Source organism: Phaseolus vulgaris, chromosome 11 (genome assembly GCF_000499845.2).
Source record: "Phaseolus vulgaris cultivar G19833 chromosome 11, P. vulgaris v2.0, whole genome shotgun sequence".
NCBI lineage: Eukaryota > Viridiplantae > Streptophyta > Magnoliopsida > Fabales > Fabaceae > Phaseolus > Phaseolus vulgaris.
Window position 1 is genome coordinate 46,538,444 of NC_023749.2, and position 72,089 is coordinate 46,610,532.

At 31.6% G+C, this 72,089-nt stretch overlaps 3 protein-coding genes and 2 pseudogenes across 3 annotated transcripts; 3 read left to right on the forward strand and 2 right to left on the reverse strand.

Moving 5' to 3' along the window:
- Positions 1-7,937: 7,937 nt before the first annotated feature.
- LOC137825734 (histone H4) lies at positions 7,938-8,654 on the reverse strand. Its single transcript, XM_068631492.1, has one exon. It carries the CDS (start codon positions 8,518-8,520, stop codon positions 8,209-8,211), a length of 312 nt encoding a protein of 103 aa, XP_068487593.1. The 5' UTR covers positions 8,521-8,654; the 3' UTR covers positions 7,938-8,208.
- Positions 8,655-22,770: 14,116 nt separating this feature from the next.
- On the reverse strand, positions 22,771-24,963 carry LOC137808931 (uncharacterized; annotated as a pseudogene).
- Positions 24,964-41,614: 16,651 nt separating this feature from the next.
- On the forward strand, positions 41,615-43,096 carry LOC137808947 (uncharacterized). The gene is made up of 3 exons (XM_068610122.1): positions 41,615-41,678; positions 41,786-41,928; positions 42,440-43,096. The coding sequence occupies exons 1-3, from the start codon at positions 41,615-41,617 to the stop codon at positions 43,094-43,096; spliced, it is 864 nt and encodes a 287-aa protein (XP_068466223.1).
- Positions 43,097-47,997: 4,901 nt separating this feature from the next.
- On the forward strand, positions 47,998-49,499 carry LOC137808963 (ankyrin repeat-containing protein BDA1-like). Its single transcript, XM_068610123.1, is given in 6 exon segments — positions 47,998-48,062; positions 48,064-48,203; positions 48,206-48,375; positions 48,433-48,564; positions 48,945-49,007; positions 49,413-49,499. Coding segments are annotated over 6 exon segments (657 nt in total).
- Positions 49,500-54,397: 4,898 nt separating this feature from the next.
- LOC137808979 (ankyrin repeat-containing protein BDA1-like) lies at positions 54,398-55,870 on the forward strand (annotated as a pseudogene).
- Positions 55,871-72,089: the final 16,219 nt, after the last annotated feature.

Below are 72,089 nucleotides of genomic sequence, written 5' to 3' on the forward strand. Positions count from 1 at the left end.
TAGTTGCGATGGTATTGGCAGTGTTTACCTATGTTGGCATTGGGAGGAGTTTGTGACTGTTTCAGTGCTGGGATCAACTCAGTCTGCAGTGCTTCATCCAAAACTTTACCCCTTGGTACGACCAACGAAGTATAACATTGGAAGCGGAGACCCTTATTGGGACGATATCGGTCCCGGTCGGCTGGTACTATGGGAGGCGAATCCCCTTATTTTGTTTGTGTTCTCGACATGCGTTTTTCGATGATAGTCGACATGTTCCTCGATTTGCATGAATTTTGTCGCTCTTGTTCTCAATTCGTCCATACTGTATGGTGGCCGCTTGATAAGGCTTTCTGTGAACCTTCCGGGTAGCATGGCCGAAACCAAGTGATGCATAGCTATATCTGGATTCAGATTGCGTATGCCCATACAAACTTTGCTAAACCTGTCCATGAAAGCTCTTAAGGATTCTCCTCTTTTTTGTTTGACGTTAAGAAGGGACATGGAGGACGTCCGATGAGGTCTACTTGTGGCATATTGCGTAGTAAACTTTAACTCCAAAGCATCAAAGCTGGCAATGGAATTAGGGGGAACCATCATAGAGGTTCATGGTTGGACCTCTCCATTGGTTAGGGAGAGGTGTGGCTATGATATCATCCGTAAACGGATGGCCCCTTCGATTTGCTACTCTGTTTGGGATTACCTGCCTCACACTTTGGTGGGTTTGTTGGACGAGTGACGTGTGATGTACTGTTTGGGCCACTGTTTGGGCTATTGCTCTTGTCCCAGATTGGTGTGGTGGTGGAGTAGGTGCACGTGAATGTCCCTCACGCTCAGACTGTTCGAGCCTTTCCATTAATCTTTTGTTTTGCTCTTTTAACTGAGCCATTTCCTCCACATGTCGCTGGCATTCTTCTTCCTGTCTTTTCTTTCCTCTTCCTGACGTAACTGGTCAGTGACTCCCTTATGAAACAACTCCTGCATCTGGGCTTGGAGAGCTTGGAGCATCATCCTATGTTCTTCTGCTGCATTGTCATTGTTGGTGTTGTTTGCTGTTGAAGTCATCTTCACTTGTTGGAATCCTTAGGTCTGGAATAGTGATTACTCGGCCCCACGGTGGGTGCCAATTGTACCTGTATGGATGTCAGGGGCTGAGCAATATTGATCCACGTCGATACACAATGGTTGTCGTGTCCTTAGCTGTCCTATTCTTCAAGTCTCTCTTCCTCTTCGCGTGCTTCGGCCGGTTGGCGGGGGTACCTGCGATTGCACTCTGACGCTCAAGTCAGCGATGGTGCTCAATGAGAATTCTCTGATCTTATGAAAACGTACCTTTTCCCCCTTTCAGAAGTTCCTTTAGTAGGTTGACTTGGGCCTTGGCCATCTGGCCAAGCAACTGATGGCTAGAGACATGCTTAGTGGTCTCTGGGTTGTGCCTGGTGGTTTCCTGAAATCAAGGGAGTGTTCTAGAAAATGTGTTTGACTTATTTAACGGAAGTTATAACTGTTTGTTACACGTGTAATCACGCTCTTTATTTAATTAAGTTATTTAATGTGCACCCTTTGGTCGTCCGGTTTGGGACTATCACCTTCAAAGAATACAGATAGCAGTAGGCAAACCAAATCAATGGCGTTAACAATACACCACCCACTATCCCACTTGGCGTCACAATACAGATTGCCACTGTTGAAACCAAAAGAGAAAGTGAATTCATAATGGATAAGGTCATGAAATCACCTTCAGACATGACACAAGTTCCAGCATTCCTTGAGTACCAGCAGAAGTTCTAGAACTGATGCTAACATTACTGATATTATCCTCTAAATTAGCCTGATAAACTCCACCTGGGGGCTTAGTGCTGATTGATAGGTAGCAGTGGCAATGAGAGCAGCAACTATAAGAAAGTCTGGCGTTGGTCTTCTGTTATATCTCTTCTGATACGAATTACAAATATCATTATTTCTCTGCAACTGTCATATTCAACTTTTGTTTTTCCGCAATGGTTGGAGAATCAGTAACTGATGAACCATGTTTTGCACCAGCCCTCACTAACACGTTCTTTATCTCTGCACTACCTGCTATGTCTAGTGCTGTTGACTTTTCCAAATTCTTGGCCTTCAAATCAAACAATTAAGAAAAATATTGTTGAAGAATCTTCTATCACAGTTCTTATAATGTTATCATGTTTAAGAACTAGTCACTCTGGGGCACTGAATTATGATGAAAAATTAATATAATGTGTGACACTCATTTTAAGATCGTAGTGACTAATTATGATAATTGAAAGTAGATAAAATTCTGAAACTTAATGTTGCATGATAAGAGGATTTTTGAGAATATATAGATATTTTTGAGTCAAATTTGTGAGACATTAATTTGTCACTTATTTATTTTTTTTAGTTAAATTCTTAATCGGATTGATAATTTTTCAGTTTAAATAAAATATAAAGAAATTGTACCTGGATTGGCAACTTGACAACTATAATATATTTTATTTAAATTGAAGTTGTCAATTTTGTTAACAACTTCGGTTGATTTTGTTTTAAAATAAAAAATATTTTTAAAATAAAAATATATATAATAATAATTTAGAAATTGTTTAAAATTATATGAATTGAATAAAAATGTTGTCAAAATTTGTATTTTATAGATAAATAATATTAAAAAAATTAAAACTAAATATTTGTTTTTCACATAAAACAAATTTATCTTAAATCAAGTTGGATTACAAATAGGTTGTGCAATAATATAAAATATTTAGTATTTTTAAATATTGTTAAAATTAAAAATATTTTGTTGTTTTAAAAAAAATAAAATTATGTTCGTGAAGTAACTTTATAGTTGATTCAATTATAAATAAAAGGGTAGTGTTTAAACAATTTTTATAAAATGATAAATAAGTACAATTTCTACATTATTAGAAAATAAAAATGTAGGAAAAGGTATCATCTATGAGAAGTTGTGCCACATGGTGCTCTTCTTCGTTGTCTTCGTGGTCGTTCTTGTGATTGTTGTTCAGATGTAACAGTAGGAGGGTCGGAGGTGGAATGTCATTGTCAGTGTCTTCGACTTCATTGTCCTCACTCTGATTTCCGGATTGTTAGTCAATAATATTGTATGAGTGGCATTAGGTTGTAAGCAAATTGGGGGGGTCATGGTAGAGGTTGCAAAGTGATACAACCCAACTCGACAAGCAGATGACCAAGGACACAATAAATACATCACAACTAAGTCAATCATCTCAACATACATGACCAGACCCCACCAGGCCTCATAAAAGCCTCAACAGAAGAAGAACCAAACATTTATCAGTTGTTCTTCCTTCTAGTCTTTTCATAAGACAAGTTTATGTAAAATAAATTGGTCTCACTTTATAGGTGTCAAATAGAAGAATAAACTAGATTATGGTGTACTTAGTATAATATTGGTCTTGTGCCAAACCCACCAAAAAAACCTAGCTTCTAGATACCATTTCCAAAACTTCCCCCTTAACCTAGTTCCTAGAAGATGTAGGCTAGCTTGGGAGGCACTCCACTTTGACCTACCTTCTAGAAGGTTTCTCACAAATGACACCCATATCCCTCTATCTTGTTCTCCAAGACACTCTCTCCTATAAATAGAGTGTCTTGCCTCATGTATTTCACATTGAATTGGGAATAGAAAAGAAACTCTGTCAGAGTGTTTAGTGAGTTGGTCTCCTATTATCTTTGGGTCTTATCTTGAGTGCACAACACCTCAAGTGGCAGCTCTTCACCAGTCATCTTGGAGCCTCCTTCCCCTCCAAGTGGTGTGACCACACTCTCACCATCCATAAGCTTTCTCTTATCTCTTCATCTTTTTCTTTTCTTCACTATGTGCCATTTCCCTTCCTTTTTTTGATCATGTGTTCTTCTTTTCCCTTTTTTGGTTCCTATATTGTTGGTATTTCCATTTATGCTCTTTAATTTTCGCACCTCATCATCATCATCACCTTATATTGTTTTTTTCTCTTTGCCCTCTAAAAGTGAACCTTCACACTTACTTAACCACTTGGTTAAGTTCGTGTACAGTTGAAATCTTCATTGGGTTTCTCACCATAATCTGCTTAAAACAAAAACTCATAAACAAAGTGCCACCATAAATTGTGCAATCCTAAAATCAACTCACATCACAAAGGGATTTGATAGACCAACAAAAAAAATTGTTGAGATGGAAATGTTAAGTAGTTGAAAGGTGGTTGATGGAATGATGATTGGAATGACATGTGAGGTTGATCCCTATATTTGAACAAATGATTTGAGTGAACAACTGGTGGACGAAAAGATTGTTGTTGAAACGATTCAACTTGAGAAGAAGACTCGACATGATGTTGATAGTGAGGTTGTGTAGTCTCATGTGGCATATCATACTATTTTGAAAATGTGTTAATTTTAGATGAGTTAATGAAGAACAATAAATGATTTTGTAATTGAACTTACATCTTTATTCGATGGTGACTGTATAGGCGAGATGCAGCAGATAGTATGGTCGATGTACCATTGCATGTATGATGACTTGTTATGCAACTGGCCATTTTCGTTAAATTGATTTCCCTGAATTATACGATTATGACAGTCATTCCACATAGCTATCTATGTGGCATGATATTGTGGCCAGTATCAATCAGTTCGTCCTCTCATATCCTCTCTGTGAAGTTGATCAAGGTTCAATGGGTCACTTGGAATACTCTATCGAAATCCAACCATTGCAAAACATATGAGAGGAACTACCACCCATGTAATTGGGGAAACCTCAATAGTGATCAAGCACCTAACATAATCCAGTTGATATGAATTCCAAAGAAACTGTAAATAAATGTTTGAAACATCAAAAATATAAAATTTTCAGTTAAAATGGTATGTTAATTTATATATTATTTACAATCTCTCTTGCTTTAATGCCATCAAGCATTGCCCGTATTTGGGGAACAATGGTTCCTCCTATGTGTGTCCTATGCATCCTACAAGTCCACCTAATGTAAACAAAGGAATATAAGGAAATTTACAACTAAGATAGTAACTTAGTTGAACTTTGTTTTCTTGTCTCGAAAATTAATACAAAAATAACATACCTTTTCCCGAGTAGAAAACCAACGCCTTGTTCAAATTCTTCATCAATCAATGGTTGAAGTTGTGGAGAAATGTATGTTCAGAATTCCCATGCCCAACACTATAAAAGTAGCATGCAACCTCCAATATTATCCTGATTAAAGTCTATTTTTTGATCAAGCGCATGGTACAAAGAAGCTAATACAGTTGACCCCCAACTATAAATCTTAACATTATTCAAGTCAGCCAACAATAATAGGTACATTAAATGTACCTTACTACCTAAAGAATCAGACATCAATAGACTTTCAATAAGTGTTAATATGTGAGTCGAGTATGTTGAGTAATAACATCGTCGGTTGCATGATGTGGCAGTTCTTAAAAAGTGTTGTTAAGCTAAAACAAATTAATTTCATTTCCTTTCATTGTTGTAGCGGATGGTATAAATCTGAGCAATTGCTCACACAAAGATACTAAATCACCACTAGTAATCCCAGTGACAGTCTCTCCATGGATAAGTAGACCCAATACCAATTTCACATCTTCCAATGTAATAGTTGTTTCACCGAGAGGAAAATGAAAGGTGTGAGTCTTTGTTCTCCACCTTTCCACTAATCTTGTAAGTACTAGATGGTTGAAGTCAATGTTCTTAAATTTTAACAGATGTGCAAAACCAGAATGATCAATTAAGTGTTTGACTATCTGGTCAAGTATGTCCTCATGCTTTAGTACCCAGATTGCATGTCTTCTGGGTCTCACTAGTTTTTCATTACCTTTCAATAGATCTTTAGTAACATGTTTTTCTTGAAGCCACAATAGGAACTTACTCGCGGAAGGCGATGAGATGCCATGAAATTCTAATAAGATGAATCCTGAAAATTATAATCAAAATATTAACCAAAATATTCACATATAATAATATAATATGTAAATATTCATAAGAAAAAAAATATTTATGTTATATAATATAAAAATATTTATATATAATATAGTATAAAAATATTCATAAATAATAATATAATATACAAATATTCATTTATAATATAATGTAAAAATACTGGTAAGACAAAAAAAATATTAATATATAATAATATAAGACTAAAAGAATTTATATATAATATCGTAGCAAAATATTTATAAGACTAAAAAAATATTCATAAGACTAAAAAAATATTCATAAGATCTTAAAAGAATATTCGTATATAATATAATATAAATAATCATAAGTAATAATATAATATAAATATTCATAAATAATAATATAATATAAAAATAGTCATATATAATATAATATAAAAATAATGGTAAGACTGAATAAAAACATTAATATCTAATAATATAATATAAAAATATTCATATATAATATCATATCAAAATATTCATAAGACTAAAAATATATAATAAAAATATATTCATAAGTTCTTAAAAAAAATATTTATATATAACATAATATAAAATTAAATGGCATATATCATATCAAATATGTAAAGAGAGAAATGACCTTTGAAGGTAAATTGGCACATCTAAAAATTTCAAAAATTTTGGCACAGTTAAAAAAAACATTTTAATGTGGTTCAATGTGAGGGGAGTATGGGTCTATTTAAATACTAATTGTGAATGTTAAAGTTGTCACCTCCACTCACACTAATAAATATTAAGTTTAAATTTAAACTTAGTGTAAATGAGAATCTCGAAGCATCCTTATTCAATTGTTGTACTTATATAATCAAAATAAAAATTGATTGGTGGTGTGATTGTAGTCACTTCCAAACTCTTCAACTTTCCTGTGATTGTTAGTCATTTGTTCTTTTTGTCATCTACAAATAAAGACATTCATTGATCTAATTTACAGTCTCCACAAGATTAAAAATACAAATTAAAATACTCATTTCTATAATTTTTTCTGCAATTGTCTATTTGTGTAATTTTCAAGATGGATTACACCATTTTAGCCAATTTTTCCTTAATCTATGGTATCTTATATTTTTCTAAGTGCCAGCATTTAGGTTGTTGTTGATCAAGTCTACAAGTAACTTCAACACCGCGATAACAATAGGAAAATCAAAAAGTTGATAGTATAAGAGGAAGTTTACCAATTTATTTATTTAGTTTAGTAAGAAAAATCTTGTGAACTTCAAGTTAGCAGCATAAATTTTCTCAAACACATGTTAAATTGCAATCATACATAGTTATCATAATGTTAAGTATTTGACTTAGTTTCAGGTACAAACTTTTATGATTTAAAATCAAATACTTCACTCCACTTTACGTGATAGTTATGTAAAAAGAGGGCTTTTTACATTTTAGTAGTATGAGTTTTGACTTTGAACATTGCTTTCATTTTAGAAATTTTTTTATCATATGATTGTACTTGCAATGGCTATATCATGAGAATATCATTTTCAATTCAATGTTTCTCACAAGGGATTGAATTTGATTCATACACGTTATAACTCTTTTATTCCTTTGGTCAATAATTATTAATTAAATAGCATGTATTCCAATTATTATTTTTTTATCATTGTCCAATAATATGGGATAGATGTTCGCACATCATTTAATTAGATTTATCTGTTTAAATGGCATGTAAGCTCTATGAATTTATTAGCAATTTTTTCTTTATTCAAATGTTATCTCTCTGTTATAGACCTTCTATCCCTCGTTCCATATTGGTTCAACTGTTTGTTTTATAAATATACCTATATTTTAAGTAATTCCTTGTATTTAATTTTTTCAAAAAGTAATTTTGAATGATAAAATAGGATACTAGATACAAAACTTCGAAAACCTAAAAGGAAAGTGAAAAGAAACTTGTATATATAGCTCAATCTACTAAACTAAATTTAAATTCTTTTAAATCAACTAATTTAAAATTTATTAAAAACTTTTAGTTAATATTTCAAAACAAAATAGGTCAGCATTTTAATATTCTTATTACATATACCATCGTAATATAAACTAGATAAACTGAACTACACATAAAATGAACTACACAAAACAGTTAAAAAAAAAGGTAAACCCCACAAAGAATTACTACATTTCACTCAATTGATGTTCTTAATTTTTTTCATTCTACAGAACCCAGTAACTTTTTTTGTTACGGAGCGTAACAAGGATTCGAAAAAAACAAGTATTTGTGATGTGACAACAGAATTCAAAAGTTCAACCTCCAAAACCATAGAGAGTTCTTCCCTGCCTCTTCAGCGCATACACAACGTCCATGGCCGTAACCGTCTTCCTCCTGGCGTGCTCGGTGTAGGTCACAGCGTCGCGAATCACATTCTCCAAGAATATCTTCAGCACTCCCCTCGTCTCCTCGTAGATCAATCCACTGATCCTCTTCACACCACCTCTTCTCGCCAATCGCCGAATTGCCGGTTTCGTTATGCCCTGAATGTTGTCGCGAAGCACTTTCCTGTGCCTCTTCGCACCTCCCTTGCCCAATCCCTTTCCTCCCTTCCCACGACCAGACATTTTCTCAACACCTTTCCGCGCAAAATCGATCCAATCTCGGGATTTAGGGATTTCTTCTAGTTTGAATTGGAAGAAGGAGACTCCAGAGAAAGATTTCGATCGGATTCGAGGATTTAGAGTTTTGGATTCGAATGATTTTCGAGGGGGAGATATAGGTATGTATTTATTGAAGGCGCTTCCGAGTTTTGAGTTTTGGTCTCCGTCGTTGGATGAAGAATTGATCAACGGTTCATCTTCGCGATCCGTGGTTTGGAAATTGGACAATTATGAAACGTTGATAGATAGGTTTCAACGGTCAGATTTTGTTTTGAAGCATATGTGCGGATTGGACTTTCTTTATGCTTTGTTTGGATGAGAGGTTGTGGAGAGAAGAAAGTTGAGGGTGTGGGAGAGTGGAAGTGTGAAGAAAGTTGAGGGTGTTTGGATTGGGAGATGTTAGAGTGGATGTGTGAATAAAGTTTATTGGAGGGCGTGAATGATATGATAGTTTGAAGAGTATTTTAATATATTTTGAATAGTATAAATTGTAAGATTACAAATTTACTCTTATATATAAATAAATGGGAAAATGAAATATTAATTAATTTAAAGGACATTTAAGTTAATTAAAATAATTAATATTATATTATTTAATTTCTATTACATTATATTATATATAATAATAAAGTATACTTTTGTCCATGTGTAAAAAAATAAAAAAATGATTATTAATTTTGTACATAATTTTGATAATTAAAATAATTGTATGTTTCAATTATAAATTAAAAAATAATTTAAAATTAAAATAAATTAAAAAATAGAATATAGAAATGAAATATGATTTCTTATTTTTAATTTTATTAATTGAAAAAATTGTATTAGTTAAATTTTTGTTTGTAGGTAATTTTAATATTATTAATAATTATTTAATAAATATTATGTTATATATATAAAAAAACAAAACATATTCACACCTATATTTCAATTCATATGACACAACAAATATTTAAAACATTACAATTTTTTACATAACAATACAAAAATAAATAATCAACTTAAGACAATAATTAATTTAGTATCATAACTATTTTATTTTTCCTAAACATTCTCATTTAAAATTACAAACTAATTAACATCAATAACTACTTTACAATAATTCAAAAAAATAAAATTCCAAAAACAATAAACATCCAACACAATTTAAAAAAAATCACACATATCTCAAGAAAGCATAACAAAATCACAACAGAAATCAACTCTCAACAATATCAAACTGTGCTTGAAAAAATGTATTAAAAAATTAAAACAAAAAACACAAAATGAAAAATCTAATAAAAACATGAACATAACTGATTATGAGGTCCGTTTAAAACAACACATAATCGATTACCCACACATTTAAGATGCATAATCGATTATGGCCACAGTTCAAAAAGCAACATAATCGATTATCCAAAGTTTTAACATGCATAATCGATTATGCCTGCAGTTTAAAAATCAATATAATCGATTATGTTGTAGGATAATCGATTATGAACTATTTTAAATAGCATAATCGATTATGTGCATTGTTATTTTTCACCCATAATCGATTATGATTGGAACGAAATGAATTGGAACCCTTACCTCAGCTCACAGATGAACAATGAAACTCAGTGAACCACCTCTGTGCTTACTCACGACCCTTTACAAGCCCCTATTTCAGCGCAATGCAAAGTATGAAAGGAGAGTTTGATTTCTTTGAAGTGCTTAGTTCAATTGGCATAATTATGTTATATAACATGAGGCACCCTACCCACCCTACCCACCTCACCCACTCAACTTGGAACATTCATTACGAATTCAAAAATTGGTCAATGAGATTCCCTAAACCTGAAGTCAAGAATCTCATGCTTGCTGGTGCCATTTTTGTCGCAGTGCAATGGTTCAACTTTAATCAATGGGTAGCCACAGTGCTTCAGAGTGAAAAAGTAATGGGTAGTATTGTAATTGACACCGTCCTACGTGGCTTTCTACGTTACTTTCTCTCCTTTCTATTCAATGCATGAAGGAACCCAAAAACCTACAACTTTCTCTTCACCCGTACCCTCGTTCTCTTGCGCCCATTAAAGCAAACGGGGGTGGCACACTCCCATCCGTCTTCGCTACAGTGCCACCCCCCAATCCAAACACTACCTTAGTTTCTCTCCACAATAGGTCGACTTTTTTGAAACATTTCTTTAAGGCTTTTTTTGGATTATAGGGTATGGGTAGTGGAAAGTTGAGGGTGTGGGGGAGTGGAAGTGTGAAGAAAGTTGAGGTTGTTTGGATTGGGGTATGTTAGAATGGATATGTGAGGAAAGTTTATTGAAATATGTGAGTGATGTGATGATTGTAAGGATATTTTGAATTATTTTAAATTGTGTAAATTGTAAGATTACAAATTTACCCTTATGTAAATTAATGTATTTAGTTAATTTTAATATTATTTATGATTTTTTAAATTATATATATTTACAAATTTACTCTTATCTTTAAAATATTTAAATAATAAAATATGAAATATTTTGTAAAATTTAATTTAACTAAATTTTTATACTATTTTTATTAATATATATAGGCATTTTTATTTTATTAGAAATATATTTAATATTTTTATTTTTATTATAAATGATTAATTTTTTTGGGTGTGTACAGTTTATTTGAAATAAAATTAAAATAACTGAAATGAATTTAATTAATATTATTATCATTATTTTAAAATTTTATTTTAAATATTATTGTTATTTTAATATTTATATTATTAATATAGTTAATTTTTTTATTAATATATAAACTTTTTTACAATTTTAGTTATTTTTTATGATTTATTATATGTGCATGAGATAGTTAAAAAAATAAATACAAAATTAGATTTGATTAATTCATAACAGATTTTATAAAACTGTGGGGCACATGCGTAATTGCAGACATCTTAGGTGGCTTTCTCTCTTCTCTCACTTATTTCTATGCACTTGAGAGAAGAAGTTTGAACCCTCCATCCACCCACTCCTTCGCTCTCTCATGCTCCTTCATTCCCAGATCCAAACAGGGGGTGTACCTTCATTTTCGTCCGCAAGAACAGTGCACCCCTCATCCAAACAGCCCCTAAAGGCTTTGTTTGGATTGAGGAGGGGTGAGAGAGGATTTGTAAGGATGATTTATTGTAAGTTTACAAATTTATCCTTGTTATTAAAAAATATTTGAATAATGAATTATGATTTTCTTTAGGTTTAAATTAATTAAATGTTTTTAATATATAATATTCATAATTATTTATATTTTTTAGTAAAAAATTAAAAAATATAATAGAAAATAGTTGAGGGTGTGAGAGAATGAGAGTGTGAGAAGAAAGTGTGAAAAAAGTGAGTGCGTTTGGATTAGGGTATGTTAGAGTGGATGTGTGAAAAACGTTTATTGAGATAAGTGAGTGATGTGATGATTGTAAGAGTATTTTAAATTATTTTGAACAGTGTAAATTGTAAGATTACAAATTTACCCTTATATAAAAAAAGAATAAATAATTATTAATTTTGTGCATATTTTAATTAATTAAAATAATTTAAAGTTTTATTTATAAATAAAAGAAAAAAATATAAAATTCAAAGAAATAATTAAATATAATTTTAAATGTAAGTATAATTTTAATATTTTTCACTTTATTAATTTAAATTAATTTTGTTACTTAAGTTAATTTATTTAGAAAATTTTAATATTATTTATGATTCTTTAAATTATGTTATGGTATATATATAATATACTTATATACACAAAATTATTATTAATAATAATTTTCATTATTAATATTATTGTATGAAAGGTACTATGGTCTTTTCATCTCATTCCACTCTCCTTTCTTTTCAATTATGAGAAAATCCTAAGCATGTGTTTGGATCAAGGGGTGGCACTATAGCGCAGACGGATTTAAGAGTGTCACCCCCGTTTGGTTCCGTGAGAGAGTGAAGGTTAGGGTGAGATTGAGTGGAAACATGGGTGATTTTCGGATGCTCCCAAATATGAAGAGAAAGGAGAGTGGCTAGAAAGGAAAGTCACGTAAGATTAATGAAATACTATTGTGCCTTTACTTTTTTCACCTTCCATAGTGTAAACTGCCATTACCATCGCGCCCCATGCTTCTTCTTCTTCCTATGCGGCTTCTCTTCTCAGTGTCTCTTCTCTTGCACTGTGCTTCCAATTTAGGTTTTCATATTAACTTGGGCTTCATTTTTTTCACTATGGGTTTCAACTTTTCAAAAAAAATTACATTACTTTGTTTCTTCCTGTACCCTTTATATTCTTATATCATCCTTATAATTTAAAAATTAATAAATTTTATATATTTTGACAACTATGTTTTAAATATCCATTTACTTTTTAAAATATATTAATTTTGTTAATAATAATAATGAAAATTATTATTAATAATAATGAAAATTATTATTAATAATAATTTAATAATGAAAATTATTATTAATAATAATTTTGTATATATATAACATAATATATAAATAATATTAAAATTATCTAAATAAATTAACTTAAATAAAAAAATTAATTTAAATTAATAAAATAGAAAATGATAAAATTATACTTATATTTAAAATTATATTTAATTATTTCTTTGAATTTTATATTTTTTTATTTTATTTATAAATAAAACTTTAAATTATTTTAATTAACTAAAATATGCACAAAATTAATAATTATTTATTCTTATTTTATATACAAGAAACATAAATAATATTAAAATTATATAAATAAATTAACTTAATTAAAAAAATTAATTTAAATTAATAAAATGGAAAATAATAAAAATATATTTAAATATACAAAATTATTTATTAATTTCTTTGAATTTTAAATTATTTTTTTATTTATTTATAATTAAAACTTGAATTTTTTTTAATTAAATATAATGTGTAAAAAATTAATTATCATTTATTTCTTCTTTTTTTATTATAGAAGGGTAAATTTGTAATCTTACAATTTACACAATTAAAAATAATTCTAAATATCCTTACAACTATCACATCACTCACATATTTCAGTAAACTTTCCTCACACATCCCCTCTAACATACCTCAATCCAAACACCCTTAACTTTCTTCTCAAATCTTCACACTTCCACTCCCCCACACCCTCAACTTTCCACTCCCCCACACCCTCTAATCCAAACAAAGCATAAATATCCTCAACTTTACACTCACTCTCACCCTCAACCTTCCCCTCTCATAGAAGCAAACAAGGGTGACATCCATTTACCTCCACCTTCAACCTCCATCTCCCCCAAAAGCAAACATACCCTAATGTTGTGTTTGTATCAGCATATGGAAGGGTGGGAGAGCGAAGAAATGCGAAATCTTCCGTGTTTGGATCAACAGCTGAAAGGAGATGGGAGAGCAAGGAAGTGCCAAATAGGGAGCTGAATGTTTCTTCTCAGAGTTGTTGCGGAGAAATGAGAAGGGGGAAGAAAGAAAGTCATACAAAATATGTAAATGACTATAAACCCTTAATTTTATTCACAACATTTACTATATGAATTATTCACATTCCAAATTTATATTTTTTTAAAACTATATTACACATATAATAAAACATAAAAAATTATAATTAAATTATAAAAAATTAATTATAATAATAAAATGTATATTAATATTGATAATATGAATATTTAAATATTAAAATAACAATAATATTTAGAATTAACTTATAAAATAATAATATTAATTAAAACAAAATTGAAATAATAATAATAAATATATTAAATAAATTAATAATAATTAAATCATTTTTTTATCATATGAAACTTGTATTTTTTTCTTTTCTAAAAATAATTATTCAAAGAGAATAATATATAAAATTTTAATTAAATCAAATTTACATAAAAATATTTTTAAAGATAAGGATAAATTTGTAAATTTTTATAATTTATATCTTTAAAAATAATTCAAAATACTTTAACAACCATCACATCACTCACAAACTTTAATAAACTTTCCTCTCACATCTACTTTAATAATTATTATTTTAATTTTATATTCTTTTATTTATATTTAAAATTTTACATTATTTTAATTAACTAAAATGTACACAAAATTATTTTTTTTATATACAAGGGTAAATTTGTAATCTTACAATTTATACTATTCAAAATATATTAAAATACTCTCACAACTATCACATCATTCACGTTTTTCAATAAACTTTCTTCACACATCAACTCTAACATCTCCCAATGCAAACAACCTCAACTTTCTTCACACTTCCACTTCCCCCACACCCTCAACTTTCCACTCCCCCTCACCCTCTAATCCAAACAAACCCTAAGGGTGTGTTTGGATTAGAGGGTGTGGGGGAGTGGAAAGTTGAGGGTGAGTGAGAGTGGAAGTGTGAAGAAAGTTGAGGTTGTTTGGATTGGGGTATGTTAGAGTGGATGTGTGAGGAAAATTTATTGAAAATTGTGAGTGATGTGATAGTTGTAAGAATATTATAAATTATTTTGAATAGTAAAGTTTGTGAGATTACAATTTTACCCTTGTATATAAAAAAAGAATAAATAATGATTAATCCTATTTCATATTTTAGTTAATTATAATTTAAAATTAAAGTATAATTATATTGTTTAACATTTTATTAATTAAGAATTATTTTTTATTTAAGTTAATTTATTTACATAATTTTAATATTATAAATGATTTTATAAATAATGTTATGTTATATATATATATGCAAATATATATAAAATTAATTTTAATAATAATTTTCATTATTATGAATAGCAAAATGAATATATTTTAAAAATAAAATAGAAATTTAGAATATAACATGAATATTAAGTAGGTGTCAAAATATATAATATAAAGTCATTACATGAAGAACATAATAATGTTAATTAGAAAAAGAAAAGACATTCCCAGTAATAACATTTGAATCCTTCTTGTGGAGACCTTCAAACGGTTTTCTAGAAGACATATCTTATTCCGTTGTATGATAATAATTTCATCTTTTTCATCGACAACGTTTTCAATGCACCATTTGAAAAAATTACAGCCTAGAACCATGCCACTTCTAATGTGTTTTGAAGAAAACAATAAAATTGAACAATGAATAAGTTTAAAATAACATTCTTAAGTTTATTTGAAACCTAATTGAATAAATTTTACCTTGTAGTTGGGACAACCCCAAAAAATTTTTCCAGCATTTTTTTGTGCTGTCGCTATTCTCAAAACAGCAAATTGTTCACAATCACAAATAGGATCAATGAAGGCACTTGTGCTCCCAGTAGCATGGGTAAAAGTACCACGTTTTTGCACACTACAACCAGTACAACTAGATGATGACGTGTTGTGATACGCAGACATTGATGACACTTAACCAATGTTGTCGAAGTAATAAGATGGTAAAAAAGTTGCATTAAAAACAATATGATTATGTAAATGAGTAGCATGAAAAGTAGCATAAAACCTGCATCACTAAGATAGTATTTTCCTACAAAGATTGTGGAAAGTTGGGTTAGTATATACTACTACAACCTTTTAATTCTTCTGCACACCCAATCCCCTATAACTAACCTTTTGGAATAACAAAAGGAACGCCTTGTCCCAAAGCATCTTTCAATATCCTTGAATCGGAGGCAGTTCCTTCCCAATCGGCTAACACATATGTGAACTTCATGTCAAAGTCATAGGCTGCAAATATGTTTTGGGTTGACCAATCTTTTCTCCCTCGGATCAGCACGTGCAACCTTAGCACGTACATGACTCCCATCTATGACCCCTAAACAATCCTAATGTAAACAAAAATTCATAACTTTAATTAAACACAAACTAAAGAAGACATTACACATAATTTCAAGTAATGTTATTATCAACAAACCATAATGTAGGGGAAAAATCGACTGTTGTTAAGGATGTGTGGTTCTACAACCGTTCCATTTGGTTGAATTAAGAATTCCCCCTCCAACCTTAAAATTGCACTCAAAACATTATGAAAGTGACGGGAAACTGTTTCTCCAGACCGATGGAAAAAGAATGACACACTTCGATTCTTCACATTATGCCCAATAATGTGCAGAAATTTCGCTACTTGTTCTTCCACGGTTGATCGATATGCATCTTTAACAAGTCCAGTTCCCCGTATTCGTTCACATAATTTAATGAAAGCTTCCGGTCCCATGCGAATAATGTGACGAGATTGTTCAGTGTGAACCAAGTACTCCATCAATTCTTCTCTGCGACGCTCTTTTGTGGTTGAGACTCACTGATACAGTTGCTTGTAGTAGACACCGTGCGTAACAATTTCAATCCAAAAGCAATCATACAAAGAATCATGACTGATGCACCTTCATTATTTTTTTTATTTGTTCTTCGATTTGTGAAATTAAATTCATGTTCGCCGCAACAAGATCGTCATAAATTGCAACTGTTTCCTCAAAGTGTACCATTTCTGCCTCGTCACAATTTCTTTCTGAATTCATACCGAATGCGGTTACCGTATCGGTGTAAAAGTACACCAATAAAATTACCATAAAACGTACTTTTAATTAATTTTAATAAAAAAATTCATAAAAAGTACTATATCATTCAATAACATAATTTAATCAAACAACAAATAAATATAAACAAACCAAATAATTTATGTACAATCTCAAAAAATATTAACTAAACATCAACCAATTTTAATTGTATTCTATAAAAATATTATTTACAAATAAAATATTATTTCTTATAAACAATTTAATTTTGAAACACTAATAACTATCTAAAATTATTATTAAAAATTCATATTTCTGATGTAAAGTTTTTCTGACTTTTTAAAGTACTATAACATTTTTTTATAACATTTAATTTTAACACCAATAATTAATGTGAAATACAAATTAAAAAAAATTAAGTCAAAATCATATTTCTACTCAAAACTTTGCCTGCTTTTTTAATTACTACAACATTTTTATAATGTTTTTAATTATAACTTTAATAAATTATGTTAAATCTACAAAAATGAAAACCCTATAAAATATTTTTAAAATTTTGAATTCCATTCTGTCTAAATTAAATTTTGTAAATCTTTTTTATAAACAATTCATTTTTAAATAAATAATTACTTTGTACATTTATTATTAAAATATCAATTAAAAATACAACTTCTAAGCAAGAACAACACAATAGGATGACTGATAGGATGAAGAACACCAGTGCTTGAAAACCACATAAAACAAAATAAGAAACACAGAATTTCAAAAAGTTTAGAACATAATCGATTATCCCTTCAGTTATATACATAGGATAATCGATTATCCATGGATAATCGATTAAGTTAGTAGGCAAAAATCAAGCATAATCGATTATGGCAATAAATAATCGATTATGACCCTTTTTCCACACTTCAGATAATCGATTATGGCTTGAAATTTTGACAGATAATCGATTACTAACTTTGCTTAATCGATTATCTTCACCATAATCGATTATCTGACCAGTTCTAATTCAGCCATAATCGATTATGCACCATTTGAAGACACGCTCTCACCTCAGACGAACCCACAGATGAACCCAGATGAATCACAGAGATGAACCCAGGACGTGAGATGAACAAGCTATACGTAACTCAACCCCTAACACAAACTATGATGGCTTACGAATCTCTCCAACCACACTACACTACACTCTCTGATGGCTCGCTTTCTTTGCTTTTCTGTGAATGGAGGAACCACCTTCATGCTTCGTGTGTATATAGCCAGCTTCATTCCACACCCACCTACCTCACCCACTGCATTCACTCACCTTTCACAGTTTCACACATTGTCAAATGATTCCTGAGCCAAGTCAGGAATCTCATGGTTTCATGTGGCATGCATGCAGGGCCACTGTTCTTCTTGATTCCAACACAAAAGCAAGGGCAACATTGTAAGTTCGTGGGGATGACTTGGCACTCCCACTCTACAGTGCAACTTTCTCTTCATCTCTGAGGAGAAGCAGAATTCACTCAACTTTCACTTTCCTTCCACCCTCACCCACCACAATGCATGGATCCAAACGGGGTGGTGTTGTGACTTCCGTCGTCGACAACAGTACCACCCCTGGATCCAAACCGGGCCTAAGGGTGTGTTTGGATTAGAGGGTGAGGGGGAGTGGAAAGTTGAGGGTGAGTGGGAATGGAAGTGTGAAGAAAGTTGAGATTGTTTGGATTGGGGTATGTTAGAGTGGATGTGTGAGGAAAGTTTATTGAAAATTGTGAGTGATGTTATAGTTGTAAGAATATTATAAATTATTTTGAATAGTAAAGTTTGTGAGATTACAATTTTACCCTTGTATGTAAAAAAAGAATAAATAATGATTAATCCTATTTCATATTTTAGTTAATTATAATTTAAAATTAAATTATAATTATATTATTTAACATTTTATTAATTAAGAATTATTTTTTATTTAAGTTAATTTATTTACATAATTTTAATATTATAAATGATTTTATAAATTATGTTATGTTATATATATACAAATATATATAAAATTAATTTTAATAATAATTTTCATTATTATGAATAGCAAAATGAATATATTTTAAAAAGAAAATAAAAAATTAGAATATAACATGAATATTAAGTAGGTGTCAAAATATATAATATAAAGTCATTACATGAAGAACATAATAATGTTAATTAGAAAAAAAAAAGACATTCCCAGTAATAACATTTGAATCCTTTTTGTGGAGACCTTCAAACGGTTTTCAAGAAGACATATCTTATTCTGTTGTATGATAATAATTTCATCTTTTTCATCGGCAACGTCTTCAATGCACCATTTGAAAAAATTACAGCCTAGAACTATGCCACTTCTAATCTGTTTTGAAGAAAACAATAAAATTGAACAATGAATAAGTTTAAAATAACATTCTTAAGTTTGTTTGAAACCTAATTGAATAAATTTTACCTTGTAGTTGGGATAACCCCAAAATTTTTTTCCAGCATTTTTTTGTGTTGTCGCTATTCTCAAAACAGCAAATTGTCCACAATCACAAATAGGAGCAACGAAGGCACTTGTGCTCCCAATAGCATGGGTAAAAGTATGACGTTTTTGCACACTACAACCAGTACAACTAGATGACGACGTGTTGTGATACGCAGACATTGAATGACACTTAACCAATGTTGTCGAAGTAATAAGATGGTAAAAAAGTTGCATTTAAAACAATATGATTATGTAAATAAGTAGCATGTAAAGTAGCATAAAACCTTAAGAATAACAATAACAATAACAATGTCAACGTCAAAAATAACAATAACAATTCATTAATGTTCAACATGAAAATTAGAAATAAAAATAACAATGACAATAACATAATGATAACACATTCAATGACCTTGATGACGTCGAATGTCACTCAGAGTATCCTCAATTTTGTTCATCCTTTGATCAACCCTGTCAATTCGAGTATTCATGTTTTGTATGCCAGACAAAATTTGAGTTAACAATTCCCTTTGAGTGGGGTTTGCCTCCTCAGGTTGACCACCTTCAACACCTTGTGCTGGCAATTCATCCTCTTCATCATCTTCTTCGTGTGCATGGTGAGGTTTACCAAGTTGCCATATGCCATTGACCTGGAATATATTTAATTTTGTCATACTTTTTTTGCCAAAGTAATGATTCCAGCCTAACATTATTGTTTGTTCATTCGACAAGTCGAAGCCATACACCTGTAAGATCCTCGTTATCAAATTTGCATATGGGAGAGGCATCTTGTTATCCCGACATTTGATGATGTGTTGCATGATGTGATGAGGCCAATTAATGCGTACATTATTCTTGATTAACCACAACATGAAAATATCTTCATTCAGTAGTTGTGCATAGTTGCTTCCTCGAGGGCACAAGATATGCACCCTTGTGTAATGCAACAGTCGGTCATTCATTTTCAGACTACTGACATTTTTTAGATTTTCACCTTCAACATCTTCATGAATCATGGACGATAATGCTAAAGCTCGATCAAAATTCAGTTCCTCAGGGATCGTCCCAGGGGTTAACTTAAGACCGTCATACTGTAGATGAGCAATGGTCATCCAATCTATTTCTTTAATGTGTATCATTTTTCCGCAAATCTCAATGGCAAGGTGACCAACAAGTGTGAATTTTGCATTTGTATAAAATACTCTTACCAAATCCTCATAATACGGAAGATTAATTCCAAGGAAAGGTTGTAAACCTTGCCAATTCAGAAGATTTTGGAATTCAAATCCTGGACCAGCAAAAAATGGAGTATGCATCACTTTTGGTGGTAATACTGCTCTTGCATGAAAGTTCTTTTCAAAAACCACCATTTGACGCCTGGTACTGAAGTATCTTGAATAATCAAGAACTTCTGGAATCCTCGTTGCTGGAGGAGGAACGTCAACATCTTTTGCTGGAGATTTACCCTTACGGGTTCTGTTACGTTTGTGGGATGATGATTCTATAATGCAATTACTACAATAAATAACTAAACAAAAGTTAACATAATATCAGAAGTTAACATAATATCATAAAGCAATAGTGCAAGTTTAGAAAGCAAAATATTACATTGCTAATGAAAGTAAGAAGTTCACAAAGCAAAATATTACATGTCCAATAACTAACAAAGACAGTCAAATATTACATGTCCAATAACTAAAAAAGACAGTCAAATATTACATGTCCAGTTACTAACAAAGATAGTCGAATATTACATTAATAATAATTAAAGGTAACCCCCACGCAGAGATATGAAATCAATGCCTAGTCATAAATCCAAACAATTTTGTCACTCGACGCTCATATGGCATCCCAAATAATTGCTTAACTCTTCCGGGATGGTCACATAAAAACTCATAGCATTGATCCATGAGTTGTTCATCTTGAATGTTTAGCTCCACGAGCATTGCCCAAATATTAGACTCTGAGTACTTGTATGAGGCATGGCGTCGATGGTGGTGTACATGCTCAGCATATAGGTCGTTTCTTCGTCTAATTTCGGCAGCTATATCTTGAGCTGTCGTTGCCTGTGCACGAGCAATATTCACCAACTGAGAGGCATTTTCATTTCCATCCTTCATTGATGACACGCATTGTTGAAGATTAGTATTCAACATTGCAAATTGTTCATCAATGTCGTCCATAGTGGGGCCTTTTCTCTTTGATCCTCGGGATGAGGATGTGCCCGCAGAGCCAGCAGATGGCATAGAAGGAGTGTTTGATGATGTGTCTGAAGGAGTGTCACTAGATTGGAATTGAGGAGCAGGTGATCGTGTGATGGAGATCAAGCTCAAGTGGAAATAGAAGCCGAAGATCAAGGACAAAAGGAGGTAGAGGCCGAAGTTGAAGAAGCTCAAGGAGACACTACCTTACCTCAAAGGCTTACAAGGAGCAAGTTTAAGGAATTAGGAAGTAGTGGTAGATTGTTTTCTCTTTTTATAGTGTCTCTTGTATAAAAAGTAGAATGTTTAAATACATAGTCTTTAGGAAGGTGCTTAGAGGGAAACATTAGACACCTCTTTTGTAAAAGCATCTTTAGGCTTTAGCTTAGAAAATTCTAGAAGCTTAGACATTAGCTTAGGAGGGGCGGTAGCTTAGGAGACTCTTGAGTAGCTTAGGATGCAAGCTTTGTAAGCTAATGACCGACCCTTGCTCCTATAAAATGAGGGCTTGGGTCCTTCATAATTCAGAATTTGATATTTGAAGTAACAAAACTCTCCCAAATTGGTGATAGAGTGTAGTGAGAACTTGTCTTCTCCTCTCCCTTGTCTCATCTTGAGTGCCTTGGTTCTCTCAAGTGGCGGCATTGCACACTTATCTTGGAGCATTCACACTTCAAGTGGCGTGTTCATCAACCAAGTTCTTCAACCACATAAGTCTTCTCTCTTCTTCATCTTTTTCTTCCATTTCCGTGATCATATGAACTCATAAACATGTCTTAGGTTCTGTTCTTGCAATTCTATTCGGTGCCTTGCCTTTATTTCACATTTTGTTCGGTTCATCTTCTTCCTTGCTGAGTTTAAACGGTTCACCTTCATTCTAGCTTGATTTGTTCGGTTCATTTCACTTTTAAGGCTTTTTAATCGGTTCATTTGAACTCTTGCATCTTTTAATCGGTTCAATTGGCAAGAAATGGAACTTCCATGTGAGCTTTGGTGTTTGGCGCAAGTTTTAGTGAGTTCTTGAAACATAGAACATTGATCCATTTCTATAAAAGTGCCTATTCAATCTCCAACTCAAGTTGATTCCATAAAATGTCAAAGAATCATCTATATCTTGCTATTGGAATCATATCATCGTGGGACGTAGTCATCTGCCTCCTCAAAGTTTGGTTGTTCGGGATATAATCCATATTATTCTCCCCAAGGTTGACACTGAAATTGGTCATGTCAGGAGGTGAATTGATGTCACGGGCTGTCCTGACCCGACTTCCCGTGGCTCTATCATTGGACCACAACTCCTCCATGAGGTCATAATGGCGAATGGGATTGAAACGCCATTTTGCTGCAGTACATTTCACATATTAGTATATGATGCAAAATGTGAAGTTAAATGTAATTGTTACGTAAAAAAGTACTTATCATTGTACCTTAATCAGCTCACTCCAAACTTCGTCCTCGGCTTCAAAAAGTTTGGTGGTTTGGTTCCATGCGAAACCACTCAATCCACCAAACAAATCATGGATTTCCCTTCACCTGTCCTTCAGGCTTTTCTGCCGGTTCTTCACATTATTTTTCTTAAGACCCGATAAACCAGCCTCATTTAAAGCCATAACTATGTTAGTGTATCCTTGAGTGGTCCAGCTACCATCAATTCTACACCCTTTTCGTATCTCGTCAATCATTGCATTGAGCAAAATTAGGTCCATCTCCGTTGTCCATTTGGTGAACTCTCGATAAGAACCTGGTGAATTTGAAGCCACATTTTTTCTGCGATCCATCTAATTAACTTAAATAAAGTTAGGATGACAAACATTGAAAAATGGTAGAAAATATATTATTTCATGAAATTAATTGTTTACATAATCTTGCCACATTTCGTTTGCTATAGCGTCCCTAATATCACACCCTATCCTGTAATCATGTTCACGAGCATGGGTGGTGCTTGGTTGGATATCTTGTTCTAACAATTCATTATCTACTTCTTCAAGCAGAGACTCATCATTGTCGATCCCGCGTAGAAAGTTATGCAGAATACAACAAGCTAAAACAATTTTTGTCATACTATCCACATCATAATGTGGCTCAGTCCCACTGGCTATAATTGGAAAACGTTTTTTAAGCACCCCAAAGGTTCTCTCAATTACGTTCCTAAGTGATGAATGTCGATGCTTAAACAACTCTTTTGCATTTTGTGGCCCTCTTAGCGAATATTCTTTCAAATGGTATCTCACCCCGCGATAAGGTGTTATTATATTTCGTTTTAACATAAAATCTGCATCACCAAGATAGTATTTTTCTACAAAGATTGTGGAAAGCTAGGTTAGTATATACTACTACAACCTTTTAATTCTTCTACACACCCAATCCCCTATAACTAACCTTCTGGAATAACCAAAGGATCGCCTCGTACCAAAGCATCTTTCAATATCCTTGAATCGGAGGCAGTTCCTTCCCAACCGGCTAAGACATATGTGAACTTCATGTCAAAGTCACAGGCTGCAAATATGTTTTGGGTTGGCCAATCTTTTCTCCCTCGAAAACGAGGCGCATCAGCACGTGCAACCTTAGCACGTACATGACTCCCATCTATGACCCCTAAACAATCCTAATGTAAACAAAAATTCATAACTTTAATTAAACACAAACTAAAGAAGACATTACACATAATTTCAAGTAATGTTATTATCAATAAACCTTAAAGTAGGGGAAAAATCGACTGTTGTCAAGGATGTGTGGTTCTACAACCGTTCCATTTGGTTGAATTAAGAATTCCCCCTCCAACCTTAAAATTGCACTCAAAACATTATGAAAGTGACGGGAAACTGTTTCTCCAGACCGATGGAAAAAGAATGACACACTTCGATTCTTCACATTATGCCCAATAATGTGCAGAAATTTCGCTACTTGTTCTTCCACGGTTGATCGATATGCATCTTTAACAAGTCCAATTCCCCATATTCATTCACATAATTTAATGAAAGCTTCCGGTCCCATGCGAATAATGTGACGAGATTGTTCAGTGTGAACCAAGTACTCCATCAATTCTTCTCTGCGACGCTCTTTTGTGGTTGAGACTCACTGATACAGTTGCTTGTAGTAGACACCGTGCGTAACAATTTCAATCCAAAAGCAATCATACAAAGAATCATGACTGATGCACCTTCATTATTTTTTTTTATTTGTTCTTCGATTTGTGAAATTAAATTCATGTTTGCCGCAACAAGATCGTCATAAATTACAACTGTTTCCTCAAAGTGTACCATCTCTGCCTCGTCATAATTTCTTTCCAAATTCATACCGAATGCGGTTACCGTATCGGTGTAAAAGTACACCAATACAGTTATCCTAAAACGTACTTTTAATTAATTTTAATAAAAAAATTCATAAAAAGTACTATATCATTCAATAACATAATTTAATCAAACAACAAATAAATATAAACAAACCAAATAATTTATGTACAATCTCAAAAAATATTAACTAAACATTAACAAATTTTATTTGTATTTTGTAAAAATATTATTTACAAATAAAATATTATTTCTTATAAACAATTTAATTTTTAAACACTAATAACTATCTAAAATTATTATTACAAATTCATATTTCTTATGTAAACTTTTTCTGACTTTTTAAATTACTATAACAATTTTTTATAACATTTAATTCTAACACCAATAATTAATGTGAAATACAAATTAAAAAAAATAAGTCAAAATCATATTTCTACTCAAAACTTTGACTGTTTCTTTAATTACTACAACATTTTTATAATGTTTTTAATTATAACATTAATAAATTATGTTAAATCTACAAAAATAAAACCCTATAAAAATATTTTTAAAATTTTGAATTCCATTCTGTCTAAATTAAATTTTGTAAATATTTTTTTATAAACAATTCATTTTTAAATAAATAATTAATTTTTACATTTATTATTAAAATATCAATTAAAAATACCACTTCTAAAATATCAATTACTTTTAAAAAACCTACAAATTACAAATTTCTATTTCCAATTGTAAAAATATTCATTTTAAAAACATTAATTTTTTTCTTATAAACAATTAAATCTTATAACAAAAATAACTAAAACATTTTTTTTAATATTTTTAATGATAACATTAATAATTTTTGTCAAATCATTTAAAATAAATAAATCTATTCTCTTATAAACAATATTTAACTAAACTTTTTCAGTTTTCTTTAATCACAACAACATTTTTTTATTTGATTTAATTATAACATTAATAATTTATGTTTACTATAATAAAAAACCTAAACTTTACAAATTTTTGTTTCCATTCGGTAAAACATTCATTTCATACAAATAAATATTTTTTTAAAATCTTATAAAAATTATAACTATCTACAAAAATTAAAACAATAAATCAAATAAAGGAATTAATTTACTAACTCCTTAACATAATTAACTAAACTAAAGTCTAAACAAATTATATTACAACCAACATTAATTTACTAACTCCTTAACATAATTAACTAAACTAAATTCTAAACAAATTATATTACAAAACCATAATCATCCAAACGTAAATATAAAACAGAAATAAAAAAAAAACTTTACATAAAAAATTTAAAAACCTGAAGATAAGCAAGAACAACACAATAAGATGACTGATAGGATGAAGAACACACCACCACGAGTGCCTGAAAACCACATAAAACAAAATAAGAAACACAAAATTTCAAAAAGTTTAGAACATAATCGATTATCCCTTCAGTTATATACATAGGATAATCGATTATCCATGGATAATCGATTATGTTAGTAGGCAAAAATCAAGCATAATCGATTATGACAATAAATAATCGATTATGACCCTTTTTCCACACTTCAGATAATCGATTATGGGTTGAAATTTTTACAGATAATCGATTACTAACTTTGCTTAATCGATTATCTTCACCATAATCAATTATGTGACCAGCTCTAATTCAGCCATAATCGATTATGCACCATTCAAAGACATGGTCTCACCTCAGAAGAACCCACAAATGAACCCAGATGAACCACAGAGATGAACCTAGGACGTGAGATGAACAAGCTATACATAACTCAAGCCCCTACTACAAACTATGATGGCTTACGAATCTCTCCAACCACACTACACTACACTCTCTAATGGCTCGCTTTCTTTGCTTTTCTGTGAATGGAGGAACCACCTTCATGCTTCGTGTTATATAGCCAGCTTCATTCCACACCCACCTACCTCACCCACTGCAATCACTCACCTTTCACAGTTTCACACACGGTCAAACGATTCCTGAGCCAAGTCAGGAATCTGAAGCTTTCATGTGGCATGCATGCAGGGGCACTGTTCAATACAAAAGCAAGGGCACCAAAGTAACTTACTATGAATGATGTGGCACTCCCTCTCTTCAGCTAAACTTTCTCTTCATCTTTGGAGAGAACCCAAATTCACTCCCATTTCTCTTTCCTTCCATCCTCACCCGCAACAATTCATGGATCCAAATGGGGTGGTGTTGTGACTTCCGTCGTCGCCAACAGGACCACCCCTGGAAGCAAACAACCCCTAAGGCTTTTTGTTTGAGTGGATTTGAGGGAGTGAATTTAAGATGATTGGAAGGAAAAGTGTGAAGAAAGTTGGGATATTTGGATTAAGGTAAATAAAGTAGAAAGTGTGAAGAAAGTTTATAAAAATTTGTGAATGATGTGATGAGTGTGATTGAAATTATATTTTTTTTAATTGATAAAAATATAAGTTTACAAAATTACCCTTCTATTTAAAAATTGTTAAAAAAATAATTTGATTGATTTATTATTTATTATTATTATTATTTGCAATTATAATTTTATAATAATAATTATAATTAATAATTATTATATATTTGTCTAACATAAATTTATTTAAAATTTAATATTTAAAATTTTATTTTATCATATTATATTACATTTTTTATTATACTATATTATATTTAATTATGTAATTTTATTTTAAATAAAATTAGTAATAATTTGAGTTTAAAATAAAAAAGATAAAAAATTAAACTACAAATAATTAATTATATAAATATATAAATTTACAACTTTCTTCTTAAATCCCTTCTCAGAAGCAAGAAAGTCTGAATGTTAAAATGCTTCTCGTTTTATGTGTTTTTTATTTTTTTTATTCTCTTGATTTTCACATTTTCTTTGTATACACTAAATCTTTGCATACAATAAATGAATGGAATAGGATAATAAATTGCCTTATTTTTTAAGCAATATAAAATTCATGAAGTAGAAGAACTCAGTACAAATTGTGTTTGTTACTATAAGAAATTCGTAAAATTAATAGGCAAACGTTAAAGAAAATAAAAACAAAAGTTTCTATTGAAAATATATTTGGTATTCTTATGCATGTCTTGTCCTAAAAAGAGTATGACTTCTGTTGTTTATTTATTTTCTATTTTTTTGGAAATTTTCTCCTTTTATTGAAAATAAGAAATTATGTAGAAAATAAGTTTTTATTATCCCTATAGAGTTTTATTATCTTGTCCAGGTTTTCAAAATATATTTTCAGATTGTTTTATGTAAGGTTGTAGAGCACAGAGAAGTATTTTGTGTAAATCTTTTTACATCATAATACATAATATTTTTCTAATATAATTTTTTTTTTATATCTTTATCTGCAGTTTCAACTGTCCCATTCATCTTCCGACGATAAGCAAGAGAATTATGATGTTGAATTTTAAAGACACCAAACAATTCTTTCATTATTCCAATTAGTGACATTATTTATGCTAATCTTGTCGATAACTTGTAATTATAAATTAACACTTTTTTATGATTTTTTTTAATAAATTTCATGTTAGGCAACATATGTCATTACATGAAAAAAAACATGATATTAAAAAAAACATGAGAGATTAGATCAAATCTATGTGAAAAAAAATAAAAAAGAAATAAACTCTCTCAATAGTAGCCTAAGAAACTACATTGAGAGTTTAAACCAAAAAAATGAAAATAAATAAATAAAGATAAAAAGACCAACAAAAGAACATTCTCTAATGTGTAGCTCCCAAAGACAATAAAGAGGAAGTATTAAATCTCAAAAATCCAACCAGACGGACCATAATTTGTGTTCAACAACACTAATAAAATCTTATGATATTGTTGCACATTACTATCATTATTTTTTCTTGAGTTGATCTATTTTGAAGGTCATCTTATTGTTTTTACTCTAGTTTTAGGAAGACGTCTCGATTTCTTGGAGGTTTGAACTAATTCATCGTCTTCCCTTAATGGTTTCTCTTTTTCCATCTTTTGAGCCTCTTATTCATCACTTGAAAGAGATTCAAAATAATTTTGCAAGAATAAATCTTGAAAAACAAATTTAGAAATAACTCATCTAACAACAACTAATTTAGGACTTGTTGCATTAGTTGCACATTTGAGATGAATTGATCCTTCTAAAAGACTATAATTTTGAAGAGGCAAAGAGTTGTTGTTTTTTTTTTGTAGTAAATCATCTTATTCATGGACATCTTCCAAAGAGGGCATATCAGTAAAAATATCATCCTGATATGTTGAACCAACCTCTATATCTTCAGCCGATTTCTTAAAATTTTGACCAATAAGATATCCACTATCTATTTGCCCAACAACAACTTCAACAAGGGTATCAAGATCAATAATAACTCCCTCAACTTCCACTACCCCTACATTACGAACAGGTACTTCATATATTTGTACCTCTACCACATAATATAGTTGTTACACCAATCACTTCCTTGTGAGGGGCATCATTAGTTTCTTTGTCTGGACAGTCACATGTTTATATTGTACAACAAGTTTTGATAAAATAATAGGTGGTTTGACCGTGTTATTGAGGTTATCAGGATGTCGTTTGCATTTAGAAATATTATGCCATATCATTTTGCATGAAGAGCAAAATGGAGACAACTTCTCAAATTCAATATCTGCAATAAAAGCAAAATCAGGTATTTTCAACAAAATTTGATTAGGCAAAGCAGATAACTTATCAATATCAACCAACACTCTAGCAAAAAAAAATGTATAGATTTATTCATGGTGCAGTCATCAAGAGAAAAAGGAGTATTAATTCGTCTTGCTATAGAGAAAATTGTTTCTGGTTGTTAATATTCCATAGACCGTGGATCTTGACCCAACATCGAGCTTTAGTGAGCTTCATGGAAGATGGCACAAAGTCTTTAGTTCAAGCAAAGACTCTCAAGATACTCAGATTGAGATTCTAATACCTCACTGATAGGACACTTTTCATGTCTTCAAGGGAAGAAAAAACAAATTCATAGAACCCTTTTCCCAGAAAAGATTCAACTTTTACACACATTCATATGAGTAAGAGGTTTGTCACATTTGGATAGTATTATTCTTCTATAAAGGTGAACTTTACAATCTTCAAGACCTGCAAGATACCCATCTTCATCAATTTAAATAGATATCAAATCTCTCTTTATGGAAGGAGAAGACAACTATGAAAGTGGGATATCACATGCATTATTCAAGGTTTGTTCAAAAATCTTTTTTATGCTTGAATCGCATAAGATGACTTGGCTTATGAAGAACAACCTTTATCCTTGAGACACCCTCAATATGAAGATCGGAAGAATTTGTCCCCTTCTCAGAACACTAGGGAGATAAACAACCCTAATCGCTTAGAAGAGGAACACCACCATACTCTTTTTTATGAATTTTATCGTCGCCTCCCTTGTCACATTGGTCTCACAAGTGGCGGTTAATTGAGAGACAAATCTAGCAATGTAATTTAATCTACCAAGAAAACCTCAAACTTCCTTTTCTGTATGAGGACCTGGCATTTCTAAGATTGTTTGTGCCTTGTCCAGATCAACTTCTATCCCTTTTTCCTCAACTCTCCAACAACTTCCTCAAATTGACAATGTGTTCATTGATAAGTTTATTGTGTTCATTGATAAGTTTATTGTAGTAATTTTTATAGATAAAAAGTAATGTAAATTATGTCAAATATGTACAAAAGCTAGTGATACATGCCAAAAACCTCAAACTACAGTTGCACATAAAGATGAGGAGGAAAATAAGGGAATTGCAGAAAAGTTAAAAACAAAGCAAACAAGGATGGAGAAACAAAGTCAATCCGCCCAACACATGTAAAATGGCTCAACGGATTGAGTCCAGAGCAAGCTCCTTGGAAAACACTCAAAATAATAAGCACATCTACATACGTTGAGTGGATTGAGACTAGTACTTCAAAGGATTCCAGAGACCAAAGGGATGAGCGAATTAGCATACTTACACATGAAGAAACCCAATTTCGCTAAAGAAGGGCTCAAGCCAACATGTACCAAGTTTGGGAAGAAAGAGATTTCTCTTGAAGCCTGAGCCAAGCCAATCTTGCTTCATGATTAAGAAACCTCAAGGTTGGAAAAGATTTGGAGCGAATCTCTGACAAATCCATAATTTTGGAATCTCGTGTAGCCTAAGAATTGAGGATTAAAGCCTAAAAAGATTGCTTAAGGATTAAGAAAGCCAATCCACTTAGCGGATTGGCCTGCGCTAAGCGGATGATGAATCCCCTTGAATCCTTTCTAATCCAATTCATAAAATCTATAATATAAAGATCTTGGGTCAACATTCTAAGCATCGAGAGGCACCAAAAGGTACTGAGAAGCACCTAGCCACTGAGAAACCCAAAGGTTAAGAGAATCAAGTGAGATCCAAAAAGAGGTTTAGATATAAAGATTTTGTTGATTTAGGCTCAGAGATTCTGATCTTCAGAATCAATCAGGCTACAAGGACAAAACCTTAGAAAAAGTGAAGGCTAATCTTTGGAGAAGGAAATTTTGAAGCCAAGCTGGTAACAACACTCAAGAATCCATGTTTGTTGTGTTTTAGTTTCTCATCCTAAACTTTAATTGAAAGATCTTATCATGAGTATTTAAATCTATCTTGTTATGATTAAATGATAATGTGATATTTTAGAGTCATTGTTGTTTATAGATGCATGTTTCACTTTTATATTCAAAATCATTGGGTCTAGTAGTGTGCTTAATGCTCAATGGTGATAAACGACCATTAATTGTCCATAGGTCATGAATAAGGCCAAAATGCGATTTTATTTTTCTGAACCCTATTCAGCCAATCATAGGATTCAATGGTTGTGGAGCATGAAGTTGAAATTATGGTACATTATTCCATCTTAATGCAGAGGTAAGTCATAACAATGGCTTACTGCTCTAGATAATATTATTGTGCGAGGAATCAGCTTGGTTTGGCCAAAATAGGAATAAGGATTTTGAATGAACATTGAATTTACAAATAACAGCAACAAAAGAAATTCACAAAAGTTATTTTAATCCTTGAATTTATGCTATATTTTTACTTCTTTGCTTCAGTGATTTGTCTAAACTTCATCTCTTGATCTAAATATCTATTAGCAATATTATTATTTATAGTTGTTATCTATGAATATTACATGCAAAATCAACTTCATGTATCACTTCATCTTAAAATTTAATTATACTTTGATATCATTAATTTCCTATGGATAAGACAATCCTCAACTTTGATATCATGAGGCTTTACAAAATGCCCAAACTTGGATCCTCCAATGAGACTCTTAAGGTTTTTTGTGCTCTTCTTTGTTTGTTGTCTATTCTTGGGTTGTATATTGGTTATTCATAAGATGTCCAATAAAAGACTACATTTATTTGTGCTATAAGAAAACTTTTGTTGATTCACACTTTACAAACACATTAGATATACCAAAGCTTAGTATTGTTTATTATCATCAAAACATATGGTTGCTTGTTGGAAAATGTGTATACTTTCATGAAGTCATAAATTCCTTAATATGACAATCATACTAGCAGCGATGTCTACAACCATCAGGTTGTACATCCCAAAAATAGTTCTACATCCCAAAAGTAGTTAAGTACGCCATGATTTACATTTTTTACTATCTTAAAACTACATACGAGAAAACACATTTAAAACAAAAATAGGAAATTTGAAAAACACAATTCAACCACACTTCTTGTGTTTTTCGATGTTTTACAACTTAAAATCTATATGTGTGAGAGATTTGTTCCTTCTTACCTCAAGAAGAAACTATATTATTAGGGTTACAGGGTGTAGATGAGTATTTCAAGGGCACGAAAACTACCATTTTCAAATCCAACTTGAATGATTAAAGTCTAAAATGGCTAGGCTTGTGACTAACCTTAATAAATAAATACAAGATTTAGTATATACTAGTATCATTCTTTAGAATGTTTGGTGCACCAAACAAGTGGAATTTATGTATAGGAATTTTGGACCTTATATTTGAGCCATTTTAATATAGAATTGTAGGACTTTAGAGAAGTCAAGAGGGATGCTTACATGGCACACGCAAGGTGCCACATAAGCTTCCAACATAGCGCCTTCCTTTTCCCTTCCTTCCTTATCCACAAGGTGACTCTTCATCTCCTTCATGAAGCAGATGGGGCACCTCATGCATGCCTTATCCACTCCCTCGTGCCACATGTTCATTTGTTAATGGAGAGCTTTTCAAGACATGGAATGCCACATGGCAATCCACCAATCGAGATTTTTTAAGTTGCTACATGGCATTCAATGAATAGAGAACTTTTTAGAGTTATGTTCTTCCCGGTTGACCTGCTCGCCGGTTGACTCTGATGACAAGCTTTAGCTTCGTCTGTTCCTTCCCGAATCTGCCCTACGTCTTGTCGCACTGCTCGTGGCTCCGTTGGAATAGAGGGGGCCCTACCTGTTGATTGCACTCTGACGATCAAGTCAGTACATGGCTTATAAGAATTTAAGAAGTAGTAAGTTTCAGTCTTAGAAACTGCATACCTTTACCTAGGGTCTCAAGCCCCTTTTATAGGTTACCTCTTGTAACAACTTTCCATCATGAGAATGTAATCTCAACTGAAAACATACTCAACAGGAAAATATTTGTTCAGGGGCACACTCTCTCGGTGCTGCAACAGAACAAAATCTTTCCTCCAGGGAGTGCATAAAATAATAACAGAATAACCACCAGAGCACCAACTCATGTACCAACATTAGGGGTCCATTCTACTTTCGTGGGCACCCTACTCATGGTGCTACATTATCTTTCACTATACATGCAACCTAACCACTACGTGCCCTAAAACACATGGGCTTAGGTTTAAGAGAAAACATTTACTTGACCTAGACTCCATATGCACTGAGCGCACCCCTAGGTCCATAACTACCTTTCGTTAGCCGCCTTGCCTTTATGTATGAAAGGTTACCTTAATTTTACAAGAACAGGCTTACTGTTAGAGATACAATTTCCTCTGACCTTGAAATATCTAGTTTTCTATGTTTCTATTTGTTAGTTTGTTACATCTAACACTTGTCGCTTAAAAGTTTGATAGTTGGGTAAAACTGAACAGCTTTCAGTTAGTGATGATCCTCAGCTCTTGTATACATATACTCACTGTACCAGAGTTTCACTATCTTTTGTATATTTTCAAATAAATCATTTTACTCTTTTTCAATTATTCAATGGTATCAAGAGAACATTAATCCTCCTTTCCTTTCTCATGGCTTTTGCATGGCAGGATCTTCCACCAGTTACTCCCAAGGTTATCAGACTCGATAGTCTACTCAGACTCATGAAAGACCTGTAAACCGGACTCGTAAGAGTCTACTTCACATAAAAAAAAATTTATTCATAATACCAATTTCATAATATTGAAATAAACAATTTCATACACAAACAAAATAACTAAAACAACAAAAATGTTATCAAGTTTAAAAATCTCATTCATCTAAGGAAATCATTTCCATCATCATCAACATCATCACAAAAAACAGTTGCATCTAGAATTGAATGATTTAAATTTGTTCCTCCAACTAAATCAATATTCACGCCATCATCTTCAACTTGAGTTTGCTCAACCTCCACAACATTATCTCTTTCTTCAGTTATCCATTCATTATTGGACTCAATGTCATCAAATGGGAAAGCAAAAGAGTTTCTAATTTGTTTGTTTCTCAACTTCAAGTGATACATTACATAAACCAAGTCATTCATTTTCTTCAGGTGCAAACAATTTCTTCTTTTTGTATGAACCTATAATTAAATATGAGATTTTTGTCAATATATAAATCAACTCAAGAAAAACCTTAAATAACTTCAAGAACTTAAATTACCATTTCAAATGAGTTGCAATCATGCTCACACCTTGAAGAACTACAAGTTAAACTCAAAACTCAAACAACAAACCTCTTTAGATTTGGAGTTCTTTCCCAAACATCTCCCACCATTCTCCAGGGAACATAACTTTCCTACACGCCTTTGCATCTTCCAAAGAAAATGTTCCTCTACCATAGTGAAAATCAGTAAGTTGCAAATTGATTTTTGTCCTTTCTGCAACGTTACTAACCAATCTTCTCATGCATATGTACAACCCCTCCTTCACCTCAACATCATCATTTCTAAAGTTTGATTCATAGTGTATTTGGGGGTTTAGGTAATAGGCAACTGCATGCAAAGGCCTATGAAGCTAATTATTCCACCTCTGATCAATGATTTTCCAAACAGATTCTTAACTACGTACCAATTATGTATTAAAAATAATTACTCAAATAAATAAGTATTTAAATTTAAAATGGAAGAAAGTTAGAAATGTTACCTTTTCTTGATATTATTAAACTTGCTTTTAATCTTCTCTTTGGTGCAATCTATCTCCTCATATATAAATCCCATTGCGGGTATTGCATCCAAATCTACCAATCAAAGGACCACCAAAAGAAGGGTGTTCTCACCGGTTGACTGGGTTGTCGGTTGACTTCAGGTTGAACTACCCCTTCTGTATCTACCTCTTCTAGAACCGATTTCGCTTCTCCTTGTCGCACTAGAATAAGGTTCCATTGAGACAGAGGGCGCCCTACCTGTTGATTACACTCCGACGATCAAGTCAGCTAGGGTTCACCGAAAGTAACCAGTTAAAAAAGTGTATAAAAAATAGCGTACCTTTACGTGGAGACTTACTCTCCTTTTATTGCCACACATGCAACATGCAACCGTTCTCCCTGGCGATAAGCGAATCTTAACTGAAAATATACTAAGTATGTTAATCTTTTATCTGTAACAGAAAAACTACTTGCCAGGGATACCAATGATCTTCAGGTGCCATTTGCAGGCCCACTTTCTGTTACCAATGCATCTCCCTACTTTACTAGGGTTAACAACAACTAGCTATGTGTAATAGATATGCAACAGAAACATGCAATAGAAAATATTGCCACGTACTCACAACAAAATGCAAAATAACAACAATATTATATTCACCACCCCAAACATATCTATAAGCAGGTGTATATATGAAATTACTTTTCGTAACAACCCTACCGCGTGCTTTGGGCCTACCCTGAAAAAAGGCCTTTCGCACAGGTCTCACCCAGGCCCAACGACCGAGCTGAACTCCCACTCCACAAAGTAATCGAGCATACACAAAAGAACCGAGTACTAGTCAGTACATAAGTCCCCCAAACTCGAGTTGAGCTTGGCTGAGCGAAGAGTCTCCTGAGTACCCTTGGTCGCTGACGTGACCATTTCTCAGAGGTAGGTGGGGCACGACGCACAAAGCATCTTTGAAGTGACATTTTACTGTACGCGGCCCCACATGCCCACGTGTCCTAGCACTAGTGACAGCGAAACTCAACCATTTCGAATTCCCTCTTCTCTCAAAGCTTTTTCTCAAAAACGCTAAAACCCATCAAAACTTGCACCTTTCCTTCTTATCATTCAGAGCTCTTCACACGTTCCTTCTCATTTCTCCAAGTTTCCCTTCTTCCAACAACAAAAGGTACTCTTTTTTATCATCTCAACTCTTTATCTTTCGCAAATGCATGCTCTGCCTGGGACCATTATGTTTTCATCCATTTATGCTTACGCATGATACTGATTAATCGTAGGCTGTCGTATGAGTTCCAGTATGCATGTTGGGTTATGTTTTTTTTTTCTCTTTTATTGTTCCATCGTATGAATTTATACTTGCTTCAATTGTTTCTACGATATGTTGAGTTTGAGATATTTTCCGCTTTTCTGCATGTGATTGTGTTTAGATGCAACCTTCCATGGATTATAAATCCTTGTACCCCTGGGAACTACCAAACCTCCTTACCGAAACCTCTTCCTATACCTCTCACGAAAAAATAGTAACCCTTAGGAAAAGTAAATGCCACTTCGGCAAAGAAGATGATTGGATTTTCTTAGACCCTTGTGCGGTAGATGACCTAATATGTTGTGACGAAGCCATATCCCCCAAACAAACCCTTTTGCTACTTCTATGTCACTGTCTTTAAAAGAGTCCTTCTTTGTCTTCCTTTGTCAGTTTTTGAAAAAGAACTTTTGACCGAGTTCAATGTAGCTCCTACCCAGCTACATCCCAATAGCTGGGCATTTGTTCGTGCCTTTTCCATTCTTTGTGACCATCTCAGTATCTTGCCCTCTGTTGATGTGTTGCTTTACCTCTTCGAGGTGAAGAAACTAGGTCGCCAACTCTAGGTCTCTGTAAATAGCATTTCTGGAAGGGGAATCCTTACCCTCTTCCAATCATCTTACAAAACTTTTAAAGGCCACTTCCTCAAGGTCCGAGCTAATAAGAAGCATTCTGACCTCCTAGATGGGTTTTCCCTATACTGGACTGAAAAACCCAACTTCAAGGTTGCTCGGCGTCTACACAAATTAGCTCTTGCTGATCAGGAGGTTTGCAAATTTTTCACAAGCCTCCCAGTTACCTTCGATACTGCCTACCTCTTGGCCAATGAATTTGACCCAGACTCTTTAAAGAGTTACACCAGTACACTTTTTTCCCTTTAACCTTAGAGAATGAAAAATTTGCTTGCGTAATGTAACCAATATTTTATGTGTCTTCCTTGCAGATAGGATGTTGACTCGTTTTAATAAGGAGGACTTGTTGAAACTGGCTATGAAGGCAAAGATGGCCAGCCATATGTCACTGATGACGGCAGTTTCCCCCACCTCCTTTGAGGACGACGATGACATTGCCTCGGGCTTTTTCTTCACTAGAAAAAGAGGTAGGGTTGTTCGTGCCATTAGCCCGGTTCTTTCTCCTTCCCAAGGCCAGACGACTTCAATTGTTGCTCCTCTTCTGCAACCCTCCCGCGTTCTTCCAACTACACCGTGCCCTCTGGAGTGGGGTGCAGAGAGTTCAAGGAGCAGAGGCCTTTAGGACCAGGACGTCGACATCACCTCCTACTTGGAGGACTTCCTGTTGCGCCCTGAAGACGAGGAGAGGATGGGGGTTCACGGGGGTCACCCTTCTGCAGGAGGCCATGAAGCAGTTTGGGCAAGCTTTGGCCACAAGCTGTTTGGCCGCGAAGAAACTGCGGAGCTAAGAAATTGTCATCGAACAGGAGAAGCAGAAAGCTCAACAGAAGATGTCAAGCTTGCAACAAGAGATTCAAAGCCTCTGAGACCTCCATCAACAAACTGAGCAACTCTTGGATGCCAAGACTAAGGAGGCCGCTGAGCAAGCGACTCGCCTGACAGAGCAAGGCGATCGTTTGTCCAACTTGCAACAAGAGCTTGTCCAGAAGGACAAGTTCTTTGCTAATAAGGTTGAGGTCTACAAAGGTGAAGTTGCCCAAGCTCTCTTGGTAGGATTCGAGGTTGCTGTCGAGCAAGCCTCCAACCTCCAACCTCCACTTGAGCTTGGACTTCTCTCAACTTGGACCAAGCAAAAGAGTCGTGGATGGGCAATTAGTAGAAGAGTAGGGGATTGACTATGGTGTAATTATGAATCATTGATACTTTATCTTATTATGATTTTCATTTGTCAACGCCTTAACTCTTTACTTATGCGTACCGTGTTTTACTTTCAACTAGTTCAAGTAGCTTGTGATAATGCGTACACGCCTAAGTATACTTTAATTAATCAACTCATTTTTAGTGCTAACAAATCAAAAAGTTTAACGAAACTAACCTTTTGTCGGACCATTGACCATATCCTTTACAGGTTAATGCTCGTCGAGGTAGTATCTTACCTTGAATTCACCAAGTCTTGATCGCCTGTAACTGTGAAGACTACTGCCAGCGCAACTTTCTCGATCGCCTGGTAATGCTCCTTAGGCCCTTGTAGCACCTTGCTTATGAAGTAAATTGGCTTCTGAACCTGGTCCTAGTCTTGCACTATTACTAAGCTAATCGCCCGGTCTGTGATGAAAAAATACAGGCGGAGAGGGACACCCGCCATTGGCTTACCGAGGACAGGGGGACTGGCCAAATACTCCTTCAACTGGACGAAAGCTTTCTCACACTCAGAGGGCCACACAAAGCGATTATTCTTCTTTAAGCACTCGAAATACGGGTAACCCTCTTCTCGACTGGCCGATAGGAAACGAGATAGAGCTGCCATCCGTCCAGACAACTGTTGGACTTCCTTGAGAGTGGCAGGGCTTCTCATTTCGATGATGGTGGCACACTTATTAGGGTTGGCTTCTATGCCCCTCTCGGTTAGCATGAACCCAAGGAACTTATCTGCCTCTACCCCGAACATACATTTTTTCGGGGTTTAACTTCAGGTTATACTTGCCTATGGTTGCAAACAGTTCCTCATGGTCTGTCACATGTTGCTTTTTCTCCTTGGAGGTAACGACCATATCGTCTACGTACGCCTGCACATTTCGCTCGAGCATGGGGGCGAGAATCCCGTCCATCAGACGTTGGTAAGTGGCGCCAACGTTTTTTAGGCCAAAGGGCATGACCTTGTAACAATAGTTGGCGAGCTCCATCATGAAAGCAGTCTTACTCTCATCATTGGGGTGCATCCGAATCTGACTGTACACCGAGAATGCATCCAGGAAACTCAGTAGTCGGCGCCCTGAGGCACTGTCCACCAAGGAGTCAATGCTCGGTAGCAGGTATGAATCTTTTGGACACGCCTTGTTCAGGTATGTGAAGTCGACGCACATCTTCCACTTGCCATTGGCCTTCTAAACCAGCACCACGTTTGCTAACCATTCAGGATACTGGATCTCCTTGATATGGTCGGCGTTCAACAGCTTCTGAGTTTTCGTTTTGATGATTAAGCGCCTTCTTCATTAAACTTTCTCCTCCTCTGAACTACTGGTCAAACCCTGTTGTCCATAGTGAGCCTGTGGCATAGGAAATCAGGGTCTATCCCAGGCATGTCAGCGGAGGACCATGCGAACGCGTCCAGGTGCCTGACTATCACCCCAGCTATCTGGTCTTGCAACTCCTGACCTAGCGAGGCACCAAGCTTGAACAACTTTCCTTCGATTTCCCGTTCTCGGACGTCACCAGCTGGTCCCGACGGTTGTCTATGGCCTAACTCGACTTCCAGGACCTCGACTACTTTCCTCTCATGAGAAATAACGGCAGAGTTGTAACTCCTTCTGTTCTTTAAACTGCTCTCATAACACTTTCGAGCATCTTTCTGGTTGGACCTTATCGTAATCACCTTTCCCTTAAGGGATGGTAGCTTCATTTTCATAATAAAAAAATATACTATAATAATTTATATTATGATGCAAATATTTTTAACAATTTGATATTTTTAAATATTAAAATTTAGTTTATAAATATATATAAAAAAGTAGACGAAAAAGATATAAAGGTGCATAATAATTTTTAAGCACGCTCGTTAAAATAATTATTTTTCTTAAAATACTTCATTGAAAATAAATTTTAAAGCATTTATACACTATAATAAAATAACTGATAAAAATAAAATGAAATAAACATAACGTAATAATTTTACAATGTTACGCACTAAACTACAACATCATTTTGCTTAACATTTAAAGTACAACATCCGTTTGTTTAACATTTAAAGTAAGTACACGTAATTAAAAGACTAAATCAAATTTATTTTTTTTAATTTTTAGATTTATGTTTTAAACAAACAGTAGCGTCTATTGACAATTATTTTGAATTTAAAACAAAAAAGTCTTGCCAAATATAAATATTCATAATTTCTCAGTTGCAGTTGCTGTTTTTTAATTGTACGTCCTTAAACTTCAGAACACGCATATGGTTATATATAAAAATGTAATATTTTGAATAAGAGTATTCAAATATAGAATTAGTATTATATTTAAACTTGTAACTATAAATATTTTGATGTATAGTTATATAATATACTATAATAATTTATATATGATGCAAAGTTATTTTTAACAATTTGATATTTTTAAGTATTAAAATTTATTTTATAAATATTGATAAGACCAAAAAGATATAAGGGTGAATAATAATTTTTAAACACACAGGAGTTTGAAATAATTTTTTTCTTAAAATACTTCGCTGAAAATAACTTTGAAAACATTTTTATAACTATTATATCTACATTTATACTTACATTTATACTCCTTTTTGTTTAACATTTAAAAGTACTTTTAATTAAAAGACTAATTAGATATTTTTATTAATTCTTAGATTTATGTTAAAAAGAAGTAGCACTATGAGCAATTAGTTTGAATTTAAAACAAAAAAGTCAAATTAATGAAAAGTATTTATTATTTTCTTATCACCAAATAACAATGACAAAAAAAAAATTCCTTTGAATTGCAACTTGTGGTCTCATTTGTATCTATTAAGATTGAAGCTCAAATCAATTCCAACAAAGTCTTCCATAACTCAAACAGTTGTTGGAAACTGACAACAGCTTGACAAAGCCAAGAAACACTCCAAAGAAATGAAGAGTGTGATGAGGATGGAGTATGCACAACAGGGAGACATAGATACTCTATACACCTTGATTGGGCAGAAGTGTTTTAGAAGAGATAGATTCGATGCCATTTATTGAAACTCTTTTGCATGCTGCACACATGTTCAATTTGCCAATAAGATCATAATATTAAAACCTTCATTTTCTTGGAAATTCAATCTCCAAGAACTCGGACCGATCCATCTTGCTCTAGAACATGGTCACGCCATAATGGTTTATCATAATGGACAAAGAACGAGCCAAAATGAGAGGAGGTCTCACTCTTCTGCATTTGGCAAGTCAATCCAGAGATATAAATTTTTTAACAGTAATTCTCAAAGCTTGCCCCAGATTCTGTAAAAGATTTAACTACTAGAAATGAGACTGGATTACATTTTGCAGTTAAATACCAGAAGTTTGAGTTTTTTAAGTTATTACTTAGGTGGCTCAGGACAAATACTATTGAGTTGCAAACCATTCTGAACCAGAGAGACGTGGAGGGCAACACCATTTTACACATTGCAGCAACGAAAAATGATACCAAGGTATTATTTAAAATTTTTCTGTGTCTATATGAATTTAGTGTTGTCAGACACAAATAACAACTTAAAAAGTTACCAGAGATAGATGAACAAGAGATAAAGAAGAGAGTTAAGTATAATTATAATGTATAAGCAAATCTTCTGGTAAAGGATCCAGATAATAGAGACAAATATATGTATAAATTTCAGTTTTAATTGAAAAACTACCAAATGTCATTTTCTTTTTGAAGAAAATTAACTACTATATTATACTTAAACAAGAAAACTAATCTATATTACATAAACACAATATCAATTACAAAATATTTATAAAAGTTTTTCGGATTAGAAAAACTAAAAAAAATAGTTTGATAGATATAGTTAACTGTTTTAAATTTGCTTTAAAATACCTACAAGCATTTATTGGAATATAATTGGATTCCAGTTACCAATTCATAAGTTATTAATTAGAGTGATTTATCTAACACTGCAAGCTATAATTAAGTTGTTGTTGTGAGCAATATTGTGTCTACAGACAATGAAATTGTTGATAAAGGTGATGACAGATATAGATGCTGCAAATTCGAGTGGTGAAAGGGCAATTGATATAATAGAGAACCAAGAAATTAAAAAGAATTTGGAGAGGGCTGAAGCAAGAGTTAAGAGATTTAGAAAAGTGCTTTCGTTAATGGTATCAATGAATGAATGGATAATTCGAAAAACTGGAATGAAAGAGAAAATGTCGAATGAGATACGAAACGCGTACATGATAGTGGCTACTCTTATTGCAACCACAACTTATCAAGCAGTATGGAGTCCACCTGGTGGATTTCGTCAAATTAATGCAGTTGGAACTAATAACACTGTAATTCAAGATCACGGGCCATCAAATTCATCCAAATTTTATGAAGGGAAATCAGTGATGTCAGAAACCAAGTTTATGCCATTTTCAACCACAAATGCGTGGGCCTTTATGACCGCCATTATCACAATTATTTTGCTGATGCCTAGGAATGTGGGATGGTTTCTATTGTATCTGCCAACATGGCTCCTTGTAATGAGCTACTCCGTCTCTATTATGGTCATATCTCCCAGTGATATCACTGCAAACCTCATGACTTCCTTTTACCTAGTCCTTCTTGTAGTATTGATTTTGGCTTGTCTTTTATTTTTCAAACGTTCACTAATGTAAAAGTATAAGAATTCCATGACAGTGATAATTCAACTGTTATAATAAATGATGCTGTGATATTTTCATAATACATATTTTTATAATTTAGCGTAAAGGAATTTGAATAGCAATAATAATTATTTTTAATTTTTATAGTATATGTTTTATAATTGTTGCTTAAAAGCAATATGCAACATTTTTTTCCAACTATTTTGAGTAAGAAAAAAATAAATTAATATATTTTATTAAGTAAAAATTATTGCTTATACCTACTTTATACTCTTTTAACCGTTGACATGTAAACATACTTAAAGTAAAAAATAAATAGTATAATTAAAACAAATTAAATAACACAGAACTTATAGGTCATCTAAGCAATTTCCATATATAACTTTTTGGCAAAGATTAAGGATTAGAAGTCCTGTCAAATATATATAATTATTCATAATTTCTCCGTTATTGTTTCTTAAGTAATTGAACCTTAGAACACGTATATGATTACATATAACATTCTACTATTTGTATAAAGTTACTTAAATATATAATTAGTTTGATATTTAAACTTGTAATTATATTTTTCTTTTATGAATAGTTATATTATAAATATATTATAATCATTTATATATGATGCAAAGTTATTTTTAACAATATGATATTTTTAAATATTAAAATTTATTTTATAAATATAGATAAAAATGTAGTCAAAAGAATATAAACTAAAACAAAATGATTTTAGCGAAAATTTATTTTTATATAAATAATAATTAAAATTTTCGTTAAGTCATTCATATAAGGTTTCAGATTTTCCAACTAAATCATCTGAAAAAGTGTTTCTCGAAGCGTTTTTAAATTCCAGAAAAAATATATTTAACAACAGAAATCTTCAAATCCTTATTTAAATATCATATATTTAAAAATCTTTATAAAATACTAAGAATTTCAAAACTTTAATACATATTATAAATTTCAAAACCTCCATAAAATTTTCACATGATATTAATTTTAAAACTTATAAAATATAATGAATTACAAAACCTACGTTGTACCAACATATAAAGCCAATCAAATCAAATTCTCTAAAACACTAACCAAAACTTATTAATAATTTGCTTTATTAATTAAATTAAACGTAATCTTACTTACAGACCAAGCAACTCTCCAATTCAAAATTCCATTTCTTATACTATTTTATTCTTAGGAAATTTTCCTATGTTTTTCTTAAACATATATTAACCATGATTCCATAATCTTAAAATATTTTTCATTTGCGACAAATACATATGGTACCAAATACATGAGCACTTGCCGTCCAAATCTTTGCTTAAAATAAAAAGGTCGGCAAAATATTCAGCCCTTCTCTATTGTATGTGGGATGGTTTCTATTGTATTACAAATTGAAGTAATACATATTTTATTACATGATGTTACGATAGTTACACATAATAGAAATTATAAGAAAAGAAATTCAATGCAACAGTAGTTTAAATTGAGAAATAAAAAAATTATAAAAAATTAATCAAAATTAAATTTGATTATTATTTACTATTTCAATTTATTTAGATAAAATAACTTGTTTTAAAAAATTGGTTAACAAGTATATTACTATAGGACAAACAAATAACTAATAAATGAGGAATACAACTACTAGGAACACAGGGCACCAAGCCAAAGAAATTGTTAGGTTCTTCAAAGTTATAACATCAAATCTAAACATTAACCTTTTAAGGCATACTCAAGTAACTAATTATTGCCATTGTGAATCTCTAGTTTACTTTTCTTTGTTCCATTTTGGCATCAAGCTTTTCTTATGACCTCTTGAATTGCCTTTACAATTTTGGCAGTAAAACTAGAATTTTTTTGCTTGTATAACTATACTCCCAAGTTAAACAAGGAGAGAACACCAACAACTCCATTTCACTCAGAAGTGAAACATATATAATTATATATGCATTCACAAGGATATTCAATTCAATATCTATTCACTTAGTGCACTTACTATATCTTTTTGCTGATAATTTTTTTTTAATATATACCACAGTTACCAATCTTGGATTCAACATGTATCTCTGAAAACGCTATAACGAATTAAGAACATATATATATATATATATAATCTTAAGAAAAATCACATTAAATAATAGACAACTTAGGTCATCTAAGCAACTTCCAGGTATAACCTCCTCCATATAATAATGCACTGTTGCTGTCATTATTCTTGGTGTGGTCTGGTATGGGGGTATGGTGCTGTCAAAGGGTATTCTGCTGCACAGAATATTAAGTAGCCAAATACAATTTGTGTTTTTTTTTCTCTTAGTGCAGATTTGAGCTACTATTATTTTATTTTGATGCTGATTTTGGTAATAGTATTAAGAAAAACTGGTGTAGAATTTACATCTGTGTACACCAGTTTGGGATCAATTAGTTGTAGGTTTTTTTGGTATCTAAAGTTTCAGATCTTTTGGGTTTTTGATTTTGATCTAAAGGGACTGTAACCTTGTGTTTTGTATATGGGTTACCCTGAAATAACCCTTTAATTTAATTTATTCATTGCTGATAAAAGAAAAACAAAGACTAAGGGTGCTAGCTGTAAGGACCGAGAAAAATAGTCTTAGAGTAGAAATGGTACAATTAAAATGAAACCTGAATAACTAATTTTCTATTTATATAGCTATATAAATAGAAAATTAGTTATTCAGGTTTCATTCTAAAAGAACCAACGTCTCTCTAGAAGTTTCCTTTTCCTTTTCTCTCCCTTCTCTCTAAAATTCTGACCTCCTCGCTTATCTGTTTGACGATCCACCATTAGACTCCTGGCAGCGAGATCTACAAGACTGCCCGATCAGAATCTTTGATAGATAGGACGATCGGAGTTTGTCATTGGACTCCTGGCAGTGAACTCTATGAGATTGCCCGATCATAATCTTAGATAGAGTTAGATTATCCTTAAGCTTTTGGTGGGTTGGAGCTCTTAGTGAGCATCTGCTCAAGTCCAGGTAAGAGAAACTAGTCTTATTCTTTTCATTAAAACCCTAGGTTAAAAGATTCTGGATGTGGGGGGTGACGTGGTCACCAATTCCAATTGTTTTTGCTTGCAGGATTGTCTCTTTTGAAGAGTAAAGTAATATATTGACTAAAATAGTTGACTTTGAATATTTTATATTGATTTTAAGGTGAATAAGTTGTTGAAGGTGTGGTTGTTTGATTTTAAATGATGATTGATTTAAAAAGCATATATTTGGAATTAATTATGTATTTAAGTAAAGTTTGAGATATATTTGGATTGTTTAGAAAGTTTAAATATGATGTGATTGAGTGGTGCATTGATATGTTAAATGATGCATGTAATAAGGTTAAAGTGTGATCAAGACATAGTATTTTCAGGAAAGGAAATACCGTGTTGAGATTGTTATTAGGGTGTATTGATTTGTGAGTGTCCTGTGAATGAGACGATCCTGACTCTACTGATATAGTGGAATCACATAGATGAAGTTATTCAGTTGGTGAGAGTCGAAAGAGGTTCATTTGGCTGAGTCTGAGGTTTGAAAGAACTGATCAGAGCAGATCAAATGGATTTACCCTGATGAGATATTGAGATAATTATGCGCATGGCTGTGTGGGTTTCACAACAGTAGTATGACATGTGCAGGTCTCTGGATACTAATTTCAATACACGAGTCTTCCGGAAGTAGAGTCAAGTGTTTGAGTATGTGAGTCAGTAGAAATCTGAGAAGAGTAATGTAGATGATGAACGTGATAGACACTTGATGGTTATGTGAAATGTTTGAGAAATTGTATGAGAATTTATGAATTTTGTGTATCAATTTGAAATTTAAATTATATAGAAAATTATGTTATAGCTAGCTTACCCTGTTATTTGTTTGTGTTTGTTTCTTTATTATCGTGTTGTGCACGGGAGCAGATGAGATTAATTGCACGTAATAGAGCTCCTAAGTGAGCAGCTGAAGGATGTGAAAATTTTAATTTCCATGTATATATTAAAATCTCTATGAAGAGGGATATTTTTTTTAGATACAATTATGAGATAGTTATATATATTCATATGTTAAGTAGATAGTGTTTGTTTTACTTTTATTTTATTATATATGGGTAAAAATTAGGGATGTTACACTAGTCAAATATAAATAATTATTCATAGTTTTTCCAGTTGCTGTTTCTTAATTCTACGTCCTTAAGCTTAAGAACACGCATATGGTTACATATAAAATTGTACTATTTGAATAAATGTATTTAAATATATATAAATATATTATATTTAAAATTGTAAATATTTTGATGAATAGTTATATTTTAAATATATTATAATAATTTATATATGATGCCAAGTTCTTTTTAGCAATTTGATATTTTTAAATATTAAAATTTATTTTATAAAGATAGATAAAAAAAAAGTAGACATAATAACTTTTAAACACCCTCGTTGAATTTTTTTTTTAAATACGTCGCTCATAATAACTTTTAAAGTATTTTCGCCCAACATAATTATTATATGTATATTTACACTAAACTACAACATCCTTTTGTTTAACATCTATCGATAATTAGTTTGAATTTAAAATAAAAATAGTCAAATTAATAAAAGTATTTATTATTTTCTTATTACCTAACCATGACAAAAAAGAAAAAAACATCTTTTTCCTTTCAATAACAACTTTTGTTACCTTACTAATTATAAAAGATTACTTTCACACTCTATAAAAATTATTCCCACATAACAACTACATATTAAAAACATTAAAAACCAATTTTTGACTACGTATTAACTACTAATTTTTTATTATATAATGAGATTGAAGCTCAAATTGATTCCAACATAGTCTTTCATAACTCAAATCTTTGTTTGGAAAACACACCACTCTTGAAAAAGTAAGAAATATCCCAAAGAAGTGAAGAGTGTGAGGACGATGGAGCTTGCAGCAGAACAAGGAGACATAGACCGTCTATACAAATTGATCGTGGAGAATCCTCATGTTAGAAGAGATAGATTCCACACCATTCATTGAAACTCCTTTGCATGTTGCTGCACGTGCGGGGCATGTTCAATTTGCAAAAGAGATCATGATATTAAAACCTTCATTTTCATGGAAATTCAGTCCTCAAGGATTGAGACCGTCCACCTTGCTCTAGAACATGGTCACTTTACAATGGTCTTTCATCTTATAGAGATGGACAAAGAACTTGTTCGAGCCAAAAGGAGAGGAGGTCTCATTCTTTTGCATTTTGCAAGTCAATACGGAGATATAAATCTTTTAACAGTGATTCCGAAAGCTTGCCCAAATTCCGTAAAAGATTTGACTACTAGAAATGAGACTGCACTATATTTTGCTGTTAAATACTAGAAGTTTGAGGCTTTTGAGTTCTTAGTTAGGTGGCTCATGACAAACACGGTTGAGTTGCAAACCATTTTAAACCAAAGAGACGTTGAGGGCAACACCATTTTACACATTGCAGCAAGAAAGAATGACACGGAGGTATCATTAAATCTCTCTTCCCCTTTCTATGAATTTAGTATTGATAGGTATAAAACACAAATAACAACAAAAAAAAGTCACAAGATGAAGAGAGTTAAGTTTAATTATAATGCATAAACAATATTTTGGGATCCAGAAAAGTTTACTAATGAAGACACAATAGTAAAAGTTTTTCCAGAATAGAAAACTAAAAAAAAAATATAGTTCTAGTTAAGTGTGGTTTAAATTTCTCAACAAATGCTTGAAAATACCTACAAACATTTATTGGAAACTGAAAAGGTTTTATAATTGGATTGCAGTTAAACTAATTCATAAGTTATTAATTAGAGTGATTTATCTAACTCATTGGAAGCTTGTTGTGAACAATATTGTGTGTACAGGCAATGAAATTGTTAATAGAGGTGATGACAGATCTAGATGCTGCAAATTTGATGGGCAAAAGGGCATGTGATATACTAAACAACCAAGAAATTAAAAAAAATTGGTGAGGGCTGAAGCAAGAGTTAGGATATTTAGGAAATTCAATTCGTTAACGTTATCAATGCATGAGTCGCTAATTCGAAAAACTGGTATGAGAGAGAACATGTCGGATGAGATACGGAATGCATAGTGGCTACTCTTATTGCAACCACAACCTATCAAGCAGTACTGAGTCCACCTGGTGGATTTCATCAGATTGATTCAGCTGGAACTAATAACACTCTCATTCTAAGTCATGGGCCATCAAATTCATCCAATGTTTATGAAGGGAAATCAGTGATGTCAGACACGGACTTTATGTCGTTTTCGACCACAAATGCATTCTGCTTTTTGACATCCATTTTGACAATTGCTTTGTTGATGCCTAGGAATGTTGGATGGTGTCTACTGTATCTGCCAACATGTCTCCTTATGATCAGCTACCACATCTCTATGGTGGTCATATCTCCCAATGATATCACTGCAAACCGCATGACTTCGTTTTGCTCAGTCCTTCTTCCAATATTGATGGTGGCTTGTATTTTATTTCTCAAACGTTCACTAATGTAAAAATACAAGAATTCCATGAGAATGAGGGTTATAATAAATGATGCGGTGATATTTTTATAATACATTTATAGATTGTGACTAAAAAAGGACATAATAGATCATAATTGTGATGGTTTACTTGTAAGACATAATAACTCACTTACATTTTAATCTGACATACTAGGCCTAATTTTAAGCTAGGATTATGCAATTTCAATTTGTTCCTCACGATACCTTCACCCTGTTCCTGGTTAGTGTTCATCACTCTCACTACTTCTCACTCTTTTTCTGTCTTCTTCAACATTGGTGTGAACTGTCCACTCATTCGTGCTGGCGTCATTATATGCAACTTTGATTGGTATTTTTGCATCTTCGGTTGTATCTTTGTGTTTCATCTATATTCATTTTCCTTTGGTTTTTACTTTGTGTTCTTATTGAGTCATTCGAGTTGCAAGTGATAATTGATCTCCATCTTGAAGAATTAACGAAATTTAGTTGATAAAGTTGATTGGAAGTACACAGGCAGAAAACTCTCCAACACTCAAGTAACTAAGAGTATAATAATATTTAAGTAGTAATTAAATATCAAGTATTGAGTAAGTGAAAAATATTCTCCGTGATTGTATTTATAAACATAAAGAGTCATGACGTGTATTAATAACATTTCGGTAAAAAAGAGTGATGTCGAGCTTCACAACCATGTTGGGATGATTTCAACTGTATTAGAGCGATTACACTAGCGAGATACATGGTTAACTGCAGGTGGTTAATATCCATAATGTTAATGGACATTAACTGCTCCACTAAATCAAGACCAGGTAGTACACAAGTCTCCCAAGCTCGAAAATGGCCCATGAGTCCTCCTTCATATGCTTCTTTTACAAGAAGTTTTCTATGTGTTCCTTGGGATATGCAAAGTTTTCCTTCTTTAAATAAGTACACCTCAGAAACATAAAAACCTCCTTGTGCTCTATGTTGGCACTCAGCAAAAGTGGGTGCAAAATCATGATCTTCTTTATAAAGTTCAGGTATGTTTTCAAATCTAAGAATTTGGGCTCCAAGTTTAGAAAAGAGGGCATGTCTCCTTGATAGAGCATCTGCTACAATATTTGTATTGCCCTTCTTGTATTTGATAACATATGGAAATTGCACAAGAAATTGCATCCACTTTGCATGTCTTTTGTTCAACTTGTGTTGACCCTTCAAATATTTCAAAGACTCATGATCACTATGTATGACAAATTCTTTTGAGACTAGATAGTGTTCCCAAGTCTGCAAGGCCCCCATAAGTGCATAGACTCATGATAAGTGTAGAATTCAGAAGTATCAATCAATGTTTCTAAGAAAACATTTGTTTCAATTTATCTTGTTAATCAATAACAAGTAAAAATTGATACAAAATATATCAATGTTCAATGTAACACTTAATATCACTTATCACAGCAATTTCAGTTATTCCAGAGAATCAAACAAGTCTGCAGAGATAAAAAAAAACTACATATTGATTTTTAAAAACAACCAATTAACTATACGAGTACAAAATATTATGCATAAATACTATAAAGCATTGATAAAGAAAGCATAAAAGAAACAAAAATTTATACTGGTTTACTCACAACAAAGCTACATTGAATCCCACTTCACACCAAGGTAGATTTCACTAAACTAAGCACATTTTTTTTAAAAGAAATACAAAACAGTTCTTAAACACTACAAGAACATAAACCATTCACTGCAATACCTTGACATAGTAGTGATACACACCAAGAAACCCTATCTTTGCTCCAACAATTACAAAAATACAAAACAGGATGTAAGAGAACAAATTAACCTTAACCGTGAACTAAGAAATACAACAGGACCTCCTAAGTTCTCAACTGCAATGAAAATTTTTGACCTCAACCTAAACTACGAAGGTTTTGCTCCCAGAAAACTCAAAGATCTTTCAAAGATTAATTCTTTCAAAAACTTTTCTCACTAAGACTCACATATGTAAAAATATAAGTTGTACGAGTAACTTTTTTTTTCTGAAATAATGCAGACCCTGTAGAGAAGTTTAATAAAAACAGTGTTTTAACAAAAGAGTACAGTTAAGTAAAATCAATTTGTTAAAAAATCGGAACAATAAATGGATTTTACTTAAAAAAAATTAGATATAATTACTTTATTCGTCTCTATATTTATGATCAATATTCAATTTAGTATTGTAATTTAAAAAAAAAATCAATTTAATCCCTATAATTTTTAAAATGTATATAAAAACAGTGTTTTAACAAAAGAGTACAGTTAAGTAAAATCAATTTATTAAAAAATCGGAACAATAAATGGATTTTACTTAAGAAAAATTAGATATAATTACCTTATTCGTTTCTATATTTATGATAATATTCAATTTAGTATTGTAATTTGTTAAAAAAAATCAATTTAATCCCTATAATTTTTAAAATGTATTTAAATTGATAATTTTCATTCGTCAAATGATGCTTATCGGAGAGAGAAATATTAACGTAGCAGAGAGACATGTTTATACATCAGCCTCTATTCTCATCCACGTGGCAATCATGAGGTCTCCGTGGAGGACCCACCGCCTTCCAGTCTTTACCACTGTGGGGCCAGTGTAGTTTTCTTGTTCATAATGTCAGATTTAATTATTTTTTAAAAGTTGTTAAATTTGCAAATGGATTATTAATAATCAATGCTCTGAAATTGCCTGACCAGATCTAAGACTTATTATAATGTGAAAGGAAACTCAAAATTCAACACGTTCAGTTAGGCCATTCGCGTGTAAATTAATTTATCCCTTTCGAGAATTTGACTCAAAGTTTAAGAAAAATTAAAATAACACAAAACAATTTAAATAAATTATGTTTTTCACATTGTCACACGGTCCCCAACGTTGTAGTTCTTACCTCACTGTAATTAATTCACAGATCCATGTCAAAATATTTTATTTGAAAGAGAACACCAAAATATAACTTAGTACATGTATAAATTTAATTTATAATTAACATTTTCTGAAAAAAATAATTTTATATCGAGTAGAAGAATATAAAGTATAAGAAAAGAATAATTAAATAAATAAAACTATTTATTTATTGAGATAGGAAAGAGTAACAAAAAATATTTTTATATAATAATTTTATCAAACAAGAACATTTGAAGACTTGCTCCACTCTTATTGATGCAAATGTATTGTTTTTTTTTATCTTGTGTTCTAAAATACGACATTTAACTCAAAAAGAGTGAGAATAATTGTTTTTAAATAATATTATGTATTAATTGTGGTAATTTAAAACATGTTTTACAAAGAAAAAAAAACAAATACTGATTTTGTATATATCAAAACATGGATATATTTTTTCAAGAGAAAAAAGAAACAAAAAGAGATACAGAGTATCTATCAGGAATATGCCAGTAATGAATTTATTTTGTTGCCCATAGTTGAGTAATTATTTCATTATGGTTAATTAATTAGTTAATCAATACTATAATGACAGTTAGCAACAACTATTACTCTTGCATCAAAAGTATAATAATCAATAATACTGATTAATTTGTACTACACTGGCCCATAGTGGTACAGGCTGGAAGACTATGGGTCCTCTACGGAGACCTTATGATTGTAACGTGAATGAATAAGGTAATTATATAAAAAAAATTAATATACATGAAAACTTGAGGAAATAGAAAGTATTCAAATTAAAAACATTTCTTGTGTTACATATTAAAACATGATTTTTCAGTATATAAAACATATTTTAAAAAAATATAAATTTTGTTAAATATTTTCAATCAAAAGAAAGAAATATGGCATTGAATAGCTAAGCCTCAAAACCAAAAACCTGCATCTGTGTTACGTGTGTGCACAGCGTCATTGTGCTACATGTTCAAATAATTTCTCAGTTGTTAGTTTCTTAATTGTACGTCCTTGAACTTCAGAACACGCATATGGTTAGATATAATACTGAATGTATTGAAATATATAAATAGTATTATACTTAAACTTGTAATTATAAATATTTTGATGTATATGCTCTCTCAGTTGTAATTATAAATAATATTCAGAACTTTAGCTCTTCATTCACATTATTATATGAACTCTTTTCAATGCCTGTTGGGCACTCACAGGCTACCAATGGTCAAACATGGCTGCTTCTTTTCGTTACGCCTTTTGATGTGAGGAATAAAATACACCCGGGGTTTGCATACTTATATTTTAAATATACCATACTCATTTTATAATATGATGCTATTTTATTTTAAATAATTTTATATTTTTAAATATTAAAAATTATTTTATAAATATAGATAAAAAATAGTAGACCAAAAAGATATAAGGGTGAATAATATTTTTTAAACACGCACGTTTCCTTAAAATACTTAGTTGAAAATAACTTTTAAAGCATGTTGGCCCAACATAATTATTATATGTACATTTATACACTATGTTAATAAAATAACTATAGGTAAATAATATAAAAATCAAATCAAATAAACATAACATAACATAATAATTCTACAATATATAGTACAACCTCCTCCTTTTGTTTAACTTTTAAAATACACTTAACTAAAAGACTAAATTAAATATTATTTAATACTTAGATTTATGCTTTTGAAAAAGAATACATCTATGGATAATAATTAGTTTGAATTTAAAACAAAAGTGCCAAATTAATAAAAGGTATTTATTATTTTCTTATATAAGAAGGACAAAAAAAGTTTTTTTTTTCTGTGAATGGCAACTTGTTACCTTCTATATTAATATTGAAGCTCAAATGGATTATATCAGTCTTTCATAACTCAAGTAGTTAGTGAGAACACACAACTCTTAACAAAACCAAGAAACACTTCAAAGAAGTGAAAAGTGTGATGGCCATGGATTGTGCAGCACAACAGGGAAACATAGACCGTCTATACATGTTGATTAAGCAGAATCCACATGTTTTAGAAGAGATAGATTCGATACCATTTGTTGAAACTCCTTTTGCATGTTGCTGCACGTGCAGGACATATTGAATTTGTCAAATCATGACATTAAAACCTTTATTTTAATGTAAATTGAGGATTTAGACCGGTCCACCTTGCTCTAGAACATGGTCACACCACAGTGTTTTATCACCTTATAGAGATGGACAAAGAACTCGTTCCAGCAAAAAATGAGAGGAGGTCTCCCTCTTCTCCATTTGGCAAGTCAATCTGGAGATATAAAGTTTTTAAATGTGCTTCTCAAAACTTGTCCAAATTCAGTAAAAGATTTGACCGTTAGAAATGAGATTGCATTGCATTTTGCTGTTATACACGACAAGTTTGAGACTTTTGACTGTTGGGTTATTCTGAAGCAGGAAGATGTGGAGGGCAACACCATTTTACACATTGCAGCAACAAAAGATGACACGGAGGTAAATATATGTTTCTCTATGAACTTAGTGTTGTTAGGTATAAAGCACCAACAACAACAACTTAAAATTCATAAGTTGTTAGAGTGATTTATCTAACTCATTGCAACTCACTGACTGCAAGCTTGTTGTGTGTACAGGCAATGAGATGGTTGATAGAGGAGATGTCAGATCTAAATGCTGAAAATTTGATAGGCATTTGATATAATAGAAAATCAAGAAATTAAAAATAATTTAGCAAGCGCTGAAGCAAGAGTTAGGAGAGATAGGAAAGTCCAATCGATAATTACATCAATACACGAGTGGATAATTCGAAAAAGTGGTTTGAAAGAGAAAATGTCGAATGAGATACGGAACGCGTATATGATTGTGGCTACTCTTGTTGCAACAGCAACCTATCAAGCAACAATGAGTCCACCTGCTGGACTTCTTCAGAATGATGCAGCTGGCACTAATAACACGATCATTCCAGATCCTGGGATATCCATTGTCGATGAAGGACATCAGTGCTGTCATCCATAAACTTTACGATGTTTTGGGTCGTAAATACGTGTGCCTTTCTCATATCCACTGTCGCAATTACTTCTATGATGCCTAAGAATGTTGGAAGATTTCTACTGTATGGGTCAATATATCTCCTAACAGTCGGCTACTCCTTCTCTATGTTCTACATATCTCCCGGTCTCGCCTGGGCGAGTTTATTTTTCTTCCTCCTTTTTCCATTATCGATTCCATTATCGGTGGTGGCTTCCGTTTTGTTTTTGCACACCTAGATCCAAATGGTCCCATTGACAGTTGTAATTCACTCATTGTAGTGATAAACAGTGCACAAATACTTTTATTATTTTAAGTTTTATTTCTGCGTTTGGATATTTTTTTGGGTCCATTATGTTTCTCCTTTGCGCATATATATTAGATTATCTTTAAACATGATCGACACATGGTTATCAGTGGTTATCAGTTTTTCTCTCTCCTCTCGTGTGTATTCTATTTTGGTTCTCTCTTTCAGAGATTTTTTTCAAGTGGTCTAAATTTCAAGATTATGGAAGTTATCACATAATCTTAAAAATGCCTACATGAGAACACTACAACCTAATGATCTAACTATCATTCTTGAAGTGAGTAATGAAATGTGTCTTATCGTAAAAGAATTAGTTTAAGTTTTTTTTATAAAGCTTCTATGTTAAATATTATTAAGCAACTTGACATTTTAACTATGCTGAAATAATTAGTAAAGATTTCAGAACTTTTATGTGATGGATTTTTATGAAGTTTGGGAGAAATGCAATGTTATGATTATTTCTTAGATCACAAATTGCTCAAACTACAATTTATAATGTGAATGATTTATGGGATGAACTTAAGGAAAGGTTTTTGAAAAGAAACCATTACATATTATTTTATGGATTCTAAGATTATGTGGGAAGAATTAGATTCTTTATGTCCTCTGCAACATATGTAATGTTAGATACAATTGTAATCTTCTTAAAATCATTGTCGATTGTAGAGAATTTGAATGTGTCATGTACTTTCTAAAAGGGTTCATACAACGTGGTGAAAACTCAAGTTTTGCTTAGTGAATTACTTTTGGGTATTAATCGTGTTTTTTCTTTAGTTCTTCAACAAGAAATGTAGTTAAACGAGATGGTAGATCTAAACAAGGTTTTGATCAATAGTGATGGTAACAAAACCAAAGAATGAGTAATAAGAATTATAAAGTGGCTTATCGATGGAGAAAATTGGAAGAGGAAAAAGAACTATAGCTAAGAGTGTTTGTATTACAATAAAATTAATCATACTCATAAATGAGTGTTAATCAAAGCATGAAAAGAAATAAAAGAACAATCATTGAAAAGAAAAGAATGAAAAATATGATACATAAAATGAAAAATCATCACAAGGTACATTGACAAAATGATCAGATCATGAAAACTTTGAACTTAGAATAGTTGTAACAACTAGTTTAAATTCAGCAATCTTCCAAAATTTCATCAACAACACTATTGAAGAATAATGTTCCATACAACAACTAATAAAGGTAACCTAATATCGTCTCTTTTATTTTGATGCATCTTCTACCCATTTAGAATGGATGATACATTGAAAATTCTTTATTGATGAGTTGAGGAGAGTGGGTATGAGGACTATATTTTAGGCACAATTATTTCATCACATAAAACTGGAGTCCTGATACAAAATCACCCTCTACCTTTCTACTGGACTTTATATCCAACATGATCCAAAGAAATAAACTCTCAAAAACTAGATGCACAAGATTTGTGATGCACAAGATCACATAAAACTGGAGTCCTGATACAAAATCACACTCTACCTTTCTACTGGACTTTATATCCAACATGATCCAAAGAAATAAACTCTCAAAAACTAGATGCACAAGATTTGTGATGCACAAGATCACATAAAACTGGAGTCCTGATACAAAATCACCCTCTACCTTTCTACTGGACTTTATATCCAACATGATCCAAAGAAATAAACTCTCAAAATCTAGATGCACAAGATTTGTGATGCACAAGATCACATAAAACTGGAGTCCTGATACAAAATCACCCTCTACCTTTCTACTGGACATATCAACATGATCCAAAGAAATAAACTCTCAAAAACTAGATGCACAAGATTTGTGATGCACAAGATTTGTAACGTGTTCTAAGCATAAAAACCATGATAATACCATGGTAAGAAAAAAAGTTTTAATGAAGATTATTTAGCGGAGGTTAATATAACTTTAGGAATTGATTTAATTAATGAAGTTTTTTTTTTCTAAAACCTCAGCAAAATAACAGAGGTATTATAACTTTAGTTAAATTTCAAAGGTTTTATTCTAAAACCTCAGCAAAAGAACTGAGTTTTTTTAACCTTCGTTAATTTTCAAAAGTTTATTCTAAAATCTAAGCAAAATGACGGAGATTTTTTAACCTTCGTTAATTTTCAAAGATTTATTTTAAAACCTCCATAAAATAACGGAAGTTTTTTTAACCTTCGTTAATTTTCAAAGGTTTATTTTAAAACATCCACAAAATAACAAAGTTTTTTTTTAACTTTCGTTAATTTCCAAAGATTTATTTTAAAATCTCTACAAAATATTTTATTTTTTTTCAAATCTCAATAAATAAATATATTAAAGTTTTTAATAAATAAATAATTAAAATATAATTTTAATATATTTGATAATTAAATATTATTAATTATATTTTTAATATGTTTATAGAAATATTATATCATAGTTTCATTTAATAACTTTATATTATATTAAAATAAATTTATTTAGCAATGCTTAAGATAATTTTCAGAATAAATTTGATTCAAAAAAATATTTTTAAACCTCATTAAATATAAAAAATTTATTTAAAAACCTCCGTTAAATAGTAGAGATTTATTTAAAAACTTTCATTAAATAAAAACCTCCATTATATAGTAGAGGTTTATCTAAAAACCTCCGTAAACTACTCTATTTTTATTTCAAATTCTTTTTGTTTTTTGTTTTTACTTTTTATTTTTTTCCTTTGCTCTTCACTTCCAGTAGACCTAACACTACAAGAAAAAGAGGTTTTAATGAAAGTTATCTAATGGAGGTTAACATAACCCTAAGCATTAATTTAATTAATGGAGATTTTTTCTAAAACCTCAATAAGATAACGGAGGTTTTTTAACCTTAATTACAACGGTTTATTCTAAAGCCTTGATAAAATAATAAAGATATTTTAACCTTGGTTAATTTTCAAAGATTTATTTTAAAACCTTCGCAAAATAACTAAGATTTTTTTAATCTTCGTTAATTTTCAAAGGTTTATTTTAAAACCTCCGCAAAATAACTGAGATTTTTTTAACCTTTGTTAATTTTCAAAAGTTTATTATAAATCTCAGAAAAATAAAGGATGTTTTTTTAATCTTAATTAATTTTCAAATATTTTAGATTTTCTCAAATCTCAATAAATAAATATAATTAAAGTTTTTTTAAATAAATAAGTAAAAATATAATTTAATATATTTGATAACTAAATTCTTAAAGTTTTTGAAAGTATAAGTTTAAACATATAATTTTTTAAAAAAATATTCCTAATCTTAAATATTTATTTAATTAAAATTAATTAAATATTTATTTATTTTATATAAATATATTTAATAAAAATTTACTATAAGAAAAACTAATTTTTTTAAACTTTTCCAAGGATTGATTTTCAAACCTCAGGAAAACACTCACACTTTTTCAAAATTTGAATAAAAACTATAATTGTAATTTTTTTACTGTTTTCTTCTTTTTCTTGTTACTTTCCCACCTTCTCTTTCTTTAGCCACAAAACCCATTTATGCTTCTTTTCTCCTCCTCTTCGCCTGCTGCTACTCCAATACAGAATCGCTTTTCTAGGTAATTGATTTCTTCTTCCTCTTTTCAGTACATATTCTCTCTCTCACGTCCTTATATACGCTCCTCCACCATCGTTCTCTTCCGTGAAAGCAACACTACCGTCATCACCATCGTTCTTTCTCTACCTATTTTTTTTTCCAAATCCCGTTTATTCATTAATAATGAATGTGTTTTCAGCTTCAGCTTTAATGCTTTGAGCTTTTTATAAATAAATGAATCAACTAGCTATTCAATAATATAAGTGAAGGTATCCTGCTTTTCGACTTAGAATGAACTGTATTATGAATTTTGCTTTGCAGTGTTGTTAATTAGGATTAGTTTTATATATTGGTGTGTATCTACCACTTTATACATCATTAGCTTGATTACTCAATAAATTTTAGCTCATTATTACTACGCCTGCCTTTTAATTACAAGTGAAATGGATGTGGACTATATATAGAAATTTCCCTATATTTGTCATGAATCTGGACATTTAGATTCTGTTTTTTAATTCAAAATTGTTTATTCAGCCGAATGCTTCAGCAGAAGAGACTGTTATTTCACTCACACAAAGTCCAGGTGATTAGTTATCTTAGATCTCTCAAATTTATTATTTGCATTTGGTCTACAATTATTTATATCTATTGTATTTATTTATCTATGTTTGTTAAAGTTCTTTTTCAATAAATAAAATAAATAAATAGATATAAGATTCATCAATTGATAACATAGATCAAAATATTTATAAAAATACACCAAAGTATATCAAGTAAACACATTGAAATTCAAATTAAACACAAAATATGAGTTAAAAAATTACAAGGAAGCAACATAAGTCGAAATAGGTTAAAAATAATTTCCATATTATACTAAATTCTTCAACAATCACATATGCTCCTCTTGATGTCCAAAATTTGTTGGCACACTTCCTTGATCAGAAACCTACAATATAAACATGTACCACAATTAGAAATGTAAATCTAAAAAATAAAACAAGTTATTTAAATTTTTTAAACATTACTTATGAAGGATTGAACATAGTCAACTCAAGAGGCAATTGACCTTGATAATTTTGAATGAAAAAATCCATCATTATCTCAAATATTTTTTTCACGTTCTTCATATCTTTTATTTTGTTCATCCAATTGTGACTTTAATGCAATAACCTATATTAAAACACAATTTATCATGAAAAAGAGTGAGAAAACCATACACATTAAAAAATAACTAATTTATCAACAAAAGCTATACTACATTTGCTATAATTTTTAATTTTGTGTCAATAATATTCAACACAACATTTCCAATATTGACATGATAATCTAAAGTAAACAACACCAAATTGCTACATAAGAAAATGCATGTTCAGAAACTTAATTCTCCAATTCTCTATAAGAAGTAGTTAAATATATCCCAATGCGAGAATTTCTAGTATATCCAAACACATAAGAAGGGAAAGGTCCAAATCCCATCCCTCGAACACGACTACAATGTTCTTGACTTCCAAAGGCATGAGCTAGTGAATCTTCAATTGATATATCTTGTGAGAGGGAAGATGTATTTGACTCATATGCTTGAATATTTTCCTACAAATAATGAAAAATGTTATAAATGAAGCTCACATCCAATTTGGTTGAGTTTTCATCTTTACAAAAATATACTCACCCCAATCTCTCTTGCCCTATCATTCACAAATTTTCCATTAACATGTTTATGTGTTGCTACCCATACTTCTCCCCTACTAACTTTGCGACCAAGCTCTTGCTCCTACAAAATGTAACAAAAGTATATGAATCATGATATATGTTATAACAAAATTTATTGGAGAATCAAGTTACCATCTCATCTTTCTTCCGTGCAATGCTCTTGGATCCACCAGTATGAGGAACTATTTACTTCTTTATATTATCCTTGTTTTTTATGGCAATTTCCTAAGCATACATGTAGTAAAATAACTAAATATAAGTAAATCGACACTTTAAAGAATAAAGTAGTTTTTATTACCTTTGTCCTTTAATTTAAACGGTAGTCAACAAAAGAAGCCCAAATGGTCTTTATTCATTACTTCTGGACACATTGCAATAATTTCATCTCTATTGTGTGTTCCATCATCTCTTTGTTGCCATAGTTGTTGCCTATACTCAGTCCATTTTGTGTTAAGTGATTTGAAGATATATCTTACATGAGCATCAAATTCAACTTCAAACTTAGCCTTCAAAATTATTACACAAGTAAATTTAATGATAATTGCAACATAATATCAATTAAAACATAGGAAAATCCAAAAATCAATTACTTGAATGGTTTTCTTAAGTATATCTTCTTTGTAATCGTTGGAAATCTTCCTCCAACTTTGATAGCTAATAGGAAATGCATTAACATTTCTTGCAACACGACCTAAAAACCTATTCAACAATGCTCCACTATCATCAACTGGTTGGTTCTCGTTATTCCAGTTCACAAGAATCCTCTCATCAACAGATGAAAACCATACATCATTTGCTGTTAATTGTTTCTTAACCTTTTTGCCTTCACTATCTGTCAAAATTATTGTTAGTTTAATAGGACGAACATAAAAAACAAATACAATGTGAGTTTGCAATGTATTGATTCAAGCTTACCAATGACATTAACAAGCCATGATCTTTTACGTGATACATGCTTTGATTGTTCAATTTGCATCTCCATGCCCACATTTTCTTCTCTTTCTTCATCGGATTGTAACCTTGGTGTAGGTTCAGATGTAGATTCATGAACATATTCATTTGTATTATCAAATTGAAATTCAGGTGCGGAATTGTTCTTAGTAGTAGAAATTAACCTATGAGGTGCATGTGGGGGAGGAGGGTTCTTATTATTATTCTCTATAGGATGAGAATTCACATGAGGTGCTGCATAATAATTAAATGAATACATGTGACAAATAAGATATTTTTAAAGAGAATGCCAAATTAAAATATAAGTACAAACATCTTACTAAATGGAAGTTGAGTATGAACTTGATGTGGATTATTAAGCATAAGAGGATGAGTATGTACTTGAGTTGCTCCTAAGAATAAACATATGATATACATTAGTTATGTAAGTATCATGTTCAAAATTAGCAAGCAGACTAAACACTTTTAATTCTACTTACTTGTGTTATTGAGGGTCTCATGTTCTGTTGCTCTAGTCTTCTTGATGGACATTTTCTTCATCTTCAAGTATTCTTGAAATAATAACATTAACACAAGTCAAATTAGAAATTCAATAAATCATAATTACCTAATATAATGCATGTATAAGTAATAATGATGATAGTTTAAACAAAAATAATATACAAGTTTTCAATTAAAAATAGGACCTTGTTAACGATATACTCCCTTCTCCATTTACAAGTAAGGTTTCCAAATTGTTTTGTACAAATGCTTCACATTCATAAAAGGTGACATCATTATCTTCTCCCATGTCATATAAGTCTCGTGGCTTTAGATGCACATGAATGCTTCAATCTTTAGCTAATTCATCCACTGCATAATAAATCATTTGTGCTTTTTTAGCTTGGATGTATGGTTCATCATCATCATTATCACCAGTGTGTATCAAACGTGTAAAGTTTACTAGTGTAAATCCAAGATCATCTGTCATAATCCCTCTAGAAGTAGTTGTATTAGCCCACATACATTTGAACAAAGTAATAGAAAATTGACCATTATAGTTTATCTCAATTATGTCTACCAATTTTCCATAATAAGGCACACCCCAAATTGCATTTGATTGTCGATGCTACTTGCATAACTCCTTGTCCCAAAAGTACCAAATATCCCATTGTTTTGTGTTTTAAGTCCTTCATCTCTCTCCAATGTACGAAACTTGAAGTCATTTACATTGTAAGCATTGTAAAGTTTTGCACAATCAATTGGCCCCATAGCTAAGAACTTTAGATCATCTGAGTGGGGTCCATTCAACTCATTTCTTATCTAAAAAAGAGGAAAATATGATCAAAACAATTCTATATATTCAATATAATCAAACCTCAACAATATAAATTATAATACACGACGAGAAAACCATTCTGCAAATTCTCTATGAACCTTCTTATCTATCACAGAGGATGACCGTGTACGACTTCTTAATTGTCTTCGTATAATGTCTCTAAATTCTCTAAATTAAATAAATAATAATTACATGGTTAGTGTTCAATTGCAGATGAATCATAATAAGTTATAAAGTCAAAGTACTTACTGAAGAAAAGGGTCAACTTGGGCACAATTAGTCAATATATGACGATGTGCTTGTAACTTTTCCTTTGCTGATAAAGAGAAGTAAGTAAAAGACCAAATTGGTCTTACAACAGGTGGAAACAAAGTGCTTGCACTAGATGACATAGTGTTTGGTTCATCATTAACACACCTTATTCGATTAAATACAGTCTCAATTTCATTTAAATATCTTGAACAAAAGGTTAAAGACTCTTCAGCCATGCAGCCTTCAGCTATTGAGCCTTTTGGTTGTGCCTTACGAACATAGACTTCAATTTTCCTAAATATCTCTCTTCTTTTTCCTAAATGGGATACATCCAACAGTCTTGTTCTTCTTTCTTCTTTTCCATCTAGATTCATTATATTTCTTACAAACTTCTTTGTCTTTGTCTTCTCCATAGTACAACACGCAATCATTTAGACAAGCATCAATTTTGGTGTAATGAAGGGCAAGCTTATTAATGATTTTCTTAGCTTCATAGAATGAACATGGAATTTTAGCATAATCAAAGGCATCTGCTAACAACTCCAATAGCATTGACGTTGTCTTGTCAGTCATTCTACATAGACATTTGATGTGGTACAATTTGAGCGAAAGAAAGTTTAGAATACTTGCCACATCCTTCATACAAACTTTGTTGTCCATCATGCATAAACTTCAGATACTCAACAATTTCATCAAGCATCATTTTACTTGATCTAGGATGCATATCCTCATCATCCTCCACGTTATCATCTTAGAAAAAAAATTCCCGAATGCGTCATTAACCATGACACATATGGGATCATTACGAGAAACTTTATGCTCATTTGATTGGATAACTGGAGGTGTTTCATTCGTATTTTGTACAAAACTTGTCTTGCCACGTTGAAGCCAAAATGTATAACCTTTTGGAAAAGAATGAAGAATCAAGTGCTCATGTGTTGCTTCTTGAGTTTTCCATTTTTTAAGATTGCATTTCGAACGCTCTTATTAGCAAATGCAAAGTCCAAAAATTTATTCAATCCATCCATGTACTGATATGTATTTCGAGGCACGTTAATCCAAGATTTATCCGAAACTTAGCATGAAAGTTTTAAAAAAAACATGTGTAAGCAAGAATATTAAAATGCATAAAAGAATAGAAGTGAGATAAGTGTATAAACAAGAAGATATGAAAGTGGTAAAAGAAATCTATTTTATTTCTATTTGAACTCAATTAATTATTAATTAGTATTGGAATCTGGATACTCTCACTTATTTTTTTGCCGCAAGAATTATTAATTAATATCTCTTCAGTCTTCAGAGATAATATCTCTGAAGAGATCCCTGATGGCAATCTTATTGCAATCTAGTAAATAGAACGTTCCCAGGGATCTAAAACAATTAAAGAATGTGATTTCCCCTTATACCCTCAAACTAGATGATTACATTGGAAACATCTTTACACTAATCGTTGGAATATTGGATTGTCGCCTTGAGGAAGAAGTTTATAGAAGAGACAAAGGCTGTCCGTGAATTGACACAAGTGGCTAAAAAAACATGAAAAATATAGAAAACTGCACCATGCACTTGTATCTGTGAATCACAAATTCCTTGAACAAAAATTGCTAACAAAAAATTCACGTACCTTGTGCCTCTAACGACCACTTAGACTTCCCCTCACTTAGCTTTTTGGAAGCAAGTGCCTTTGGTTCATCAAAAGAACTGAAAAATCCAGTATAATTGGATGTCACACATGCATGTCACTTACAAATCCAGTTATGCTTTGTAGTAACTTATGGTTTAATGATACTATAAGATATGTTTTGTAGTAACTTATGAAATTTTTTATCTGATGAATTATGTAAAATAAAATTTATCTAATTTGTCACTCTTATTGAAAAGTGACATTCTATACAAGTAATGTGCAGGAAAAAGTTTAACTCATTGAAATAGTAGTATCAAATAAATTATTTCTAATTATTAACTAATCATGCCGCTACTGAAATAAATATTTTACATAAACACTAATTCATATTATTATAAGAAAATTACAATGTGAACAACTTTTAATACTAACTTTTACCTTGATGGTTGGCTCTAAACACTTAATTTATTATTATAGTGAGTAGTATACGAGTTTCGTAAATATTATTAATTTTCTATTTTGCAGTATTCATCTTATTTCATTTGTTTTTCTTTTATTTTTGTGATTAATACCTAAACCTAAGGGTAATAATTAGTTAAGCATCCTTTGACGTAACCAAAGTGTTTTTTGGTATGTCTGCGGAACACCAAGATTTCTGGTCAATCAAGATTCTAGTCAAATGTCTTCCACAGTAAAACAATGTTCAGAGCATAAAAAAATCCCCAAAGATGTATAGAAAACAGGTATTGGTATTTGATACAACTTAAGACCAATTCCAACCAACATTAACATTAGCAACTTTAGTACAGGTTTGTTTGCTTGACTAAATGCAGACCCCCACACACCCCCCCCCCCCCCCCCCCCCCCCCCTGCTTTCTCTCTCTCCTCTCTTATCATTATTCTTCAAATCTTCTCAAACTTAACCCTAAACTACTTACTCATCTAAACCATGCTTTATGAGAAGAATATGTCTCATCTTATTATCTATATTTTATAATTTGTAGTGATAATTGAATGAATAAATGTTAAACTTGGGGAATAAATAATTGGCGATGGCTTCACATTGAAACAGAATCAAAACAAGAAATAGTAAATTAAGTAAATTTTGGTACTGATAATTTTTCTATACAACAAGCGTTGCATATGATAGATCAAGTGCCCCTAAAGACTGTAGGGTCTCTCGTGGGCTGCAGGGCCTTAATATTAATTCTGTAATTGACATTGAAAAGATGTATCTTTTATCAGAATTTACTTTTGACCTTGAGAAGAGCAATGCTCAAACATTCAACGTGCTGAACTCTGGTGCTTTTGGTCTCATCAACACGGTAAGGCTCGATTTTACATCCAACCGTGGAAGCCCTTCACACACATGTATATATCGGTTTAGAGTCCATGGTCATGAACCTGACTCGGTTTCTATGATGGCAGTGGAGTCATAATGTGTATGCAGTGTTTTAACAGACTAGTACTAAATTTATACATGAAAGAGAAAGTTATTTAAAATATAAACCAAAGGTTTCTATGCTATTTTTTTTAAGGAGGTTCTAAAATATTTTAAGTAGGTTTGAAAGCTATGATACTTTATGAAGGTTTTGAAATCCATGTTATTTTACATAGATTCTTAAACTCATGATATTTAACAGGAGTTTTAAAAGGCTTTTTCTGAGGTTTAAAAAAATCTCAGGGACACATTCCATAAGGATGATTTAGCAGAAGAAACTGTAATCCTGATAAATAACTTAATTAATGGAAGTTTTAATTCTGGGTAATGTAAAAATGAACTTCCATTAAAACCATTTTTTTTTGTATCCACCCGTAACATGCTTATGCTATTCCAACACGGAACATCGCACGTATGTTCCACGATTGGTGATGTGGTGTTTGTTATTTATTTAACGATCTTGGAACCCTAATATTTTTATCAGTTTTTTTTTTCGTCGTTAGTGCTTCGTTCTCGTCATTCTTTGTGGCTATAGTTTGTGGTGGAGATTTGCGGTTGAGGTTGTGGTTCATGCTTCGTGTTTCGTCTTATACCTTATTCTCATCAATTCTTGATTCATAGTTCGTACTCAAGGTCGTTGTTCATTCGGTGTGGCAATAGTTTGTGCAGTTTGTGTTGATGTTTTCCTCTTGGTTGAAATATTCTTGCTTAAATGTTTCGTTATTTTATGATAATAATAGTATAAAATCTTAAATGTGTATATATCCTTGGGCTAGCTTTTATGGATTCATACTATGTTTCACTACTTTTCCTCACATGGATGTTTAAACTGCTAATTCTGAAGCATTCAGGTTGAATTAATTAAACACTTAAATAGATGCCTACGCTGAATTAATTAAACACTTAGATAGATGCCTACGCTGCTAAATCTGAAACTTTTTCATTATTGAATTTTTAAAATTAGTGCTTTAAATGTGAATCTGGTGATGTTCTATCTTGAAATGAAAGTGCATATTCTGTTTATCCATGTGATGCTTTAAAAAAGGGAGGGAGGGATGAAGCCAATGCTTGGTGTGCTGAGATTAAGAGTAGCAGCAGAGGAATGAGTTATCAAATGATGCAGAGTTGGCAGCGTAGACAATACACTAGTTATGGAGACATTGCTTGTCGGAAGATCGGAAACGGCTCCTTTGGGGAGATCTATTTAGGTTTTTTGTTTATTCAATCAAATTCTCTCGCTCCTCACATAATATTGACATTTCCCTTCCTATTCAAGATAGGTGATGTATTATTTTGAATGCTGTAGGTAGGGGATTTGATTGGAATTCAGAGGCATTATCACTTTATACTAATATGGGTTAACAATTAAAATTATGACTTTTGTAACCTGTTAAGCTGGTGTTTCAGCTTGAAATTTGGTGCTAATTTTTGTATTTGTTTATGTTAAGTATTCACTGGATTCTTTACATCTTCAAGTGCACTAAACTTATTTACTTGCACTTTATTTCTTATCCCTATCGTGCTTTGAAATTAGGAAAATGTCAAACAAAGCATCCTCATCCTCAGTTGCTGTATGAGTCCAAGCTGTACAAAATCCTACCGGGAGAAAGTAAGGACCATTTTTACATTAATTATTGTATCCTATTTTTTTGTTTGCATTTATTGCAAGGAGCATAGTACTACCTCCCTCTGTAGTTGGCTACTATATAATTTATATCTAGTTGTAACCCAAGTTTGGTTTTGGTTGTTGGAAATTGGAATCCCAAATGTCAGATGGTTTGGAGTCGAGGGGGATTACAATGTTTTAGTGATGGATCTACTTGGACTCCGTCTTGAATATCTATTTAACTTTTGTAGTAGATAGCTTTCACTAAAGATAATTCTCATGCTTGCTGATCAAATGGTAGGCTATGACTAATTTTGTAGACTTTTTTGTGCCCCTTTTTTTTATAAATTTTAAAAAGCTTTTTTTTAATGATCCAGGTCAACCGTGTTGAGTTCATTTATTCTAAATCGTTTCAGCTTTTTATTTTCAATTATTATTTTTTGCTATGACAATTATAATTAATGTTAGTCTCTTGAGGAATGACTATAGAAACTTTAACCATTACACCAGTCAAGTTTTGTTGTCATATTATGATTATTATTATACTTATGAGTGTGATTATCAATACTAATATAAATAATAAAACAAAAACTAATAACATTCTTCATATATTTAATATCATTATTATTATAAATATTATTAATTTTATAAATAATGTTAATTTTATACATATTTTTATTAATAGTATTTATATTATTAATGTTATTATTACTTATATGATTAATTTTGTTATATTACTAATATCATTAATATTGTTATTATTATTATTAATATTATTCATATTATTAATATAATACTAATTATATTATTTAAATGATTATATTAATATTATTAATTTTATAATATTAATAATATATATAAATTATTTATGATTATTATTATTTATGAATATGAATTATGATTGTATAATTTTTCATATTATATTATTATTTTAAATATTATGTATATAATTATTATGATATTTGGTGGTAGGTAATAGAGATTCGTGGATAATAGATCGTAGGTAATAGAGATTCGTGGGTAATAGTTCGTAGGTAATAGAAATTCGTGGGTAATAGTTCGTAGGTAAAAGTTGGTAGGTAATAAGATTCGTGGGTAATAGTTGGTAGGTAATGTTGAATTTACCTACGGATTCAGATTCTGTGGGTAATGTCCGTAGGTAATGTTGTTCGTAGGTAATATCCGTAGGTAGTGCTGAATTTACCTACGGACTCAGATCCGTGGGTAAAAATCCGTAGATAATACTGATTTTTTTTGTAGTGTAATGGGATTAGGAAGACGTGCAAACCAGGTGAGTAGTCTTGTTAAAATGTGGACTTTGGATATCTTGTTTGTTCTCATATTTATTGAGGTATTTAATGCATTGATGTGCATTTAGGTTTATGCTATTGATTTTGGTTTGGGTAAACATGGTTGTTATATTATACCTTTAACATTTTTATGTTATTTAATAGTTATAATATTTTTATTATTATCGAATGAATCAATGCTATGGAGTGTAGCTTCCCTTAGAATGTGTGTCCAAAAAGAAATTACTACTATTCACCCTACTCTCCCTCAATTTGCTGAATTTGGTAGTAGATGAAATTTAGTAATTCACTATTCTTCTACGCACTTTTACATTTCTAATTGTGATACATGTTTATATTGTTGGTTTTTATCAAGGAAGTATGCCAACAAATTTTGGACATCAAGAGAAGAATAGTGATTGTTGAAGAATTTAGTATAATATGGAAATGACTTTTGACCTATTTTGTGCTTTGTAAGCAATATTTTATGTTTTCATTTGTAGTATTTTATAGTACTATTCGTCTTATATTGCTTCCTCATAATTTTTTTAACTCATACTTTGTGTTCGAATTTGAATTTTAATGTGTTTACTTTATATATTTTGGTATATTTTTATCAATATTTTGATATATCTTGTCAATTGATGAATGTTATATTCATTTATTTGTTTTATTTATTGAAAAAGTACTTTAACAAACATAAATAAATAAACAAATACAATAGATGTAAATAATTGTGGTTTAAAAAACACATGAATGCCTAAATGATAAATGAACAAAAAAAAATCAATTTTTCATAGTTTTGAAACCTATGGTATTTTTTACAGAGGTTCTGGAACCTATTGTATTTAACGGAGGTTCTAAAACATTTTACGAAACTTTTGAAATCCATGATATTTTATGTAGGTTTTGAAATCGATGGTATTTTATGGAGGTTCTGAAATCTATGATATTTTACGGAGGTTCTAAAACCTGTGGTATTTTATGGAGGTTCTAAAACCTGTGGTATTTTACGGAGATTTTGAAACTTGTGGTATTTTATGGAGGTTCTGAGACCCATGGTATTTTATGGATATTCTGAAATCCATGATATTTTACAGAGGTTTTGAAACCCATAGCATTTTACGGAGGTTCTTAAAGGCTTTTCTTGAGGTTTAGAAAACCCCCGAGGAACATGTTCCCCAAAGATTGTTTAGCGGGGGAAACTGCAACCCTAGGTAAATGACTTAATGGAGGTTTTAACTTTGGGTAATGTAGAAATAAACTCTCGTTGTAGTGTAGAAAAAATCATACTTGAGCCTTTAGCCCCATTTAACGCAGTGCCTCATGTCTTCTACCAAAAACCACTATGTGCCTTGTTGCTGCTGGGATGAGTGAGTGGAAGTCAATGCATATCATAAAAAGCATATTTAAGATGTGAAAGAAATATTTTTAATTTTATTTTTTCTTTTATGTTTAAACTAATTTAGAATTTAAAAAGTAATAGTAACTTTTAAAGAATTAGAAAATGAATTAAGTGTATATCTATGCATAAATAAATTTTAGACGTCAATTTATTCCATAAACGTCTACTGCAAAGTTTTTATGATATGAATAATGTGTAGTCTATATTTGTACTGCTTGTGGAAGTTGATTCTCATTATAATTTAAGTTCAACATTCATTGATGGAAGACCATATGTAGCAACTTTACTGCAAAAGAAAGTACTTTTAGCGATTACAAAAGTCGATCGTTAAAAGCACTACAATCGGTCGCTAAGCACATTTGCGACCGAAATAGCCACCAAATAAAGATGGTAGCAAAAACCCTAGTTGCAAAGCAGTTACTAATCACATTTTCTTCACTATTGTGTCGCAAAATGTTTTGTCACTAAAATTTATAGCAACCAAATTAGCGACCAATTTTTTATGAGAATATCAGTCATCCGACTTCTAGGTAGAGGTTAAGTCATCCTAAATGTATATTTAATTTTATCTTTATATTACTATGTCTGTAATTTGATTTGTTTATATTGTAGTTGGACGCCAAATCATTGTGCTAGTGAGGTCATTGGAAATTGCATTCGATCTCAATTTAGAGGTCCATATCATTATTATGATGCCAATCCTGAGGAGGACAAATTGAAATGGTGGACTGACTTTCAGGTAATTTAAATTTTGACAAACTAGAGTCATTTGTTTTCTTGTTTTTCTTGTGGACTGAAACAAACTATTTTCTTGTTTTTAACAGACTAGAGTCACTTGGGAACCTCAGGATGAATGCCAAATTAAAAAGGTCTACGAGTCTAAAGTTAGAAAAAGACTTTGTGACATGTTGACCAAAGGTAGGGCAAAGGGTGTCCGATCTATTTGGATAAGTGACCAAGCATGGGCTAAACTTCTAAACTATTGGGATTCACAACAATTCAAAGATAAATCAACTCAAAATAAAGCCAATAGGGGTTTAGCTCGTGGTGGAGCACTGCACTCCACAGGTCGAAAATCACATTCAGATATTGCAGTGACCTTGGTAAGTACTTGTCACTGCCTTACATGAAAATAATTTTACATTTGCAACCTA

Excerpts from the sequence above, each read along its gene's own strand:
- LOC137825734 (XM_068631492.1), bottom strand. The coding sequence starts at position 8,520 with ATGTCTGGTCGTGGGAAGGGAGGAAAGGGATTGGGCAAGGGAGGTGCG.
- LOC137808947 (XM_068610122.1), top strand. The coding sequence starts at position 41,615 with ATGGTTTATCATAATGGACAAAGAACGAGCCAAAATGAGAGGAGGTCT. Across the intron at positions 41,679-41,785 it reads GTCTCACTCTTCTGCATTTG|TTAAATACCAGAAGTTTGAG; the intron begins GCAAGTCAATCC and ends TACATTTTGCAG. Across the intron at positions 41,929-42,439 it reads CAACGAAAAATGATACCAAG|ACAATGAAATTGTTGATAAA; the intron begins GTATTATTTAAA and ends TTGTGTCTACAG.